General features: G+C 42.8%; 1 long non-coding RNA gene across 1 annotated transcript; it reads left to right on the top strand.

The window, feature by feature from the left end:
• The first annotated feature begins 2,270 nt into the window (after positions 1–2,270).
• LOC141047025 (uncharacterized) lies at positions 2,271–32,629 on the top strand. The gene is made up of 2 exons (XR_012219735.1): positions 2,271–2,472; positions 32,509–32,629. It is a non-coding gene; the product is annotated as an uncharacterized lncRNA (long non-coding RNA).
• The last annotated feature ends 39,460 nt before the right edge of the window (positions 32,630–72,089 follow it).

The following is a 72,089-nucleotide window of genomic DNA, read 5'->3' on the forward strand; positions in this document are numbered from 1 at the left end:
TGGAGTGTGGTCAGGTGTCTCCATCTTACCTGGATAGTGGGGTACCACACCTCAGGAGGGGGTGCAGTACCTCTGTGGTGACTGAACTCTCAGGGGCGCCACAGAAACAGTAAGGCCCTTCTTTAAGACAGAATTTTCAGCAGTAGACAGAGTGTAATCGGAAAGATTGATTACCTGTAGTGACGTGGAAGTACTTTGTAGGTCCTGTCCCTGAGGGTTGATTGCCTGTAGTGACGTGGAAGTACTTTGAAGGTCCTGGTCTTGAAGAAAGAGCACAGAGGAAGCGTTAACCTGCGTCGGGTCCTGTACGGCTGACGAAAGGGGGACTTCGGGCCCTTGTAGAAGGCAGGTCTTTTTCTTAGTACTCTTGTGTTTGCCCCCACATCGTGTCCTCCGTCCAGATCGCTTCCCCCGAGGACAAAAAAAATCACTCAAGCTGGTGGTACCAGGAGGAGGATGTATGAGGGGGGCGGTCAAAGAAGCAGCTGTGCGTTCTGTATAGTGTTTATTGCCAAAATGTTTCCACTTGAAAATGGTATGGCCGTCAAAGTCAGAGCGGTCCCTGTGAAACTTTTTATGTTTCTTGGCAATAACCTCTGCCTCAAATTTATCCAATGTAATTTTGAGACTTTGTTTAAAGTTGGTGACTTGTTGGGTATCAAAAGGTGGAGAGTTTAGTCTCCAGATCCTTAAGGCTTGTGTTTGTTGACACCAGGAGTTCTTTATCATGCTCCGGGAGCATAGAAATCAAGATATTAGAGCATCTTAACAAACCCTTTTCCCAAGTATGTTTGAAAGCAGAGGTGGGTTCCCAAGCAGGGAAAATGGAGACCCAAAGACCCCGCGGCACTATGGCAGATTTAATATATTCCTCAAGAGTACAAATGTTCCAACAGAGGCGAATACCTGAGTTGTGAGCTGTAGTCAGCTCCTGAGTAAGTTTAGTAAAGTCAGAACCAATGGCTGGAGTGTCCTGAGACTGAAAAATATCAGAGAAACAAGCACGCCATGAAGCTTCTCGTGTTTCCCAGTCCCTCAGCACAGAAAAAGTGTAAATATCCACAAAGAGATGGAACCACCATAAAGCTAAAATAGCTAAAGAAATAACAAATCACCACACAGATATACTACCAGTTTTATCTGAGGGGATGCCGTATAGAAATCCCACAGGGAATGAAAAATATCGAGCCCAATTTCAAATAAAACGCCTGCTACCCCAGGAAAACACCTTCAAAAGAAGATGGTGGCACAGCAGTGTGAAAGACAAAAGGTATGGGGCACAGCTGAAGGGCAAATAATGTGAGAGATTAAATAATCAGGGGTGCTGCATAATGCACGGAAACATGGAACAAATAGAGGAAAGATCCATGCACAAAAAAGCGCACACCCATGAATAAAATTATGTATAGACCATGATATATAAGGGAATATATAAACAATTTTTATTTGTAGACAAAACAAACCACAGTAAAATCAATTAAAAAGACAGAGACAAAACATGTCACATAGGTCCCATAAAGCAGCTATACACCACAATATAATATAATATGGGTGAAACAAGGATCCCCAAGACACAGAAGTATGTAAATAAGCCCTGAATGATTGCAGAAATAGTGCCAATCTGGGCGTCCTCAGAAGGCTAAAAAAAGACAGAGCCCTGTATGAGATCAAAGTATTTTCATGAAATACCTGTAAAGAAGGTGCCCCTATGAGAAGGGAATTCCCCCTGGAATAAAGATAACCTGCATAGAAAAAAGCACCAAGGTAAAGCTTAGGGCTAAAATAGCCAGCAAGTCACCAACCAGGAGAGCACATGTCAGGGCGTCGGGGATATCAAGGCAAAAGGGACAGTAGTCATGGAACCAAAGGTGATGTGGGGAGCCACACGCGTACCGCTGCTGACCGCAGCTTCGTCAGGGGATGTATGTCAGGAAGGGGGAAAAAAATCTTTAAATATCGAGTCAATTAGGTAAGATAGCTGAACAGTGTGTGAAAAGCAACTCTTAGCGGTACATACCAGAAAGGTTATCCTGGCCAGGATAAACGCAGGCACAGACAGCAGGTCGCTGGAGGAAAGAAGGTCATTAACATAAGCCAGTGCAGGTGTGATGAGACCGGTGGGTGGAACCTGGAGTAGTGCCTGCACAATGTAACGTAGGTGCAGGAGCGGTAGAATAAGGGTCCATAGTGTGTGGAGGCAGGTATACACAGCGGCGTCAGTGGGTAGATCATAAAGTGGCGCCTGCGCATTGTAACATAAACATGGGAGCCAGAAGATAAGGCTCCACAATGAGGGGCAGGCAAAAACAGTGGTGTCGCTATAAGGCTGTAATAGCGAGGAGAGAGAGCGGCGCCTGCGCAGAACCACCCAGCCACAAGGACAATGCTGAAGAGGGGAAACTGCACAGCATGCAGGCATAACATAAATAAAGGTTGATGACACCGGTCAGAGGGCAGTACAGGCGCAATGAGGTAAGGTCACCAAAGCGTAGTATTTGTTAAACCTGCATAATATGCAGGTGCAAGTACAATCAGCAGTATCACTAAGCAAAGGCATATATGAAGGGCACTCAATGAGATGTCAAGAGAGTGTGATAATAGCGGGATAGACCCAAGGGGGGCATAAGAATAGCCACATATATAGAGATAATAAAGTTATAGGAATAATAAGGGGGATAATAGCGAGGGGATTCAAAAAGGCCCCCTAACTGCGCTAATGATACAACATGAGAAATATTTATTCAGTAATGTAATATATCCTGGTGCATAGAAATGGAAAAAATGACCTTAATTCAGTAATGTTATTAACCTGCCAGTGAGGGGCAGGAAAAATGACCTAATGAATTGAAAAAGTAAGTAAGGTGACAATAGAACAAGTGAATACCAATTAAAAAAAAGTACATGTCTGGAAGACTCAGAGTTAAAAGAAAAGCCAAAAAGGAGGTACTGCTTAGAATTAATTTAATATGCCCATGCACCATAATATGAGGTGCCAGCCCAAAGAATAATGATAAAGGGCAAAGAGATAGTGCTACACAAAATGAGTCTGTTAACGGGTCATGCTAAACAAGACCAAACACTAAACCGTATGGCTATACAGTTGTGTATTAGCGGAGGTACGTTAGGTTCAAAAGAAGAGTAAAGAGATAACAAGACAAAAAAGTCAAGTAATACAAAAATGAAACCCCATAAAAAGAATGAGATGAAAATAACATAATGAGAATAGAGCAATAACAAATGAACTCATGTTATACAGATAACAAAAACACGCAGTGCAAAGAAGTTCGGATGATACAAGGACCAGGGCTAAAGGTACCAAGAAAGGATCCATAGATGGCAGTTTTGAACGTCCAATAGTTTCAAAAGAACCCCCATGAGCAATCTTGAGAGTTGTCCTTAGAAGGCAAGCCGAAAAATGCAGAAGAGGGACGAAAAGAGGGGGAGTGATGGCTGGATTGGGAGCAAATGACTAGATGATTATTCCAGGAAGCTTGAAAATAGGAGCTCCTCATTGAGGCCGTCAGGCGCCAGACTCTGTAAGTTGAAAATCCAACATGATTCAATTTGTAGCAAAAGTTTCCTAAGGTTGCCACCCCTGGCATTGAGATGGACTCAACAGATGGACTCAACACCGCAGGTCCAGGCTGCTCCCATGCCATCAGCCCCTGTTTGGGACTTCTGAAAATGCTCTAATTAATCTTTTTCTTGACACTACTTGAGTATGGTTTGAGAAAGGCCTCCTAGTAGGTCGAAACGTAACCATAGTATACTCATATCCTGGATTACGATATTATACCCACATTTTGGATACTTCTTTTGTCTGCGGTGTTACACTATTTGATGCATTTGAAATAAAATAAAAATCCAAAAATTTCACAAAATCTTCAAGATTTTTTGCAAGATTAATCCACACTTGAGTGCGACTGTTTATCTACTGACTGCTGAGGTAATTGTGGCAGTGACTGCTCGGTGCAGAGAGTGGCTGGTCCACAGAAGACGGATCATCTGTACTTGGCACCACCTTGTATCCCTGCTATCACTGAGGTCCTCCAGGGAAGGCCACGCTGCTGGTAGCAATTGGGGGGCACCTTATAGTGCAGAGGAAATGGTCATGATGATGATGATGATGGTGGAGGTCCTGCTATACTAGCCACTGCACTGTCTCTAGTACAGTAATTCAGCTGTTTAGGTGTAATATTTACAAATGTGTTGGAAGCAAATTACTAATATACAAGAATGTAGCCTGCTTCTGTGCAGGGATGTATCACCCATGTGCTGTATACCTCAGGTCCCGTGTACCCCCATGTGTTGTATACCTAAGATTCCGTGTACCACCCATGTGCTTTATACCTCAGGTCCCATGTACCACCCATGTGCTTTATACCTCAGGCCCCGTGTATTCCCCATGTGCTGTATGCCTCAGGTCCCGTGTACTCCTCATGTGCTTTATACCTCAGGCACCGTGTACCACCCATGTGCTGTATACCTCAGGTCCCGTATACTCATCATGTGCTTTATACCTCAGGCACAGTGTACAACCCATGTGCTTTATACCTCAGGCACTGTATACCACCCATGTGCTGTATACCTCAGGTCCCCTGTACTCCCCATGTGCTGTATATATCAGACCACAGAAATGGGGTTAGTCTGCAGTTTAGTAGCGATCTGAACCTGCCTGGCTCCTGCATATAAAACCCCACTGCTGGGAGGAAATTAACTCTAATCCTCCTGGCAGTATTCAAATCTAGAGCTGCGGCTGTAATTGGGCCCCCTCACATATGGTTTCCAATGCAGACCAGCTGTCTGTCAGTGCAGGAGGCTGCAGTTACAGCCGCTGCTCTACATACACAGAGCGGTGACTGAATCCGCATGGTGCTACCTCCATGACGGAAACCATAAAACTGATGGGAAAATTAAAGTTCAGCAGGGTTCAATGTGCTGGTGTCGGGCAGGTTTCGCTCAAGACTGACTGATGCAAACTTAGAAAACCAGTTGCGAGTAGCAACATCATCAATACCTCCCAACATCGCATGCCTTACCAAAGAGAAGTAATTCCAGCCATCACATTAGGTGGGAGTTATTCAAATGTTTGAATAAATATTGTTGGCTAATGTTTAAGTTAATAATTTTATACGGCCCCCAAACACTATTAGAAAATTCCAAATGGCCCTCAGCAGAAAAAAAGTTCCCCACCCCTGGTATAACCGGTCCAAGGTACTCTGTTTGTTCAAGAAATAGCTGACTGCCTCCAGGCCATCATGATGGCTAATATTCGAGTGAAGGGACTCGACGTCGCAGGTGACCAATAAGGTCTGTTCCCTACAAGAAATGTTGCGACAAATGCGGATAAAATTAGCCAAGTCCCTAACGTAAGAAGGCAAAGTGGTGGCAAGTGGTTGAAGAAAAGGGCCAACATCTATATAGTGGTATATAGCATAGCCCCACATGGTATATAGCACAGCACCACCATGGTATATAGAACAGCCCACCATGGTATATAGCCCAGCATGGTATATAGCTCAGCACAACATGATATATAACCCAGCACCACATTGTATATAGCCCAGCATGTTATATAGCCCAGCACCACATGGTGTATAGCCCAGCATGGTGTATAACCCAGCATCACATGGTATAAAGCCCAGCATAATGTATAAATCAGCATGGTATATAGCTGAGCATGGTATATAGCCCAGCACCACATGGTATATAGCCCAGCATGATATATAGCCCAGCAACACATGGTATATAGCCCAGCATAGTTTATAGCCCAGCATGGTATATAGCCCAGCACACCACATGGTATATAGCCCAGCATGGTATATAGCTTAGCACCACATGGTATATAGCCCAGCATGGTATATAGCCCAGCACACCACATGGTATATAGCCCAGCATGGTATATAGCCCTGCACCACATGGTATATTGCCCAGCATGGTATATAGCCCAGCACACCACATGGTATAAAGCCCAGAATGGTATATAGCCCATCATGGTATATAGCCCAGCACCACATGGTATATAGCCCAGCAGCACATGGTATATAGCCCAGCATGGTATATAGCCCAGCACACCACATGGTATATAGCCCAGCATGGTATATAGCCCAGCACCACATGGTATATAGCCCAGCATGGTATATAGCCCAGCACACCACATGGTATATAGCCCAGCATGGTATATAGCCCTGCACCACATGGTATATTGCCCATCATGGTATATAGCCCAGCACCATGTGGTATATAGCCCAGCATGGTGTATAGCCCAGCACACCACATGGTATATAGCCCAGCATGGTATATAGCCCAGCATCACATGGTATATAGCCCAGCATAGTACATAGTATATAGCCCAGAACCACATGGTATATAGCCCAGCATAGTATGTAGCCACCCCAACCCCCCAGAATGGCCCCACAGTCCAGTACTCACACTGATATATAAAAAACAAACAAACAAAAAAAACACACACTCCTCACCTTCTTCTCATGCCCACGCTGCTCCCGGCTCCTGTCTCCTGCTCTGCCTGGTACACAGTGAGTCATCACGCACCCGCTGTGTCAGAGGCAGAGTGGGGAATGATAGGAGAGTGAGCGTCAGCTGGCGCTCTCTCATCCATCATTGCTTTGAACTGGGTATGGTCAATGCGGTGGCGGAGGGAGTTGGCACTGGGGACAGGCGGGCCCCCTTCCTCACAGGGGTCCCATAGTGACTGCGTTATATGCTGCTAGCTGGGGGCCCCTGGGGGAGCAGGAACCCTAGGCAGCTGGCTGATCTGCCTGCCCCTAACGCTGGCCCTGCCTCCGGATCACAGCCTCTATTTCAGGGGTTTTTACAAGGAAACTGTGACCATAGGCCACATGGAAAATCCGGTCAAGTAGGAAACTGACTGCCCCACTACCATCCTGTAGTTCATTTCAAAAATAAAAGTTCAGAGAAGGTTTTCTTAAATCTACCTTGAACAAATAGCTTGCCCAAGACCAACACTTACTTTTATTTTGCATTGCAATCACAGCTATGCCTGTGACTGCAATGCACTCCTGCGGCCTCAACACGCCTCTGTGCGCATCCTAGGGGGTACACATAGTGAAACTTGCATATGACACTGGTCAATCAAACTTGTGGGGTTGAACACTCGCCACTAGAGATGAGCGACTTTGCCTTTTTTCGGGTCGAGTTGGGTTTCGCGAAACCCGACTTTCTCAAAAGTCGGGTGGAACGAAATCGGCCGTCTATAGGAAAAAGTCGGGGGCCCAACTGAAACACGAAACCCAATGTAAGTCAATGGGGAAGAACAGTCGGCAGTGAGAGGAGGACAGGAAACACACTTACAGTGCCCATTTGAATGCCAAAAGCATAAATTCTTATTACTGAAGCTTGTCATCCTTTATTTACTTCATAATACTAGTTACGCACTGAAAAATGGGGGTTATTTGGCTAAAGTTGTGGGGGGTAGGGCTGGCTCCAGGTTTTCATGTGCCCTGGGCCAAAGAGCGCCCCTTTAACACATACCACAACTCATGATGCTCCGATACGGCAGAGAATTAGTGGTATACTACAATGAAAAATACTTCACTTTTTACATCTCATGACTGATATCCATTTTAAATTCTCCAATAGCTCCAAAAACGGACAGTATATTACTCCATACAGTATTATGGCCACCGCATAGTGCACTATACAGAGTAACGAGGCCCATCTATTTCTCCATACAGAATCATTGGTCCCATATAATGTTTGAAACAGTATATGATGAGCTCCACATAATGCTACAGTATATGTTGGTCCCCATGGATGAAGCTCCACTGCGTTATGGGCCCAAATAATGCTTCATACATAATGGGCCCCATTTCTAATGCTCTAGTGTATAATGGGCCCTGTAAATGCTGCTCCAGTGTCTGATGTCCACCTTTGGAATGTTCCAGTGTATGGTAGGCCCCATCTATCATTCTCCAGAGTATAGTGCTCCCCAAAAATTGCTGTCCCAACATTGAAAACAATGAAATAATTCTCCTCGCTAGGGAATGCCTGTACTAGTCTCTCCTCGTCGTCCCCATCTTCCATCTCACTGCACTTGGCTGTTTAGGCAGAGGGCGTACAGACGTGATGTCATTACGCTCTCTGATCAGAATATCACTGTCAGGAAATGCGGAAGACGTCATGGTGGTGGAGCAGGGAGAGGTAAGTATTTCAACCTTGCAAGTGCTGTGATCCTGAGCAAGCAGGGGGGGCCCACTCGTTGGCGATGGCACTGGCACAGGGCCCCTGATAGTACGGTGGTGTGTCTGACGGCGGGTGGGCCGAACCTGCACTTTCATCTGCAGCTTCCTCTTTGTCACCGTGTAAGGTGGAACAGTATATGGGAAGGGTAACCTGAGTTTCATCAGGGTCAGATTCAGGCTGTGTAGAGTGCGAGGGGAATGTAGTGGTCTGGGTCAATGTACCAGCAGAATCATTGAGCGCAGTGGCTGGGAATCAGTGCACTTGTGTCGCCCCCAGGAGTACGGTCGCCACAGTGGCATTACCTTCCTCCTAGGGAGTGTGATGTCATGCTTGGGAGCAATGAAGGATCTCTCTAGCAGGTTAACTGATTGGGCGACGTTATTCCCACGAGTCACGACCCTCCAAACAGCATCCATGAAGGCAAAGTGTTTGTTTTATGTGGGCAGTATGGTTGCAAAGCTGAACCTTAAAGGAATGTCCAGAAGGGCACCACCAGGAGTGGAGCCTGCGGTGTAATTTGACTCAACACGGGCAACCTCAACCATCCAGCAACCGAAAAGATGCACACATTGCAAGGTTAATTCCATTAACGAACGAAACTCAGTCATGCCCCCACGGTCCACGTCGAGCTTACTAGAGGGACACGCGAGGTTCTGGCACGTGAGATTGGCCAATAACTGATGTGTCGCTCTGGCATGCGAGATTGGCCAATAACTGGTGTGTCATGCCCTTATATGTCCGTGGCTGCATGTGCGCTACACTGAAAGGGCCAGCGTGTGTCGCTTACAGGTGCAGATAACCCGCTGAACACCGTTAGTGATGGGGATCTGGGATTACAATTATTACCCGCGAACGATGATTTCCCAGTAAGTGCAGGTCAACCGCAGTTCTGGAATTAGGCCTAACCATCATTCCTGAAAAAATGAAAAACTTACGTGTGCAAACCACAGGTGCTGTAGCTTACTTAACAGCTCGCCAGCCGTTCTCAGGCCCAGTATGGATTACACGTGATTGCACAAAGGTGAGAAAGGGTACCGTGTCACCGGATAACATGTATGGATAGCATAGTTTACACATTCAAAATATATGTGTATAGATCAGGAGGCAGGCTCAGACGGTGTCAGGCCCAGTATGGATTTGACAGCCCAGACTACACAGCGGAGGAGCAGGGAGAGGTAAAGATTGCAAATGCTGGGGCCCTGCCCAAGCAAGGGGGGCCCACTTGTGGGTGTCGGTACTGGCACTGGGCCCCTCTTAGTATGGCGGTGTGTCTGACGGTGGGTGTGCACCCCCACCGTCAGAGACACTTGATTGCACTATGAGGGACCCTGTGCCAGTGCCCGCGCCCAAGAGTCGACCTAACCACCTGTCCAGGGCAATGGCAATCGCACGATTTCGTGTGCGAGGTGGTGACCCCGGCCTTGGGGGGGGGGAGGCAGCAAAGTTAGGGAGGTTTACAAAGTGGCATATGTTGATGTTGGACATTCAGCTGATGCAAAAGGCGAAATTGGTCAAGTCCCAGGAAGAGGAGGACAAAGCAAGCCATTTTTCTGTCAACCTATGTGTCATCAGGGGAAGGTGGGACAAAATCCTTGGAAACCCATGCATGGTTCATTTTAATGAAGGCTAGATCATCCACATTTTGGGTCGACAGACGGGTCCTTTTTTCTGTCAGGATTGATCCAGCACCACTGAAGACTCTTTCCGATAGCACACTTCCAGCTGGGCAAGCGAGCTCCCGTAACGCATATTGTGTCAATTCAGGCCAGGTGTCCAGTTAAGCGGCCCAATAGTCAAAGGGGAATGACCTGTGAGGGAGAACATCGACATGGGAGGAAAAGTAGTTTGTAACCATAGTTGACAAGTGCTGTCTCCTGTCACTTTCCATCGATGCAGTATTACCAGTCGTGTGAGCGGGACTTGAAAAATCAGTCCACAACATGGTCATGAAACCCCTGTCTCCAACGCCACTTCTGATGTGTGCACCACGAACACCTCTTCCAAGCTGCCACTGGCCTCTATGGCTCGTGTGAGAACCATCACCGCTGCTGTGTGCTGGGAATGCCTCAACCAACCGGTTTACCAGAGTAGCTTGTTTGTTAGCCAATATTAGGTCAAGGTTCTCCTGTGGCATGATGTTTTGGAATTTGCCTTTATAGCGTGGATCCAGGATGCTGGCCAACCAGTAGTCGTCATCGTTCATCATTTTGGCAATGCGGGGGTCCCTTTTTAGGATCTGCAAGGCATAATCTGACATGTGGGCCAATGTTCCCGGTGTCAATGATGCAGTGTGACTGCTTGGTGGAGGAGCACTTTCTGGCAAATCCACATCCCTCCAGTCACGCACAAACCCTGTACCAGACATTGCCACGCCAACATTTTCTCTGGACACACGAGAAGCATCCTCCTCCCCTAAATAATCATCCCCATCATCACCCTCCTCCTCCTCTTCCTCTTCTTCCTCCACCTCGTCCAGGAGAGGTCCCGGAGCAGACAATGGCTGACTGTCATCAAGGATTTCCTCCTCCTCTTCCTCTTCGTCAACCTCGGCTGCAGACACCTGCTCCTTAATGTGCGTCAAAGTTTGCATGAGCAGACGCATAAGTGGGATGCTCATGCTTATGATGGCGTCGTCTGCGCTTACCAGTCGGGTGCATTCCTCAAAACACTGAAGGACTTTACAGAGGTCTTTCAGCTTTGACCACTGCACACCTGTCAACTCCATGTCTGCCCTCAAAGTGCCTGTCCGGGTAGCCTCCACAAATGCATTATGGCCTGCCTCTGTTCGCACAGCCGCTCAACCATGTGCAGGGTGGAGTTCCACCTTGTTGCAACGTCGATAATTAGCCGGTGCTTGGGAAGGTGTAGCAATCGCTGCAGCTTCTGCATACGAACGGAGTGTACAGGCGACCGGCGGATGTGCGCGCACAGTCTTCGCACCTTCTGGAGCAGGCCTGTTAACTCCGGATAACTTTTGAGGAAGCACTGCACCACCAGGTTCAAGGTGTGAGCCAAGCAAGGTATGTGTCTGAGTTTTGAAAGGGCTATGGCAGCCACAAAATTACGGCCGTTATCGCTAACTACCTTGCCTGCCTCAAGATGTAGACTGCCCAGCTATGACTCAGTTTGTTGCTGAAAGTAGTCGGCCAGTACCTCCGCTGCGTGTCTGTCGCCCAAACACATCATCTTCAACATAGCCTGCTGACGCTTTCCACTAGCTGATCGATAGGGGGACACCTCGTGTGCAACACTGGCAGCTGCGGATGGAGTGCTGCTGCGACTGCGCTCTGGGGACGAGTTTTCGCTTCTAGAGAAGTAGGAGGAGGAGGGTCGAACGCCTACAGCCAACTGTTTCCTATACCGTAGGCTAGGCAGCACTGTCCCACCACCACTGTTCCCTGTGGACCCTGCATCCACCACATTAACCCAATGCGCAGTGATGGACACCTAACGGCCCTGGCCATGTCTACTGGACCATGCATCAGTTGTGAGGTGCACCTTTCCACTCACTGATTGCTTGAGTGCATGGACAATGCGGTCCTTCACATGAAGGTGGAGGGCTGGGATGGTTTTGTGAGAAAAGAAGTGGCGACTGGGTAGTTCATAGCATGGTACTGCGTAGGCCATGAGTTCGCGGAAAGCTGCGCTTTCCACCAACCGATAGGGCATCATCTCTAACGAGATTAGTTTGGCAATGTGGGCGTTCAAAACCAGTGTACGCGGATGAGAGGATGAGTACTTTCTTGTCCTACTCATAGTCTCTGGCAGGGTGAGCTGGACTTGAGAGCTGCCTATGGTGGAACTAGCGGTGGACAGGGCGGACTGAGAGAGGATTGATGATGATGATGGAGTTGGTGTTCTTTCTGATTGCCTAGATTCAGTCTTTCGTTGATATAACATTGTGATACCCTGACAGCTTTGGCCTTGCAACGACGCCTCAACATTTGCTGCTGTGCTAACCGGTGGGCTTACAGTGGGGGAAACAATGTAGCGTTGCTGACTACCTTCTTTGGGAGCATTTGCACATGTGGTACTTGAGGCTTGGTGTTCCGTCCACGCTTGCAAGTGCATGCTGGTTAAATGTCTAAGCATGCAACTGGTATTCAAATTTTTCAGATTTTTCCCTCGGCTAAAGGTCTTTGCGCACTTCTTACAGATAACCTTGGCCTGAACTTTTTGGCTTTTTGTAACCCATTTTTGGACTGCTCCACGCCTGCCAGATAACAGCTGTTGCGATGTCGATGCCTGCTGCGGATGCTCCTCCTCCTCTTCGGAGCTATTGGCAGTGGCACCCTCTTCCCCCAATGGATGCCAATCTGGGTCAACAACTGGGTCATCCATCACTTCCTCTTCAATGTCATGTGCACCTTCCTCTGTGTCACTGTGTATGGTGGTATAGTATGCAGGAAGGGGCACCTGAGTTTCAGCAGGGTCAGAATCTTGCTCAGTACACTGCGAGGACAATGTCGTGCTCTGAGTGAATGTACCAGCAGAATCATATATCAGTGGCTGTGCATCAGTGCACTCCATGTCAGATTCATCTTGGCCTGGGTAGTTCACCATTTCACTTGATAACCCAGGCATGGTATGTGAAAACAGCTCCATGGAGTAATCTGTTGTGTGGCCTGCCGCATCCTTCAATTTTGGTTGGGGTGAAGGACATAAAGAAAGGTGTGGTTCATGACCATGAGCCTCCAAAGACGACTCAGTGCTTTTATTTTTTAAAAGTTCAGAAGAGGAGGCGATAGAGCTGGAGGCCGAGTCAGCAATGTAGGCCAAAACTTGTTCATGAAGCTCCGGCTTTAAAAGCGGTTTACCTAGTCCAAGAAAAGGGAGCCTTCGAGGCCTTGTGGAGCCAGACGATGACGCAGGCTCAACACTTCCTGCATTAGGTGTTATTTTGGTTTTGCCACTACCAGCAGATCCAACACCAACACCATCATTAACAGCTGGCAACCCCCGCCCACTAACACGGCCTCTTACACCACACTTCCTCATTTTTTTGAAAAATGTACCCACAATTCCACCAACGATATGGAACTGTAAAACAAGGTACAAGGTGTATATAGGACAGGGGAGTATTTAATTCTCCTACCACTTCTGGACACTGATGTATTGTGACAGGCCCAGTGTATATCACACCGCTGTATCACAGGCTGAATTTGGCTGGTGTGAAAAATGTTATATAGGACGGGAGAAATGGAATGTCCTTACACACTTCTGGACACTGATGTATTGTGTCAGGCCCAGTGTATATCACACTGCTGTATCAAAGGCTGAATTTGGCTGGTGTGAAAAATGTTATATAGGACAGGGCAGGATTGGAATCTCCCTAGAGTGTAGGTCTGTAAGAACGGAACAACTCCTCGACTTATCCTTACAGAGTCACACACTTAGCTTCAATTTTGCCATGATAACAGCCGTTACACGGTACTGAGAGAGCAGCGTGCACGTACACCGCTGTCCGGTGTATGTTAAATTGTCAAGCTCCGTGTTTTTGTATACGGACTGACACACGCTGTCTCTCTATAGCAAATAGACTAGACTTTTTGAAAAACAGACAAAACTATAAGGTGGAGGTCTGTAAGAACGGAACAACTCGACTTATCTTTACAGAGTCACACACTTAGCTTCACTGTGGCCATGATAACAGCCGTTACACGGTACTGTGTGAGGAGCGTACACCGCTGTAAGGTGTGAAAAAATGCACGCTCAGTATCTCAACAGGACAAAAAAAAAAAAAGATTGCTTTTAAAAAAGCAGTTTGCAGAGCAGTTTGAAACCAGCAATGCAGCTATCAGGTAGCCTTATAAGGCAGCCTAACAACCAACAGAGCTGATCCACCAAAATATAGCCTCCCCTTGACTGGTGTGTTGTACAGGCAAAATCGCTAGCAGCAGCAGCTGATTTTTTTTCTTCTTCCCTGCCTAACGCTCTCCCTACAGAATCTGCAGCAGCAGCAGCTAGCCCTATACTGATATCAGAAGAAGTAAGATGGCAGTCGGCGTGCACGCCCTTTTATACCCCCTGTGATGCCCCCAAAGCAAGCCAATCACTTGCATGCCTTTCTCAAAGATGGTGGGGACCGCTGCCTATGTCATCACGTTGCCCACAGTGTCCGTTGTTCCCGATTGGCTGAAAAAGGACGCTAAAGCATCATTTGAAACGCGACTTTGGCGCTAAAGTCGCCGACCTCGTGGCCGACCTCACCCTAGGGTCGGGTTTCGTTTCATGAAACCCGACTTTACCAAAAGTCGGCGACTTTTCAATTTTTTCGACCTGTTTCAATCAACTCTACTTGCCACTATATAGGGGTCCGTGACAGGGCATCCACATATCCATATGACTTCCCCGCTCAGTGCTCCACTGGGAAACTAGAGTTGAGCGACTTTTGGTTTTTTAGGGTCGCGTTTCGTTTCGTGAAACCCGACTTTTCCAAAAGTCGGGTCGAGCAAGATCATCCGATTATAGGGAAAAGTCGGGGTCGTCCCGAAACACGAAACCCAATGTAAGTCAATGGGGAATAAAAGTTGGCAGTGAGAGGAGGACAGGAAACACATCTACAGTGCCCATTTGAATGCCAAAAGCATCAATTCTTCTTTCTTAAGCTTGTCAACCTTAATTAACTTCATAATACAAGTTACGCACTGAAAAATGGGGGTTATTTGGCTACAAACTGTGGGGGGGGAGGGCTAGCTCCAGGTTTTCATGTGCCCTGGGCGAAAGAGCGCCCCTTTAACACATACCACAGCTCATCATGCTCCGATACGGCAGAGAAATAGCGGTATAGTACAATGAAAAATACCTCACTTTTTACATCTCATGACGAGGCCCATCTATATCTCCATACAGAATCATTGGTCCCATATAATGTTTGAAACAGTATATGATGAGCTCCACATAATGCTACAGTATATGTTGGTCCCCATGGATGAAGCTCCACTGTCTTATGGGCCCAAATAATGCTCCAAACATAATGGGCCCCATTTCTAATGCTCTAGTGTATAATGGGCCCTGTAAATGCTGCTCCAGTGTCTGATGTCCACCTTTGGAATGTTCCAGTGTATGGTGGGCCCCATCTATCATTCTCCAGAGTATAGTGCTCCCCAAAAATTGCTGTCCCAACATTGAAAACAATCAAATAAGTCTCCTCGCTAGGGAATCCCTGTACTTGTCTGGACAGGTGCTGTAGCTTGCTTAACAGCTCGCCAGCCATTCTCACGCCCAGTATGGATTACACGTGATTGCACAAAGGTGAGAAAGGGTACCGTATCCCCAGATAACATGTATGGATAGCGTACACATTCAAAATATATGTCTCAGGAGGCAGGCTCAGACGGTGTTAGGCCCAGTATGGATTGCACAAAGGTTAGAAAGGGTACCGTATCCCCGGATAACATGTATGGATAGTGTACACATTCAAAATATATGTCTATACAGCATGAGGCAGGCTCAGACGGTGTTAGGCCCAGTATGGATTGCACGTGATTGCACAAAGGTTAGAAAGGGTACCGTATCCCTGGATAACATGTATGGATAGCGTACACATTCAAAATATATGTCTATACAGCATGAGGCAGGCTCAGACGGTGTTAGGCCCAGTATGGATTGCACGTGATTGCACAAAGGTTAGAAAGGGTACCGTATCCCCGGATAACATGTATGGATAGCGTACACATTCAAAATATATGTCTATACAGCATGAGGCAGGCTCAGACGGTGTTAGGCCCAGTATGGATTGCACGTGATTGCACAAAGGTTAGAAAGGGTACCGTATCCCCGGATAACATGTATGGATAGCGTACACATTCAAAATATATGTCTATACAGCATGAGGCAGGCTCAGACGGTGTTAGGCCCAGTATGGATTGCACGTGATTGCACAAAGGTTAGAAAGGGTACCGTATCCCCGGATAACATGTATGGATAGCATACATATTCAAAATATATGTCTCAGGAGGCAGGCTCAGACGGTGTTAGGCCCAGTATGGATTGCACGTGATTGCACAAAGGTTAGAAAGGGTACCGTATCCCTGGATAACATGTATGGATAGCGTACACATTCAAAATATATGTCTATACAGCATGAGGCAGGCTCAGACGGTGTTAGGCCCAGTATGGATTGCACGTGATTGCACAAAGGTTAGAAAGGGTACCGTATCCCCGGATAACATGTATGGATAGCGTACACATTCAAAATATATGTCTATACAGCATGAGGCAGGCTCAGACGGTGTTAGGCCCAGTATGGATTGCACGTGATTGCACAAAGGTTAGAAAGGGTACCGTATCCCCGGATAACATGCATGGATAGCGTACACATTCAAAATATATGTCTATACAGCATGAGGCAGGCTCAGACGGTGTTAGGCACAGTATGGATTGCACGTGATTGCACAAAGGTTAGAAAGGGTACCGTATCCCCGGATAACATGTATGGATAGCGTACACATTCAAAATATATGTCTATACAGCATGAGGCAGGCTCAGACGGTGTTAGGCCCAGTATGGATTTCACGTGATTGCACAAAGGTTAGAAAGGGTACCGTATCCCCGGATAACATGTATGGATAGCATACACATTCAAAATATATGTCTCAGGAGGCAGGCTCAGACGGTGTTAGGCCCAGTATGGATTGCACGTGATTGCACAAAGGTTAGAAAGGGTACCGTATCCCTGGATAACATGTATGGATAGCGTACACATTCAAAATATATGTCTATACAGCATGAGGCAGGCTCAGACGGTGTTAGGCCCAGTATGGATTGCACGTGATTGCACAAAGGTTAGAAAGGGTACCGTATCCCCGGATAACATGTATGGATAGCGTACACATTCAAAATATATGTCTATACAGCATGAGGCAGGCTCAGACGGTGTTAGGCCCAGTATGGATTGCACGTGATTGCACAAAGGTTAGAAAGGGTACCGTATCCCTGGATAACATGTATGGATAGCGTACACATTCAAAATATATGTCTATACAGCATGAGGCAGGCTCAGACGGTGTTAGGCCCAGTATGGATTGCACGTGATTGCACAAAGGTTAGAAAGGGTACCGTATCCCTGGATAACATGTATGGATAGCGTACACATTCAAAATATATGTCTCAGGAGGCAGGCTCAGACGGTGTCAGGCACAGTATGGATTTGACGGCCCAGATTACACAGCGGAGGAGCAGGGAGAGGTAAAGATTGCAAATGCTGGGGCCCTGCCCAAGAAAGGGGGGCCCACTCGTGGGCGTCGGTACTGGCACTGGGCCCCTCATAGTACAGCGGTGTGTCTGACGGCGGGTGTGCACCACCACCGTCAGAGACACTTGATTGCACTATGAGGGACCCTGTGCCAGTGCCCGCTCCCAAGAGTTGGCCTACCCACCTGTCCAGGGCAACGGCACTCGCACGGTGTCGTGCGGTAGGTGGTGACCCCGGCCATGGGGGGGAGGCAGCACAGTTAAGGAGTTTTAGAAACTGGCATATGTTGATGTTGGACATTCAGCTGATGCAAAAGGCGAAATAGGTGAAGTACCAGGAAGAGGTGGACCAAAGCAAGCCATTTTTCTGTCACCCTATGTGTCATCAGGGGAAGGTGGGACAAAATCCTTGGAAACCCATGCGTGGTTCATTTTAGTGAAGGTTAGATCATCCACATTTTGGGTTGACAGACGGGTCCTTTTTTCTGTCAGGATTGATCCAGCTGCACTGAAGACTCTTTCCGATAGCACACTTGCAGCTGGGCAAGCGAGCTCCTGTAAGGCATATTGGGCCAATTCAGGCCAGGTGTCCATTTTAGCGGCCCAATAGTCAAAGGGGATTGACCTGTGTGGGAGAACATCGATATGGGAGGAAAAGTAGTTTGTAACCATAGTTGACAACTGCTGTCTCCTGTCACTTTCCATCGATGCAGTATTACCAGTTGTGTGAGTGGTATTTGAAAAATCAGTCCACAACATTGTCATGAAACCCCTGTCTCCAACGCCACTTCTGCTGTGTGCACCACGAACACCTCTGCCAAGCTGCCCCCGGCCCGTACGGCTCGTGTGAGAACCATCACCTCTGCTGTGTGCTGGGAATGCCACAAGCAACCGATTTACCAGAGTTGCTTGTTTATTAGCCAATATTAGGTCAAGGTTCTCCTGTGGCATGATGTTTTGTAATTTGCCTTCATAGCGTGGATCCAGGATGCTGGCCAACCAGTAGTCGTCATCGTTCATCATTTTGGCAATGCGGGGGTCCCTTTTTAGGATCCGCAAGGCATAATCTGACATGTGGGCCAATGTTCCCGGTGTCAATGATGCACTGTGAGTGCTGGGTGGAGGAGCACTTTCTGGCAAATCCACATCCCTCCAGTCACGCACAAACCCTGTACCAGACCTTGCCACGCCAACATTTTCACTTGCCCCACGAGATGCATCCTCCTCCCCTAAGTAATCATCCCCATCATCCTCCTCCTCCTCCTCTTCTTCCTCCACCTCGTCCAGGAGAGGTCCCTGAGCAGACAATGGCTGAATGTCATCAAGGATTCCCTCCTCCTCTTCCTCCTCATCAACATTGGCTGCAGACGCCTGCTCCTTAAGGTGCGTCAAAGTTTGCATGAGCAGACGCATAAGTGGGATGCTCATGCTTAGGATGGCGTCGTCTGCGCTTACCAGCCGTGTGCATTCCTCAAAACACTGAAGGACTTTACAAAGGTCTTTCAGCTTCGACTACTGCACACCTGTCAACTCCATGTCTGCTCTCAAAGTGCCTGGCCGTGTATCCTCCCACAAATGCATTATGGCCTGCCTCTGCTCGCACAGCCGCTCCACCATGTGCAGGGTGGAGTTCCACCTTGTTGCAATGTCGATAATGAGGCGGTGGTTGGGAAGGTGGAGCAATCGCTGCAGCTTCTGCATACGAACGGAGTGTACAGGCGACCGGCGGATGTGCGCGCACAGTCTTCGCACCTTCTGGAGCAGGCCTGTTAACTCCGGATAACTTTTGAGGAAGCACTGCACCACCAGGTTCAAGGTGTGAGCCAAGCAAGGTATGTGGCTGAGTTTTGAAAGGGCTATGGCTGCCACAAAATTACGGCCGTTATCACTAACTACCTTGCCTGCCTCAAGATGTACACTGCCCAGCCATGACTCAGTTTGTCGCTTCAAGTAGTCGGCCAGCACCTCGGCGGTGTGTCTGTCACCCAAACACATCATCTGCAACACAGCCTGCTGACGCTTTCCACTAGCTGCTCGATAGGGGGACACATCGTGTGCAACAGTGGCAGCTGCAGATGGAGTGCTCGTACGACTGCGCTCTGTGGACGAGCTTTCGCTTCAGGAGGAGGAGGAGGAGGAGGAGGGTCGAACGCCTACAGCCAACTGTTTCCTATACCGTGGGCTAGGCAGCACTGTCCCACCACCGCTGTCCCCTGTGGACCCTGCATCCACCACATTAACCAAGTGCGCAGTGATGGACACGTAACGGCCCTGGCCATGCCGACTGGACCATGCATCAGTTGTGAGGTGCACCTTTCCGCTCACTGACTGCTTGAGTGCATGGACAATGCGGTCTTTCACATGATGGTGGAGGGCTGGGATGGCTTTGCGAGAGAAGAAGTGGCGACTGGGTAGGTCATAGCGTGGTACTGCATAGGCCATGAGTTCGCGGAAAGCTGTGCTTTCCACCAACCGAAAGGGCATCATCTCAAACGAGATTAGTTTGGCAATGTGGGCGTTCAAACCCAGTGTACTCGGATGAGAGACTGAGTACTTTCTTGACCTACTCATAGTGTCTGGGAGGGTGAGCTGGACTTGAGAGCTGCATATGGTGGAAGTAGCGGTGGACAGGGCGGACTGAAAGAGGGTTGATGATGGTGATGGAGTTGGTGTTCTTTCTGATGGCCTAGAATCAGTCTTTCGTTGATATAACAGTGGGATTCCCTGACTGCTGTGGTCTTGCAACGACACCTCAACATTTGCTGCTGTGCTAACCGGTGGGCTTACAGTGGGGGAAACAATGTAGCGTTGCTGACTACCTTCGTTGTGATCAGTTGCACATGTGGCACTTGAGGTTTGGTGTTGTGTCCACGCTTGCAAGTGCATGCTGGTTAAATGTCTAAGCATGCAACTGGTATTCAAATTTTTCAGATTTTTCCCTCGGCTAAAGGTCTTTGCGCACTTCTTACAGATAACCTTGGCCTGGTCATGAGGATTTTGGTCAAAAAAGTGCCACACTGCACTCTTCCTACTTTGGCAGACATTTTGCGGCCTAGCACGCTGTGATCTTTTGACCCTCTGGACAAGCTGTCCAGCAACTCTTTTGATGTTTGGAACCTGTCTTTGGAGTGCTCCGGGCCTGCCAGATAACAGCTGTTGCGATGTCGATGTCTGCTGTGGATGCTCCTCATCTGAGCTATTGGAAGCAGCACCCTCTTCCCCCAATGGATGCCAATCTGGGTCAACAACTGGGTCATCCATCACCTCCTCTTCTATGTCATGTGCACCTTCCTCTGTGTCACCGTGTATGGTGGTATAGTGTGCGGGAAGGGGCACCTGAGTCTCATCAGGGTCAGAATCTGGCTCTGTACACTGCGAGGATAATGTAGTGCTCTGAGTGAATGTACCAGCAGAATCATCCATCAGCGGCTGTGCATCAGTGCACTCCATGTCAGATTCATCTTGGCCTGGGTAATTCACCATTTCACTTGATAATCCAGGCATGGTATGTGAAAACAGCTCCATGGAGTAATCAGTAGTATGGCCTGCGTCATCCTTCAATCTTGGTTGGGGTGAAGGACACAAGGAAAGGTTTGGTTCATGAACATGGGCCTCCAATGACGACTCAGTGCTTTTACTTTTTACAACTGAAGAAGAGGAGGCGATAGAGCTGGAGGCTGAGTCAGCAATGTAAGACAAAACTTTTTCCTGATGCTCTGGCTTTAAAAGCGGTTTGCCAACTCCTAGAAAACTAAGCGTTCGAGGCCTTATGTAGCCAGACGATGACGCAGGGTCAGCACCTCCTGCATTCGGTCCTATTTTGCTCTTGCCACTACCATCAGATCCACCACCAACACCATCATTACCAGCTGCCAACCCCCGCCCAATTCCACGGCCTCTTCCACCAGCCTTCCTCATTTTTGGTAGAAATGTAGACAAAATCCAACAAACTATATAGTAATGTAAAACAAGGTACAAGGTGTCTATAGGACAGGGGAGATTTTGAATTTCTGCACACACTTTTGGACACTGGACACTTTTGGATTGTGTGAGGCCCACTGATATTTGAGCGCTATGTGACAGGCTCGATGGCACAGCTGTGACAAAAGTGACTAGAGGATAAGGGAGATTTTGAATCTCTGCACGCACTTTTGGACACTGGACACTTTTGGATTGTGTGAGGCCCAATGAATATCTGAGCGCTATGTGACAGGCTCGATGGCACAGCTGTGACAAAAGTGACTAGAGGATAAGGGAGATTTTGAATCTCTGCACACACTTTTGGACACTGGACACTTTTGGATTGTGTGAGGCCCACTGATATCTGAGCGCTATGTGACAGGCTCGATGGCACAGCTGTGACAAAAGTGACTAGAGGATAAGGGAGATTTTGAATCTCTGCACACACTTTTGGACACTGGACACTTTTGGATTGTGTGAGGCCCACTGATATCTGAGCGCTATGTGACAGGCTCGATGGCACAGCTGTGACAAAAGTGACTAGAGGATAAGGGAGATTTTGAATCTCTGCACACACTTTTGGACACTGGACACTTTTGGATTGTGTGAGGCCCACTGATATCTGAGCGCTATGTGACAGGCTCGATGGCACTGCTGTGACAAAAGTGACTAGAGGATAAGGGAGATTTTGAATTTCTGCACACACTTGTGGACAGTGGACACTTTTGGATTGTGTGAGGCCCACTGATATCTGAGCGCTATGTGACAGGCTCGATTGCACAGCTGTGACAAAAGTGACTAGAGGATAAGGGAGATTTTGAATCTCTGCACTCACTTGTGGACAGTGGACACTTTTGGATTGTGTGAGGCCCACTGATATCTGAGCGCTATGTGACAGGCTCGATGGCACAGCTGTGACAAAAGTGACTAGAGGATAAGGGAGATTTTGAATCTCTGCACACACTTTTGGACACTGGACACTTTTGGATTGTGTGCGGCCCACTGATATCTGAGCGCTATGTGACAGGCTCGATGGCACAGCTGTGACAAAAGTGACTAGAGGATAAGGGAGATTTTGAATCTCTGCACACACTTTTGGACACTGGACACTTTTGGATTGTGTGAGGCCCACTGATATCTGAGCGCTATGTGACAGGCTCGATGGCACTGCTGTGACAAAAGTGACTAGAGGATAAGGGAGATTTTGAATTTCTGCACACTCTTGTGGACAGTGGACACTTTTGGATTGTGTGAGGACCACTGATATCTGAGCGCTATGTGACAGGCTCGATGGCACAGCTGTGACAAAAGTGACTAGAGGATAAGGGAGATTTTGAATCTCTGCACACACTTTTGGACACTGGACACTTTTGGATTGTGTGAGGCCCAATGAATATCTGAGCGCTATGTGACAGGCTCGATGGCACAGCTGTGACAAAAGTGACTAGAGGATAAGGGAGATTGGATTGCTTTTAAAAAAGCAGTTTGCGGAGCAGTGGGTAAACAGCAATGCCAGCCTGTCAGGAAGCCTTAAAAGGCAGCCCAACAACCAACACCACTGATACACCACTATATAGCCTCCCCTTGCACTGCACACACAGTGACTGGTGTGTTGTGCAGGCCAAATTGCTAGCAGCAGAAGCAGTTTTTTTTTCTTCTCAGCAGGACAAAAAAAAAAAAATTGGGATTGCTTTTAAAAAAGCAGTTTGCGGAGCAGTGGGTAAACAGCAATGCCAGCCTGTCAGGAAGCCTTAAAAGGCAGCCCAACAACCAACACCACTGATACACCACTATATAGCCTCCCCTTGCACTGCACACACAGTGACTGGTGTGTTGTGCAGGCCAAATCGCTAGCAGCAGAAGCAGTTTTTTTGTCTTCTTCCCTGCATAACGCTCTCCCTACAGAATCAGCAGCAACCTCTCCCTATACTAAGATCGGCAGAAGTTAGATGGCGGTCGGCATGCACGCCCTTTTATACCCCCTGTGACGCCGACCAAAGCAAGCCAATCACTTGCATGCCCTTCTGAAAGATGGTGGTGACCCGTGCCTATGTCATCACGTTGCCCACAGTGTCCGTGGATCCTGATTGGCTGAAAAAGAGCGCAAAACAAACTTTTGAAACGCGACTTTGGCGCGTAAGTCGCCGACCTCGTGGCCGACCTCATCCTAGGGTCGGGTTTCGTTTCATGAAACCCGACTTTGCCAAAAGTCGGCGACTTTTGAATTTTTTCGACCCGTTTCGCTCAACTCTATGGGAAACCAAAGTTTTGTAGGGACCAGAATCATTGGGTGACTTGCGAATTCCTCTCCTTTGCATTTCTCCTCCATTCTTTATTACGTGACCAACCACCTCCTGATTCGCCATTGCAGAAGACACGCACACTTTCTTGACTGACAGCACAACCTAAGTACCGGGCTTCTGGCACTCGGTACTGTTTCTTCCGTACCCTTACCCGGGACTCAGTGACTATGTCACGCTGTATCACCGAGGTCCGCCTCATGGGTACTACCAGAGCTGCCTCCATTACCACACATTACTGGTTCCTCCAGGCTTTATTTTTATACTCGCGTCTCTGCGTTGAACCCTGAAGCTGAGCTTTCCTGAACTTACCAGGGGACATTTCCAGCTCAGGAATTGGTGGGTTATCCTCATACTCTCCAGCCAATACCTCTAGGGGAAACCTATCGGGGTCACACTTTGTCCCTAGGTTGGTGACCCCTACGGCAGGTATCCCTGACTTGGGATCTTCAAGTTCTGTGCCCGGAACAACATTTTCCTTGGGAGGGTTAACCCTGGCCTCCCACAGGGACCAGAACAGAGGCAAGTCTCTTCCCAACACAGTCCCATATAGAAGGGTCTTCACCACTCCCACCACATGTTTGATGTCTCCACACAGGTATGGAAAAAGTAACCTCCTCGGTCGGGTGCTCCTAGAGTTCCCCATTTATACCCATCACTTCCACTTTCTGTCCTTTGGGGTTGTCCTCAGCAACAAGGGACCTATGTACCAAAGTCACTATGCTCCTTGAGCCCAAGAGAGCCTCTGTTTGGTACCCGTTGATGAGCACTTGGCACAGCCAGGGTTCGCTGCCTGCCTGTAGTGACAGTACAGTCTGGCTGGGCATACATTGAGACATGGTGAGTATACCCACAGTCATGGGTTCAGATGTCAGTAGGCAGTGGGCAGCCACATGTCTGGGCCCTTGACACCGCCAACACTTAAGAACTGCGGCACGACTATACCTTGGGTCCGCGTAAGGGGAAATGGGACTTTTGTCACCCTCACTTCGGTTTACCCGCTCTTTACTGGCTCAGTCCTGGTTAGCCCCAATGGGGGTTTGTGGACTTTTCCCAGGCTCCTGGACTGGCGAGGCCCGACGTGACAGCTGAAGTGGAGCAAAGTCCCGTATAAAGTCCCAAGTGGCTGTATACCACTCAACCAGTCCAACCAGCTGGTCCAGAGTGCTGGGTCCCCTTGCCCCACCCCACGCTGTATGTCTGCTGACAGAGCTCTCACCGACCTGTCTATCACCACCCTCTCTACCATCTGGGATGGTGTTAAGGCATCATGTTGGAGCTATTTTTTTACCAGCTGCAACAAGTCATATGCCTGAGACCTGGCGATACGAGACTCCGCAAAGGACCACTGGTACACCCGCTGAGCCCTCAGATAACATACGTATTAACCCCAAGTTGGGCAAGGATCTCAGCTTGTCATAGTCCAGGCCATCCTCCTGACTGAGGTCCAGGTAGGCCTTCTGGGCATCTCCTGCCAGAAAGGGTGCCACCACTTCAGCCCACTGTGACACTGGCAAGCCCTCCCACTCTGTTGTGCGCTCAAACACCGTGAGGAGCGCTTCCATATCGTCCTCAGGACTCATCTTCCACAGCGCTGTCCGGACTTTGTACCAGGCCTCAGAATGGATCGGGGTCACTGTTGAGAGCACTTCTCTCAGAACTTCAATCTGCTGCAAGATCAGCTCATTCGTTTTCTGCTGCTGCTTAAACAGTAGCTCCTGCTGCCACTGCAAATGCAGTGCCTCTTGCTGCTGCCACTGAAACTGTAGCTGCTGCTGCTGTTCCTGTTGCTGCTGCTGAGTGACGACCAACTGCTTCAAAAGCTCCTTGTCATGGTTTCACACCTCAGGGTGTCTGGGATGCAGTTACTGACAGCTCGGCCATCCAATATGGTATAGGGGCATGCTGAAGCTGTCAGTACTTTGATTGACAGCATGACCATCCCGTCTGGTTCAGGGGTGTGCTAACTGTCAGTGTGTTTATTGACAGCTCGACTAGCCAATCTGTAACTGGGAGGCGTCAGCTGTCTCAGGTGATCACTATCCCGGGTAATGGCCATGCCTACTTAACTGAGGAGCTTCTTAGAGACCACTGCCAGATGTAAATTCATCTTGTGAGGTTTGAGCTTTGTGATCCCTGTGCCTTGAGTTCTATGTGCTTGATCTGTTGCCTGACCTTGTACTTCGTTCTGACCATCCCCGTTTAACCCCTTCAGCTCTGATCTGTTATCCTCCCAGTACTCTGACCTTGGAAAATTACCTGACTACGCTTTTGTCTCTTCCTTCTTTTTATGACATACCCTCCTGGCTTCTGGCCTTGGTCTCCCTGACCACTCCGACTCATGGCTTAGCTGTGAGAAGCAAGTAGGGTTACATTATGTCTGGCTGCTACATTTTTCTTTTTCATCAGTATGGATACTGTTCACACACTTTGTAACCAGTGGAAAAATTGATGCAATATCAGTTGCAGGATCAGATAAATAACTTGACGAAGACCTCCCATAGCCCCCCACTGCCGGCAGTGACTATGACGTCAGTATCCTCTGATGCACAGTTGATCTCTCCCAAACTAGAGATGAGCGACTTTGCCTTTTTTTGGGTCGAGTCAGGTTTCATGAAACCCGACTTTCTAAAAAGCTGGGTCGAACGAAATCGGTCGACTATAGGGAAAAGTCAGGGTCTGACTATAACACGACACCCAATGCAAGTCAATGGGGAAAAAAAGTCGGCAGGGAGTGGAGGACAGTAAACACACCTACAATGCCCATTTCAATGCCAACAACATCAATTCTTATGACTTAAGCTTGGCAACCTTAATTTACTTTATAATAATAGTTACGCATTGAAAATTGGGGGTTATTTGGCTAAAGTTGTGGGGGGGTAGGAATGGCGCTAGGTTTTCGTGTGCCCTGGGCCAAAGAGTGTCAGTGCGCCCTTTTAACACATACCACAATTCATAATCCTCCGATACGGCACAGAAATATAGGTATAGTAAAATGAAAAATACTTCACTGCTTACATGACATGACTGATATCTATTTTAAATTCTACAATAGCTCAAAAAACGGACAGTATATTACTCCATACAGTATTATGGCCACCACCTAGTGCGCCATACAGAATAATGAGCCCCATATATTTCTCCATACAGAATAATTGGTCCCATATAATGTTCCATACAGTATATGATGAGCGCCACATAATGCTACAGTATATGATGGTCCCCATGGATGATGCTCCAGTGTGTTATGGGCCCAAATAATGCTCCATATATAATGGGTCCAATTTGTAATGCTCCAGTGTATAATGGGCCCCATAGATGCTGCTCCAGTGTCTGATCTGCCCCATTTAGAATGCTCCAGTATATGATGGGCCCCATGGATGATGCTCCAGTGTCTTATGGGCCCAAATAATGCTCCATATATAATGGGCCCCATTTCTAATGCTCCAGTGTATAATGGGCCCCATAAATCCTGCTCCAGTGTCTGATGTCCCCCATTTGGAATGCTCCAGTATATGATGGGCCAAATGGATGATGCTCCAGTGTTTCAAGGGCCCAAATAATGCTCCATATATAATGGGCCCCATTTCTAATGCTCCAGTGTATAATGGGCCCCATAAATGCTGCTCCAGTGTCTGATGTCCCCCATTTGGAATGCTCCAGTATATGATGGGCTAAATGGATGATGCTCCAGTGTATGATGGGCCCCATATATCATTCTACAGTGTATATTACTCCCCAAAAATTGCTCCCAACATTTAAAAAAATGAAATACCTCTCCTTGCTGGGCACTGCTTTACTCTGGACTCCTCAGCAGTGCCATCTTCAAGCTCTCTACATTTGTACTGTTTCGGTAGAGGGCATACAGACGTGATGTCATCGCGCTCTGTAACCTGAATGTCACTGTCAGGAAAGGCGGAAAACATCACGGTAGTGGAGTAGGGAGAGGTAAGTATTGCAAGTGCTGTGGCCCTGAGCAAGCATGGAGGGCCCACTCGTGGGCGACGGCACTGGCACAGGGCCCCTCATAGTACGACGTTATGTCTGACGGTGAGTGGGGCCTCCCACCGGCAGAGACACTTTTGCGTACTATGAGGGGCCCTGTGCCACTGCCGTTGCCCATGAGTAGGACCCCCCACCTGCTCAGGGAACCGGTACTTTCATCTGCACCTTCCTTTGTGTCACTGTGTAAGGTGGTATAGCATGCGGAAAAGGGCACCTGAGTTTCACAGTGGCTGTGCATCAGTGCACTCCATCTCCGATTCATGTTGGACTGGGGAATTCAGAATTTCACTTGATAACACAGGCATGGCATGTGAAAAGAGCTCCATGGAGTAATCTGAAGTGTGGACTGCCACATCCTTCACTTTTAGTGGGGGTGAAGGAGACAAGGAAAGTGGTGGTTCCTGACCAGAAGCCTGCACTGACGACTCAGTGCTTGCATTTTTTTAAACTTCAGAAGAGGAGGCGATAGAGCTGGAGGTTTTTTCGGCAATGTAAGGCAAAACCAGTTCCTGATGCTCCTGTGTTGTGAGTTCATTTTTCCCTTCGTCACTGAGGTCTGGTGAACTCCCTATTCTGGTCAAGGAAGGTAATGAGCCTGATTATCAGGCACCTGAGCCTAATGAGGATGACTGGCTGAGTGGAGTCACTGACTGAATATAAGGCTGCCGACGCCCTTCTGCCCTGCGGGTGATTTCTCTGTGGACTTCTAGGACACCAGTCTGATTCCTGCTCCTCTAAAGCTAAGTTTTCTGCTTTGCCTGTTAGCATTTGTGTTTTGTTTTTGTTTTCCTTGCTTTTCTGGATTCTGCCATTCCCTGCTGGGTGAGCTGAATCTCCTTTTGCCGGTTGCTCTGTCTTCAGAATATTCCTGAGTACTGACATAGCTTTTTTGAAGCCTAGCGTCTTCAGGGCCTTTTTCACTGTCAGTCTGTTGGCTCTTATTTTCATAGGGTTTTTCACGGATTGCAGACAGCAGCCTTCCTGTCATTTCCTATCTAGTTAGCTTGGGCCCCGTCTATCTTTCTGTCTGTGTCAGTGTTTTCATCTTGCTTCACCGTCACTATATGTTGGGGGCTGCCTATTGCTTTGGGGTCTGCTCTGGGACAGTTTAGATTTCCCCTTTCTTTCTTTAGGCCTATTTAATTCTCCGGCTGTGATCGAGGGGTCTAGGGCATCTTAGGAACCCCCCATGGCTACTGTTAGTTGTTGTGATAGGATCAGGGGTTTTGCAGTCCGATAGCTGCCAACCTCTCTGGTTTTCTGGACTTAGCTAGCATTTCTGTTTTTGCCTCCTACGGTGACTCAATCATAACACTCCTGCTTTAAAAGCAGTTTACCTACTCCCAGAAAAGGGAGCCTTAAAGGCCTTCTTGTGCAAGATTATGATGCAGGCTCAACACCTCCTGCCTTAGCTGCTATTGTGCTTTTGCCAGAACCAGCCGATGCACCACCACCATCAGTACCAGCTGTGCTCCCCCGCCCACGTCCGTGGCCTCTTCCACCAGACTTCCTCATGTTTGGGAAAATGTACCAAAAATACCAGCAGAGAAATGGTACTGTATGAGTAGCGTACAGCTGTGTAAGGTGTATGTAAGAAGTGAAATCTCCGTATATATTTTGTGAGTCACAGACGCTCACCCAGTACCTATTTCACCGCAATCCAACAAGCAGAAATACGGTACTGTATCAGAGGTGTACAGCTGTATACGTTGTTGGTGAAACTGTCAATCTCCGTCTATGTATTTACGGAATGTCACACACACACGCTGACTCTTTGTAGATGTGACCGTAATAAGAACACCAGATATCAAATACTGCTTGAGAATCGGATTGCTCAATACGGTGTATGGAGAAATGAAAATGTCCGTATATGTATTTACAGAGTCTCACAGACACACTCTGACTCTGTGTAGATGTGACCGTGATAAGAACACCAGATATCAGATACTGTTTGAGAATCGGATTGCTCAATACGGTGTATGGAGAAATGAAAATGTCCGTATATGTATTTACAGAGTCTCACAGACACACTCTGACTCTGTGTAGATGTGACCGTGATAAGAACACCAGATATCCAATACTGTTTGATAATCGGACAGCTCAATACGGTGTATGGAGAAATGGAAATGTCCGTATATGTATTTACAGAGTCTCACAGACACACGCTGACTCTGTGTAGATGTTACCATAATAAGAACACCAGATATCCGATAATGTTTGAGAATCGGACTGCTCAATACGGTGTATGGAGAAATGGAAATGTCCGTATATGTATTTATGGAGTGTCACACACACACACACACGCTGACTCTGTGTAGATGTGACCATAATAAGAACACCAGATATCCAATACTGTTTGATAATCAGACACCTCTATACGGTGTATGTATGGAAAAATGTTCATCTCCGTGTATTTTGTTACGGAGTCACACACATATAGCATGTATTTGTCTGTGATACCAGCCGGTACATGGTAGCGTGAGGAGCGTACACCTCTATACGGTGTGTGAAAAAATTTATGCTCAGTACCTACAGTGCAGAAAAAAAGGAATAAAAGGATTTTTGCTTTTAAAAAAGCACTCTGCACAGCAGTATGCAAACAGCAATGCAGCTATCAGGGAGCCTTATAAGGCAGCCAAATAACCAACAGAGCTACTGCACACAAATATATCCTCCTTTGTCACTGCACATTATACTGTTGTGTTGTACAGTGAGATTCGCTATCAGCAGAAGCAATTTTTTTTTTGGACTGCCTAAACAATCTCCCTATTGAGAACGAGCAGCAGCAACCTCTCCCTATGCTAAGATCGGCAGAAGTAAGATGGCGGTCGGCGGTCATGGCCTTTTATAGGCACTGTGATGCCACACAAAGCCAGCCAATCACTTCAATGCCCTTCTTTAACATGGTGGGGGCCGCTGCCTATGTAATCGCGTTGCCCACCGTGTGCGTCCTTGATGATTGGATGAGAAAAGGTGCTGGAAGCATTGTGGGTAGCGTGACTTTGGCATGCGGGTCAGCGACCTCATGGCCGACCTCACTCAATGGTCGGGTTTCGATCGGCGAAACCCGACTTTAGCCAAAGTCGGCAGATTCTGAATTTGGCCGACCCGTTTCGCTCAACTCTATCCCAAACCTGTCATGTCCCTCCCTGATAAATTTTCAGGAGAGAAAAGACCAGTTTAGGGTACTCAGGGAGAGCTGTAAGTTATTTTTTACCCTGCGCCCCTTGTTGTCAGGGGAGGAGTTCCAGCGGGTGGGAATAATCATGTCCCTACTGCGAGGGGGTCCTCATACCTGGGCATTTTGTTTGTCCCCACAAGCCCCAGAACGGTTTTCCATTGATGCCTTTTTTTGCCAGTTTAGGTCTGATCTATGATGAACCCGACAGAATCCAGGTTACTGAGGCTAAGATCATGAACCTGGCACAGGGGGGTCACACAGCTGAGGGCTACTGTACTGAGTTCCAGCAGTGGTCCATTGAGGTTCTGTGGAACAATGCTGCTCTCAGGTGCCAGCTCCAAACAGGCCTTTCCAAGACACTCAAGAATGCTCTGATGGAGGCCATGACTCAGGCAATACGAATGGACCTCAGAATCCGTGGGAGACAAGGTGAACAGCAGGCTGCATGTTTTACTTCCCTGGAGCAGGTCCATTTACCCGAGGTTAGAGTTGCCAGTCTTCGTGTTGCGGAGAGAGGACGGAGACAAGACCTCGGACTCTATACTGAGGACCACTATGCTGTGGTCTCTCTGGACATTTTCTTAAGAATTGCCTAACTCATCCTCAAGCCACCAAACCATTGGGAGAACGTGTGAGTCTAGGTGACAACTGAGGAGGTCAAGCAAACTCGCAGGCACCTTTTTCTTCCTCTGACAAAATACTGATACATACGATGATTTCCTTCGAGAACCAGGTGTTATCAACATTGGCGTTCATTGACAGTTTGTCTGCTGTTAAATTTATTGATTTGTGACTGGTTTTGAAGCTAGGGTTAGGGACAGTTAGTTTAGAGAGACCCATTCAAATTATCACCCTTGACAAGACACTATTACCACACAATTTGGTCAATAGAGCAACAGTGGATTTCACTCTCCAAGTGGGGGCAATCCACTCTGAATCCATCTCCTGTATTGTGTTGCATAATTCACCTGCTGGATTGGCACTGGGGTTTCCATGGTTGCAGACTCAAAATCCAGTTATTGATTGGTGTCTGAAGGAGATTGTGAATTGGAGCCTCCACTGTTCAAAGAAATGTCTAAAAAATGTACAAATATGCTCCTCTAGTTTGGAGGGTCTTCCGGGGTACCTGAAGGACTTTGGAGATGTGTTCTTGGAAAAAGAGGTGTCAATGATTTATACTGCAGGAACGAAAGAAGTGCAAATAGGGTCTTATCCGATGATAAAATATGTACAAATATATAATGTCTACTCACCCGTTATAGGAGAGATAAAGCATATAGAATAAGTGTTCAGCTGCTGCACATCCAAGGGCCAAACCAGTGATCACCGATATATGAAAACCTTATGGAACTTTTTTATGGACTTCGTGCTCTACTAAACAATAGACACAATTCCAGTTGAGATGAAAGATTGATGTTTTATTCCTAACGAGTTTCGAATAGTTACTTCTTCCTTAGGGGATGACAGACATTAAAAACTAGCATTGTTGCCAGACTAAATACACTCCATATTTTAATTTTGGCACCAATAGTCACATGTTTTTTACAAGAAGTCAACGTTCAAATGACGTTCGGATCTATCACATGTTAAAACATAATCTTCAATTTCTATATAAAATAACATAATTTCTTTATTCATTCACAGATAAAATTTAAAGAAGAAGAAAGAGAAGAAAGAAATATAATAAATGCATAAAAAATTTTTTTTTTGTTATGTCCGAAAAAAAACGATCCCACTTGAAAAAAAAAAAAAAGAAGAGCAGAAGCTCTGACCACTACACCATAACGAGTACTGATCTTCAAGGGAATTCTTCTTATAATTAGAAAAAAATATATATATAGCATATGGATATGTAAAAATTAAAAATATATTTATTAAAAATGTATTAAAAAATATATAAGAATGAGTATATATCCATTAGAAGTTGTGAAAAATGAAAAATAATAAAAAGATATGTTTATAAATTTGTGTATGTGTTCATAAATTAATAGTTTAATAATATTTGTAGCAGAAAGGGTGGCTTATAACAGAAATATATACCAGATTTCTATGAAGAGGGGGAATCAATTTTACCAAAAAAAGGGGAAAAAAAGGGTTAATTTTTCTTATCATGCACTGAAACGTCTGTCACAAAATTATGATCAGTTGTGGCGTCAATCACAAAGGACCGACCCACAGCCAAGGAATGAACAAAAGCAAGAACGCAACAAGATTGCTCCCCGTGTCGGAACAAATTGCAGGAACAGCCCTGAATAGGAAATGACAAAATATGAATATGCATCAAAAACATCCATATAAAAATGTGATGATTAGTGTTGAGCATTCCGATACTGCAAATATCGGGTATCGGCCGATATTCGCTGTATCGGAATTCCGATACCGAGTACCGATATTTTTTCAATATCGGAATCGGAAGTTCCCATAATGCAAAGAGCCACTGCTGTGGCTCTGATTGGCTGCCGAAATGACGTCATCATGATGCGCCGTCAGTTCGGGCCTTCCGGGGGGGGTCTATGCCGACTGCCCGGGGTTCTGTACCGGCCGGCAGGGGGTCTGTGCCGACTGCACGGGGGTCTGTGCGGACTGCCGGGGGTCCGTACCGGCCTCCCGGTGGTCTGTGCCGACTGCCCGGGGGTCTGTACCGGCCTTCCGGGGGGCTGTGCCGGCCTGCCGGTGGTCTGTGCGGACTGTCCGGGGGTCTGAGCGGCCTGCCGGGGGTCTGTACCGGCCTGCCGGGGGGCTGTGCCGACTGTCCGGGGGTCTGTGCAGGCTGCTGGGGTCTGTGCAGGATCGTCCGATGGGACTACAAGTCCGATCGGGCGATGCCTGCTACCATGACGGTGATTGACACATTAGCCAATGATGGGACAGTAGTAGTCCCATCATCCGGCCAATATGTTGAATGTAAAAAAAAAAAAAAAATACATACTACATACATATTACATGGTACATACATACTACATACATACTACATGCTACATACATATTACATACATACTACATGCTACATACATACTACATACATACCACATGCATGCAACATGCATGCAACATATATACCACATATATACTACATGCATGCAACATGCATACTACATATATATACCACATATATACTACATGCATGCAACATGCATACTACATATATACCACATATACTGGGGGACTGTGCCGACTGTCTGGGGGTCTGTACCGGCCTGCCGGGGGTCTGTACCGGCCTCCCGGGGGGCTGTGCCGGCCTGCCAGTGGTCTGTACCGACTGTCCGGGGGTCTGAGCGGACTGCCGAGGGTCTGTACCGGCCTGCCGGGGGGCTGTGCCGGCCTGCCGATGGTCTGTACCGACTGTCCGGGGGTCTGTGCAGGCTGCGGGGGTCTGTACCGGCCTGCCGGGGGACTGTGCCGGCCTGCCGGTGGTCTGTACCGACTGTCCGGGGGTCTGAGCGGACTTGCCGGGGGTCTGTACCGGCCTGCCGGGGGGCTGTGCCAACTGTCCGGGGGGCTGTGACGACTGCCCGGGGGTCTGTGCCGACTGCCCGGGGGTCTGTGCCGACTGCCCGGGGGGCTGTGCAGGCTGCCGGGGTCTGTGCAGGCATCGTCCGATGGGACTACAAGTCCCATCGGGCGATGCCTGCTACCATGACGGTGATTGACACATTAGCCAATGATGGGACAGTAGTAGTCCCATCATCCGGCCTATGTTTTGAATGTGAGAAAAAAAAAAATACATACTACATACAGTGGGGCAAAAAAGTATTTAGTCAGTCAGCAATAGTGCAAGTTCCACCACTTAAAAAGATGAGAGGCGTCTGTAATTTACATCATAGGTAGACCTCAACTATGGGAGACAAACTGAGAAAAAAAAATCCAGAAAATCACATTGTCTGTTTTTTTTTCATTTTATTTGCATATTATGGTGGAAAATAAGTATTTGGTCAGAAACAAGCAATCAAGATTTCTGGCTCTCACAGACCTGTAACTTCTTCTTTAAGAGTCTCCTCTTTCCTCCACTCATTACCTGTAGTAATGGCACCTGTTTAAACTTGTTATCAGTATAAAAAGACACCTGTGCACACCCTCAAACAGTCTGACTCCAAACTCCACTATGGTGAAGACCAAAGAGCTGTCAAAGGACACCAGAAACAAAATTGTAGCCCTGCACCAGGCTGGGAAGACTGAATCTGCAATAGCCAACCAGCTTGGAGTGAAGAAATCAACTGTGGGAGCAATAATTAGAAAATGGAAGACATACAAGACCACTGATAATCTCCCTCGATCTGGTGCTCCACGCAAAATCCCACCCCGTGGGGTCAGAATGATCACAAGAACGGTGAGCAAAAATCCCAGAACCACGCGGGGGGACCTAGTGAATGAACTGCAGAGAGCTGGGACCAATGTAACAAGGCCTACCATAAGTAACACACTACGCCACCATGGACTCAGATCCTGCAGTGCCAGACGTGTCCCACTGCTTAAGCCTGTACATGTCCGGGCCCGTCTGAAGTTTGCTAGAGAGCATTTGGATGATCCAGAGGAGTTTTGGGAGAATGTCCTATGGTCTGATGAAACCAAACTGGAACTGTTTGGTAGAAACACAACTTGTCGTGTTTGGAGGAAAAAGAATACTGAGTTGCATCCATCAAACACCATACCTACTGTAAAGCATGGTGGTGGAAACATCATGCTTTGGGGCTGTTTCTCTGCAAAGGGGCCAGGACGACTGATCCGGGTACATGAAAGAATGAATGGGGCCATGTATCGTGAGATTTTGAGTGCAAACCTCCTTCCATCAGCAAGGGCATTGATGATGAAATGTGGCTGGGTCTTTCAACATGACAATGATCCAAAGCACACCGCCAGGGCAACGAAGGAGTGGCTTTGTAAGAAGCATTTCAAGGTCCTGGAGTGGCCTAGCCAGTCTCCAGATCTCAACCCTATAGAAAACCTTTGGAGGGAGTTGAAAGTCCGTGTTGCCAAGCGAAAAGCCAAAAACATCACTGCTCTAGAGGAGATCTGCATGGAGGAATGGGCCAACATACCAACAACAGTGTGTGGCAACCTTGTGAAGACTTACAGAAAACGTTTGACCTCTGTCATTGCCAACAAAGGATATATCACAAAGTATTGAGATGAAATTTTGTTTCTGACCAAATACTTATTTTCCACCATAATATGCAAATAAAATGAAAAAAAAACAGACAATGTGATTTTCTGGATTTTTTTTTCTCAGTTTGTCTCCCATAGTTGAGGTCTACCTATGATGTAAATTACAGACGCCTCTCATCTTTTTAAGTGGTGGAACTTGCACTATTGCTGACTGACTAAATACTTTTTTGCCCCACTGTACATACTACATGCTACATACATGCAACATATATACTACATGCATGCAACATACATACATACTGCATATATACCACATGCATGCAACATGCATACTACATATATACCACTTATATACTACATGCATGCAACATGCATACTACATATTTACCACATACACCGGGGGGCTGTGCCGACTGTCCGGGGGTCTGTGCGGACTGCCCGGGGGTCTGTACCGGCCTGCCGGGGGTCTGTACCGGCCTGCCGGGGGTCTGTACTGACTGTCTGGGGGTCTGTGCAGGCTGCGGGGGTCTGTACCGGCCTGCCGGGGGGCTGTGCCGGCCTGCCGGTGGTCTGTACCGACTGTCCGGGGGTCTGAGCCGGCTTGCCGGGGGGCTGTGCCGCCTGCCGGTGGTCTATACCGACTGTCCGGGGGTCTGAGCGGACTGCCGGGGGTCTGTACCGGCCCGCCGGGGGGCTGTGCCGGCCTGCCGGGGGGCTGTGCCGGCCTGCCGGTGGTCTGTACCGACTCTCCGGGGGTCTGAGCGGCCTGCCGGGGGTCTGTACCGGCCTGCCGGGGGGCTGTGCCAACTGCCCAGGGGGCTGTGCCGGCCTCCCGGGGGGCTGTGCCGGCCTGCCGGGGGGCTGTGCCGACTGCCCGGGGGTCTGAGCGGCCTGCCGGGGGGCTGTGCCGACTGTCCGGGGGGCTGTGCAGGCTGCGGGGGTCTGTACCGGCCTGCCGGGGGGCTGTGCCGGCCTGCCGGTGGTCTGTACCGACTGTCCGGGGGTCTGAGCGGCCTGCCAGGGGTCTGTACCGGCCTGCCGGTGGTCTGTATCGGCCTGCCGGGGGGCTGTGCCGACTGTCCGGGGGTCTGTGCAGGTTGCGTGGGTCTGTGCAGGCATCGTCCGATGGGACTACAAGTCCCATCGGGCGATGCCTGCTACCATGACGGTGATTGACACATTAGCCAATGATGGGACAGTAGTAGTCGCATCATCCGGCCTATGTGTTGAATGTAAAAAAAAAAAAAAAATACATACTACATACATAATACATACATACTACATGCTACATGCATACTACATACATGCAACATATATACTACATGCATGCAACATACATACATACTGCATATATGCCACATGCATGCAACATGCATACTACATATATACCACATATATACTACATGCATACTACATATATACCACATATACCGGGGGTCTGTGCCGACTGTCCGGGGGTCTGAGCTGCCTGCCGGGGGTCTGTACCGGCCTGCCGGGGGTCTGTACCGGCCTGCCGGGGGTCTGTGCCAACTGTCCGGGGGTCTGTGCAGGCTGCGGGGGTCTGTACCGGCTTGCCGGGGGGCTGTGCTGGCCTGCCGGTGGTCTGTACCGACTGTCCGGGGGTCTAAGCGGACTGCCGGGGGTCTGTACCGGCCTGCCGGGGGGCTGTGCCGGCCTGCCGGGGGGCTGTGCCGACTGCCCGGTGGGCTGTGCCGACTGCCCGGGGGTTTGTGCCGACTGCCCGGGGGTCTGTACCGGCCTGCCGGGGGGCTGTGCCGGCCTGCCGGTGGTCTGTACCGACTGTCCGGGGGTCTGAGTGGACTGCCGGGGGTCTGTACCGGCCTGCCGGGGGGCTGTGCCGGCCTGCCGGTGGTCTGTACCGACTGTCCGGCGGTCTGAGCGGACTGCCAGGGGTCTGTACCGGCCTGCCGGGGGGCTGTGCCGGCCTGCCGGGGGGCTGTGCCGGCCTGCCGGGGGGCTGTGCCGACTGTCCGGGGGGCTGTGCATGCTGCGGGGGTCTGTACCGGCCTGCCGGGGGGCTATGCCGGCCTGCCGGTGGTCTGTACCGACTGTCCGGGGGTCTGTACGGACTGCCGGGGGCTGTGCCGACTGCCCGGGGGGCTGTACCGGCCTTCCGGGGGGGTGTGCCGGCCTGCCGGTGGTCTGTGCCGGCCTGCCGGGGGTCTGTGCCGGCCTGCCGGTGGTCTGTGCCGGCCTGCCGGGGGTCTGTACCGGCCTGCCGGGGGGCTGTGCCGACTGTCCGGGGGGCTGTGCCGACTGTCCGGGGGGCTGTGCCGACTGTCCGGGGGGCTGTGCAGGTTGTGTGGGTCTGTGCAGGCATCGTCCGATGGGACTGCAAGTCCCATCGGGCGATGCCTGCTACCATGACAGTGATTGACACATTAGCCAATGATGGGACAGTAGTAGTCCCATCATCCGGCCTATGTGTTGAATGTAAAAAAAAAGAAAAAAATACATACTACATGCATACTACATACATGCTACACATATACTAAATGCATGCAACATACATACTGCATATATGCCATATGCATGCAACATGCATACTACATATATACCACATATATACTACATGCATGCAACATGCATACTATATATATATACCACATATACCGGGGGGCTGTGCCGACTGTCTGGGGATCTGAGCGGACTGCCAGGGGTCTGTACCGACTGTCCGGGGGTCTGAGTGGACTGCCGGGGGTCTGTACTGGCCTGCCGGGGGGCTGTGCCGGCCTGCCGGTGGTCTGTACAGACTGTCCGGGGGTCTGTGCAGGCTGCGGGGATCTGTACCGGCCTGCCGGTGGTCTGTACCGACTGTCCGGCGGTCTGAGCGGACTGCCAGGGGTCTGTACCGGCCTGCCGGGGGGCTGTGCCGGCCTGCCGGGGGGCTGTGCCGACTGTCCGGGGGGCTGTGCCGACTGTCCGGGGGGCTGTGCAAGCTGCGGGGGGCTGTACCGGCCTGCCGGGGGCTATGCCGGCCTGCCGGTGGTCTGTACCGACTGCCGGGGGGCTGTGCCGGACTGCCGGGGGGCTGTGCCGGACTGCCGGGTGGCTGTGCCGGACTGCCGGGGGGGCTGTGCCGGACTGCCCGGGGGTCTGTGCGGACTGCCGTGGGTCTGTACCGGCCTGCCCGGGGGCTGTGCCGGCCTGCCGGGGGGCTGTGCCGGCCTGCCGGGGGCTGTGCCGGCCTGCCGGGGGGCTGTGCCGACTGTCCGGGGGTCTGAGCGGCTTGCTGGGGGGCTGTACCGGCCTGCCGGTGGTCTATACTGACTGTCTGGGGGTCTGAGCAGGCTGCGGGGGTCTGTGCAGGATCGTCCAATGGGACTACAAGTCCCATTGGGCGATGCCTGCTACCATGACAGTGATTGACACATTAGCCAATGATGGGACAGTAGTAGTCCCATCATCCGGCCTATGTGTTGAATGTAAAAAAAAAAAAAAAAACATACTACATGCTACATACCTACTACATGCATGCAACATACATACTACATATATACCACATGCATGCAACATGCATACTACATATATACCACATGCATGCAACATGCATACTACATATATACCACATATATACTACAAGCATGCAACATACAAATATACTACATATATACTAAAAGCAACATAAATACTACATATATACTACATGCATGCAACATACATACAGTGGGGCAAAAAAGTATTTAGTCAGTCAGCAATAGTGCAAGTTCCACCACTTAAAAAGATGAGAGGCGTCTGTAATTTACATCATAGGTAGACCTCAACTATGGGAGACAAACTGAGAAAAAAAAATCCAGAAAATCACATTGTCTGTTTTTTTTTCATTTTATTTGCATATTATGGTGGAAAATAAGTATTTGGTCAGAACCAAGCAAACAAGATTTCTGGCTCTCACAGACCTGTAACTTCTTCTTTAAGAGTCTCCTCTTTCCTCCACTCATTACCTGTAGTAATGGCACCTGTTTAAACTTGTTATCAGTATAAAAAGACACCTGTGCACACCCTCAAACAGTCTGACTCCAAACTCCACTATGGTGAAGACCAAAGAGCTGTCAAAGGACACCAGAAACAAAATTGTAGCCCTGCACCAGGCTGGGAAGACTGAATCTGCAATAGCCAACCAGCTTGGAGTGAAGAAATCAACTGGGGGAGCAATAATTAGAAAATGGAAGACATACAAGACCACTGATAATCTCCCTCGATCTGGTGCTCCACGCAAAATCCCACCCCGTGGGGTCAGAATGATCACAAGAACGGTGAGCAAAAATCCCAGAACCACGCGGGGGGACCTAGTGAATGAACTGCAGAGAGCTGGGAAAAATGTAACAAGGCCTACCATAAGTAACACACTACGCCACCATGGACTCAGATCCTGCAGTGCCAGATGTGTCCCACTGCTTAAGCCTGTACATGTCCGGGCCCGTCTGAAGTTTGCTAGAGAGCATTTGGATGATCCAGAGGAGTTTTGGGAGAATGTCCTATGGTCTGATGAAACCAAACTGGAACTGTTTGGTAGAAACACAACTTGTCGTGTTTGGAGGAAAAAGAATACTGAGTTGCATCCATCAAACACCATACCTACTGTAAAGCATGGTGGTGGAAACATCATGCTTTGGGGCTGTTTCTCTGCAAAGGGGCCAGGACGACTGATCCGGGTACATGAAAGAATGAATGGGGCCATGTATCGTGAGATTTTGAGTGCAAACCTCCTTCCATCAGCAAGGGCATTGCAGATGAAACGTGGCTGGGTCTTTCAACATGACAATGATCCAAAGCACACCGCCAGGGCAACGAAGGAGTGGCTTCGTAAGAAGCATTTCAAGGTCCTGGAGTGGCCTAGCCAGTCTCCAGATCTCAACCCTATAGAAAACCTTTGGAGGGAGTTGAAAGTCCGTGTTGCCAAGCGAAAAGCCAAAAACATCACTGCTCTAGAGGAGATCTGCATGGAGGAATGGGCCAACATACCAACAACAGTGTGTGGCAACCTTGTGAAGACTTACAGAAAACGTTTGACCTCTGTCATTGCCAACAAAGGATATATCACAAAGTATTGAGATGAAATTTTGTTTCTGACCAAATACTTATTTTCCACCATAATATGCAAATAAAATGAAAAAAAACAAACAATGTGATTTTCTGGATTTTTTTTTCTCAGTTTGTCTCCCATAGTTGAGGTCTACCTATGATGTAAATTACAGACGCCTCTCATCTTTTTAAGTGGTGGAACTTGCACTATTGCTGACTGACTAAATACTTTTTTGCCCCACTGTATATACTACATGCAACATGCATACTACATGCATGCAATATACATACATACCAGATATATACCACAAGCATGCAACATGCAAACTACATATATACCACATATATACTACATGCATACTACATATATACCACATGCATGCAACATACATATATACTACATGCATGCAACATGCATACTACATATATACCACATATATACTACATGCATGCAACATATATACAACATGCATGCAACATGCATACTATATATACCACATATATACTACATGCATGCAACATACATATATACTACATATATACTACATGCATGCAACATACATATATACTACATATATACCACATATATACTACATGCATGCAACATACATATATACTACATATATACAACATATATACTACATGCATGCAACATATATATATATAATACATATATACTGCATGCAACATACATACTGCATACATACTACATATATACCACATGCATACTACATATATACTACATGCATGCAACATACATACATACTACATGTATACCACATGCATGCAACATGCATACTACATATATCCTACATGCATGCAACATACGTATATACTACACACAATACATTCATACAATACATACATATAGACATACAGTACATATAACATAGAGTACATACTCACCATCACTTGTCACTTTGATCCCCGAAGCCATTGTCATCTATGGAATAAATATTAAAATAACAAAGCACCAAGCACCAAGCACAAAGCACCAAGCTCAGATATCATACACTTCTCAACTCTCCTGTTTATATCACACTTAAGACCCAGATATATAAATCGGTCAGCCAATTACCACAGATCCCAAGATTAGACAGTCCTCGATACCGCTCACTTGGCACTAAAGTTCCTCTCCTCGCTGCAAATTCCTTCTTTCCCGTGCCACTCTCTCACCGCTGCTGCTGTTCCCGTAGACACCCTCACTAAGTTGCAGTTGCTGTTGTCAATTTCTCCTTCAGATTTCTTTGATGTCTTTACTCCACAAATATTGCTTCCAAAACACTCTTTAAACGACCGCTCCACTCCAACCTCTCCACCACTCTGATCTTTTGTCAGTACTATTGGGATTCCCGCCAATTTGCTGTCGCTGTTGCCTCAGAGACTCTGTCGTCAGCTTCAACCAGATCCACTCGCTCCCGTAGTTATACAAGTTCTCAAAACTCGTTTCTGCTGTAGGTGCTTACTTCCAGCACCGTTGTAGCCACCGCCGGTACTCCTCACCTCCTCTCCTCTGCCTCAGGCTCCTCTGCCGATTTTTTGCGCCTTTTCTATTGATCTCCTCTTCTTATTCCGGGCGCACCGCTGCAGTAGAAAAAAGCGCGGGAAAATTTCCCGCCAATTCACCGCCGCACAATTAACTCTGTCCGCTTCTGCAGCTTTCACCGGCGCCGCTGCAGGATCTCCTCAAGCCCGCTACCGGTCTTCTCTGCGCCAACAAATCCACAGTCCCGACTCCGGGGTCTCCAGCAATGTATCTCTTATATCTCCCTTGAGAGGGAGATCACCTACTGCAGCGATCCCTCTTCACGTCGGGTTCCACGGCTTCTTCTACTGATTTTTGCGCCTTTCCTATTGATCTCCTCTTCTTGTCCCGGGCGCGCCACTGCAGTAGAAAAAAGCACGGGAAAATCTCCCGCCAATTCACCTCCGCACAATTAACTCTGACCGCTTCTGCAGCTTTCACGGGCGCCGCTGCAGGATCTCCTCAGGCCCGCTGCCGGGTCCTCTCTGCGCCTACAAATCCACAGTCCCAACTCCGGGGTCTCCAGTAATGTATCTCTTTTATCTCCCCTGAGAGGGAGATCACCACTGCAGCGATCCCTCTTCACGTCGGGTTCCACGGCTTCTTCTACTGATTTTCGCGCCTTTTTCTGCGTCACCTTTTTCTCCTCTCAGGCGCACGAGTCGGTGTCTTCTTCACTCCCGGTGAGCAGCGCCACCAGCAGTCTTCACCGCTACTGACCTTTTTAAGCCTGCTGCTGGTCCCACAACACCGTCAGCGCCTCACGCCGACCTCCGGGGATTCCTCTATTAGCTTTACTCGCTCTGCTTGATATCTTCTCTCTCCTTCTCTTCTGCCTGGGCGGGCCGCTGCTGCAGAGAGCAAGCGCGGGAAAATCCTGCTGAGTCACACCACCATCAGTTTTCGGCCCATATCTCAGGAAATATCCATCACAGAAACTCCAGGAAGGTCTTTAAAAGTTCCTAGAGAGGAGGGCTATCAGATCCAATAAATCTTTATAACGAAATGCTTCTTGTTTTCTTCTTTCGTCGCTTAATGAGGAAGGCTTCCTCAGAGCTCAGAGCTCACACAGCCTACACCATTGAGCTCCAGACCACGCCCCTTGAATTTTCTCCAAAAGTAAAGTAGTTGCAAACTCATCCTTTTAGAAACTTGTTTGGGCTGTTGAGAGGAGTAAAAAACCATCAAAAATTTCAATCCTGCATGATTCTACCAAGAAATGTGATTCTTCATTCAAAACCTGATTTTTGCTATTGGGCTCTATTGAATAATGAATGTTTTGAATTTTCTCCAAAAGTAAAGTAGTTGCAAACTCATCCTTTTAGAGACTTGTTTGGGCTCATGAGAGGAGTAGAAAAACATCAAAAATTTCAGTCCTGCACGATTCCACCAAGAAATGTGTGTTCAATCAAACCGCTGGTTTTTGATAGTTTGGGCCCTATTGAATAATGAATGTTTTAAATTTTCTCCAAAAGTAAAGTAGTTGCAAACTCATCCTTTTAGAAACTTGTTTGGGCTGTTGAGAGGATTAAAAAACCATCAAAAATTTCAATCCTGCATGATTCTACCAAGAAATGTGATTCTTCATTCAAAACGCTGGTTTTTGCTATTGGGCTCTATTGAATAATGAATGTTTTGAATTTTCTCCAAAAGTAAAGTAGTTGCAAACTCATCCTTTTAGAGTCTTGTTTGGGCTCATGAGAGGAGTAGAAAAACATCAAAAATTTCAGTCCTGCACGATTCTACCAAGAAATGTGAGTGTTCATTCAAACCGCTGGTTTTTGATAGTTTGGGCCCTATTGAATAATGAATGTTTTGAATTTTCTCCAAAAGTAAAGTAGTTGCAAACTCATCCTTTTAGAAACTTGTTTGGGCTGTTGAGAGGAGTAAAAAACCATCAAAAATTTAAATCCTGCATGATTCTACCAAGAAATGTGATTCTTCATTCAAAACGCTGGTTTTTGCTATTGGGCTCTATTGAATAATGAATGTTTTGAATTTTCTCCAAAAGTAAAGTAGTTGCAAACTCATCCTTTTAGAGTCTTGATTGGGCTCATGAGAGGAGTAGAAAAACATCAAAAATTTCAGTCCTGCACGATTCTACCAAGAAATGTGAGTGTTCATTCAAACCGCTGGTTTTTGATAGTTTGGGCCCTATTGAATAATGAATGTTTTGAATTTTCTCCAAAAGTAAAGTAGTTGCAAACTCATCCTTTTAGAAACTTGTTTGGGCTGTTGAGAGGAGTAAAAAACCATCAAAAATTTCAATCCTGCATGATTCTACCAAGAAATGTGATTCTTCATTCAAAACGCTGGTTTTTGCTATTGGGCTCTATTGAATAATGAATGTTTTGAATTTTCTCCAAAAGTAAAGTAGTTGCAAACTCATCCTTTTAGAGTCTTGTTTGGGCTCATGAGAGGAGTAGAAAAACATCAAAAATTTCAGTCCTGCATGATTCTACCAAGAAATGTGAGTGTTCATTAAAACCGCTGGTTTTTGATAGTTTGGGCCCTATTGAATAATGAATGTTTTGAATTTTCTCCAAAAGTAAAGTAGTTGCAAACTCATCCTTTTAGAAACTTGTTTGGGCTGTTGAGAGGAGTAAAAAACCATCAAAGATTTCAATCCTGCATGATTCTACCAAGAAATGTGATTCTTCATTCAAAACCTGATTTTTGCTATTGGGCTCTATTGAATAATGAATGTTTTGAATTTTCTCCAAAAGTAAAGTAGTTGCAAACTCATCCTTTTAGAGACTTGTTTGGGCTCATGAGAGGAGTAGAAAAACATCAAAAATTTCAGTCCTGCACGATTCTACCAAGAAATGTGTGTTCATTCAAACCGCTGGTTTTTTATATTTTGGGCCCTATTGAATAATGAATGTTTTGAATTTTCTCCAAAAGTAAAGTAGTTGCAAACTCATCCTTTTAGAAACTTGTTTGGGCTGTTGAGCGGAGTAAAAAACCATCAAAAATTTCAATCCTGCATGATTCTACCAAGAAATGTGATTCTTCATTCAAAACGCTGGTTTTTGCTATTGGGCTCTATTGAATAATGAATGTTTTGAATTTTCTCCAAAAGTAAAGTAGTTGCAAACTCATCCTTTTAGAGTCTTGTTTGGGCTCATGAGAGGAGTAGAAAAACATCAAAAATTTCAGTCCTGCGCGATTCTACCAAGAAATGTGAGTGTTCATTCAAACCGCTGGTTTTTGATAGTTTGGGCCCTATTGAATAATGAATGTTTTGAATTTTCTCCAAAAGTAAAGTAGTTGCAAACTCATCCTTTTAGAAACTTGTTTGGGCTGTTGAGAGGAGTAAAAAACCATCAAAAATTTCAATCCTGCATGATTCTACCAAGAAATGTGATTGTTCATTCAAAACGCTGGTTTTTGCTATTGGGCTCTATTGAATAATTAATGTTTTGAATTTTCTCCAAAAGTAAAGTAGTTGCAAACTCATCCTTTTAGAGTCTTGTTTGGGCTCATGAGAGGAGTAGAAGAACATCAAAAATTTCAGTCCTGCACCATTCTACCATGAAATGTGAGTGTTCATTCAAACCGCTGGTTTTTGATAGTTTGGGCCCTATTGAATAATGAATGTTTCGAATTTTCTCCAAAAGTAAAGTATTTGCAAACTCATCCTTTTAGAAACTTGTTTGGCCTGTTGAGAGGAGTAAAAAACCATCAAAAATTTCAATCCTGCATGATTCTACCAAGAAATGTGATTTTTCATTTAAAACGCTGATTTTTGCTATTGGGCTCTATTGAATAATGAATGTTTTGAATTTTCTCCAAAAGTAAAGTAGTTGCAAACTCATCCTTTTAGAGACTTGTTTGGGCTCATGAGAGGAGTAGAAAAACATCAAAAATTTCAGTCCTGCACGATTCTACCAAGAAATGTGTGTTCATTCAAACCGCTGGTTTTTGATATTTTGGGCCCTATTGAATAATGAATGTTTTGAATTTTCTCCAAAAGTAAAGTAGTTGCAAACTCATCCTTTTAGAAACTTGTTTGGGCTGTTGAGAGGAGTAAAAAACCATCAAAAATTTCAATCCTGCATGATTCTACCAAGAAATGTGACTCTTCATTCAAAACCCTGGTTTTTGCTATTGGGCTCTATTGAATAATGAATGTTTTGAATTTTCTCCAAAAGTAAAGTAGTTGCAAACTCATCCTTTTAGAGTCTTGTTTGGGCTCATGAGAGGAGTAGAAAAACATCAAAAATTTCAGTCCTGCACGATTCTACCAAGTAATGTGTGTTCATTCAAACCGCTGGTTTTTGATATTTTGGGCCCTTTTGAATAATGAATGTTTTGAATTTTCTCCAAAAGTAAAGTAGTTGCAAACTCATCCTTTTAGAAACTTGTTTGGGCTGTTGAGAGGAGTTAAAAACCATCAAAAATTTCAATCCTGCATGATTCTACCAAGAAATGTGATTCTTCATTCAAAACCTGATTTTTGCTATTGGGCTCTATTGAATAATGAATGTTTTGAATTTTCTCCAAAAGTAAAGTAGTTGCAAACTCATCCTTTTAGAGTCTTGTTTGGGCTCATGAGAGGAATAGAAAAACATCAAAAATTTCAGTCCTGCACGATTCTACCAAGAAATGTGTGTTCATTCAAACCGCTGGTTTTTTATATTTTGGGCCCTATTGAATAATGAATGTTTTGAATTTTCTCCAAAAGTAAAGTAGTTGCAAACTCATCCTTTTAGAAACTTGTTTGGGCTGTTGAGCGGAGTAAAAAACCATCAAAAATTTCAATCCTGCATGATTCTACCAAGAAATGTGATTCTTCATTCAAAACGCTGGTTTTTGCTATTGGGCTCTATTGAATAATGAATGTTTTGAATTTTCTCCAAAAGTAAAGTAGTTGCAAACTCATCCTTTTAGAGTCTTGTTTGGGCTCATGAGAGGAGTAGAAAAACATCAAAAATTTCAGTCCTGCGCGATTCTACCAAGAAATGTGAGTGTTCATTCAAACCGCTGGTTTTTGATAGTTTGGGCCCTATTGAAGAATGAATGTTTTGAATTTTCTCCAAAAGTAAAGTAGTTGCAAACTCATCCTTTTAGAAACTTGTTTGGGCTGTTGAGAGGAGTAAAAAACCATCAAAAATTTCAATCCTGCATGATTCTACCAAGAAATGTGATTGTTCATTCAAAACGTTGGTTTTTGCTATTGGGCTCTATTGAATAATTAATGTTTTGAATTTTCTCCAAAAGTAAAGTAGTTGCAAACTCATCCTTTTAGAGTCTTGTTTGGGCTCATGAGAGGAGTAGAAGAACATCAAAAATTTCAGTCCTGCACCATTCTACCATGAAATGTGAGTGTTCATTCAAACCGCTGGTTTTTGATAGTTTGGGCCCTATTGAATAATGAATGTTTCGAATTTTCTCCAAAAGTAAAGTAGTTGCAAACTCATCCTTTTAGAAACTTGTTTGGGCTGTTGAGAGGAGTAAAAAACCATCAAAAATTTCAATCCTGCATGATTCTACCAAGAAATGTGATTCTTCATTCAAAACGCTGGTTTTTGCTATTGGGCTCTATTGAATAATGAATGTTTTGAATTTTCTCCAAAAGTAAAGTAGTTGCAAACTCATCCTTTTAGAGTCTTGTTTGAGCTCATGAGAGGAGTAGAAAAACATCAAAAATTTCAGTCCTGCACGATTCTACCAAGAAATGTGAGTGTTCATTCAAACCGCTGGTTTTTGATAGTTTGGGCCCTATTGAATAATGAATGTTTTGAATTTTCTCCAAAAGTAAAGTAGTTGCAAACTCATCCTTTTAGAAACTTGTTTGGGCTGTTGAGAGGAGTAAAAAACCATCAAAAATTTCAATCCTGCATGATTCTACCAAGAAATGTGATTCTTCATTCAAAACGCTGGTTTTTGCTATTGGGCTCTATTGAATAATGAATGTTTTGAATTTTCTCCAAAAGTAAAGTAGTTGCAAACTCATCCTTTTAGAGTCTTGTTTGGGCTCATGAGAGGAGTAGAAAAACATCAAAAATTTCAGTCCTGCATGATTCTACCAAGAAATGTGAGTGTTCATTAAAACCGCTGGTTTTTGATAGTTTGGGCCCTATTGAATAATGAATGTTTTGAATTTTCTCCAAAAGTAAAGTAGTTGCAAACTCATCCTTTTAGAAACTTGTTTGGGCTGTTGAGAGGAGTAAAAAACCATCAAAGATTTCAATCCTGCATGATTCTACCAAGAAATGTGATTCTTCATTCAAAACCTGATTTTTGCTATTGGGCTCTATTGAATAATGAATGTTTTGAATTTTCTCCAAAAGTAAAGTAGTTGCAAACTCATCCTTTTAGAGACTTGTTTGGGCTCATGAGAGGAGTAGAAAAACATCAAAAATTTCAGTCCTGCACGATTCTACCAAGAAATGTGTGTTCATTCAAACCGCTGTTTTTTTATATTTTGGGCCCTATTGAATAATGAATGTTTTGAATTTTCTCCAAAAGTAAAGTAGTTGCAAACTCATCCTTTTAGAAACTTGTTTGGGCTGTTGAGCGGAGTAAAAAACCATCAAAAATTTCAATCCTGCATGATTCTACCAAGAAATGTGATTCTTCATTCAAAACGCTGGTTTTTGCTATTGGGCTCTATTGAATAATGAATGTTTTGAATTTTCTCCAAAAGTAAAGTAGTTGCAAACTCATCCTTTTAGAGTCTTGTTTGGGCTCATGAGAGGAGTAGAAAAACATCAAAAATTTCAGTCCTGCGCGATTCTACCAAGAAATGTGAGTGTTCATTCAAACCGCTGGTTTTTGATAGTTTGGGCCCTATTGAATAATGAATGTTTTGAATTTTCTCCAAAAGTAAAGTAGTTGCAAACTCATCCTTTTAGAAACTTGTTTGGGCTGTTGAGAGGAGTAAAAAACCATCAAAAATTTCAATCCTGCATGATTCTACCAAGAAATGTGATTGTTCATTCAAAACGCTGGTTTTTGCTATTGGGCTCTATTGAATAATTAATGTTTTGAATTTTCTCCAAAAGTAAAGTAGTTGCAAACTCATCCTTTTAGAGTCTTGTTTGGGCTCATGAGAGGAGTAGAAGAACATCAAAAATTTCAGTCCTGCACCATTCTACCATGAAATGTGAGTGTTCATTCAAACCGCTGGTTTTTGATAGTTTGGGCCCTATTGAATAATGAATGTTTCGAATTTTCTCCAAAAGTAAAGTATTTGCAAACTCATCCTTTTAGAAACTTGTTTGGCCTGTTGAGAGGAGTAAAAAACCATCAAAAATTTCAATCCTGCATGATTCTACCAAGAAATGTGATTTTTCATTTAAAACGCTGATTTTTGCTATTGGGCTCTATTGAATAATGAATGTTTTGAATTTTCTCCAAAAGTAAAGTAGTTGCAAACTCATCCTTTTAGAGACTTGTTTGGGCTCATGAGAGGAGTAGAAAAACATCAAAAATTTCAGTCCTGCACGATTCTACCAAGAAATGTGTGTTCATTCAAACCGCTGGTTTTTGATATTTTGGTCCCTATTGAATAATGAATGTTTTGAATTTTCTCCAAAAGTAAAGTAGTTGCAAACTCATCCTTTTAGAAACTTGTTTGGGCTGTTGAGAGGAGTAAAAAACCATCAAAAATTTCAATCCTGCATGATTCTACCAAGAAATGTGACTCTTCATTCAAAACCCTGGTTTTTGCTATTGGGCTCTATTGAATAATGAATGTTTTGAATTTTCTCCAAAAGTAAAGTAGTTGCAAACTCATCCTTTTAGAGTCTTGTTTGGGCTCATGAGAGGAGTAGAAAAACATCAAAAATTTCAGTCCTGCACGATTCTACCAAGTAATGTGTGTTCATTCAAACCGCTGGTTTTTGATATTTTGGGCCCTTTTGAATAATGAATGTTTTGAATTTTCTCCAAAAGTAAAGTAGTTGCAAACTCATCCTTTTAGAAACTTGTTTGGGCTGTTGAGAGGAGTTAAAAACCATCAAAAATTTCAATCCTGCATGATTCTACCAAGAAATGTGATTCTTCATTCAAAACCTGATTTTTGCTATTGGGCTCTATTGAATAATGAATGTTTTGAATTTTCTCCAAAAGTAAAGTAGTTGCAAACTCATCCTTTTAGAGTCTTGTTTGGGCTCATGAGAGGAATAGAAAAACATCAAAAATTTCAGTCCTGCACGATTCTACCAAGAAATGTGTGTTCATTCAAACCGCTGGTTTTTTATATTTTGGGCCCTATTGAATAATGAATGTTTTGAATTTTCTCCAAAAGTAAAGTAGTTGCAAACTCATCCTTTTAGAAACTTGTTTGGGCTGTTGAGCGGAGTAAAAAACCATCAAAAATTTCAATCCTGCATGATTCTACCAAGAAATGTGATTCTTCATTCAAAACGCTGGTTTTTGCTATTGGGCTCTATTGAATAATGAATGTTTTGAATTTTCTCCAAAAGTAAAGTAGTTGCAAACTCATCCTTTTAGAGTCTTGTTTGGGCTCATGAGAGGAGTAGAAAAACATCAAAAATTTCAGTCCTGCGCGATTCTACCAAGAAATGTGAGTGTTCATTCAAACCGCTGGTTTTTGATAGTTTGGGCCCTATTGAAGAATGAATGTTTTGAATTTTCTCCAAAAGTAAAGTAGTTGCAAACTCATCCTTTTAGAAACTTGTTTGGGCTGTTGAGAGGAGTAAAAAACCATCAAAAATTTCAATCCTGCATGATTCTACCAAGAAATGTGATTGTTCATTCAAAACGTTGGTTTTTGCTATTGGGCTCTATTGAATAATTAATGTTTTGAATTTTCTCCAAAAGTAAAGTAGTTGCAAACTCATCCTTTTAGAGTCTTGTTTGGGCTCATGAGAGGAGTAGAAGAACATCAAAAATTTCAGTCCTGCACCATTCTACCATGAAATGTGAGTGTTCATTCAAACCGCTGGTTTTTGATAGTTTGGGCCCTATTGAATAATGAATGTTTCGAATTTTCTCCAAAAGTAAAGTAGTTGCAAACTCATCCTTTTAGAAACTTGTTTGGGCTGTTGAGAGGAGTAAAAAACCATCAAAAATTTCAATCCTGCATGATTCTACCAAGAAATGTGATTCTTCATTCAAAACGCTGGTTTTTGCTATTGGGCTCTATTGAATAATGAATGTTTTGAATTTTCTCCAAAAGTAAAGTAGTTGCAAACTCATCCTTTTAGAGTCTTGTTTGAGCTCATGAGAGGAGTAGAAAAACATCAAAAATTTCAGTCCTGCACGATTCTACCAAGAAATGTGAGTGTTCATTCAAACCGCTGGTTTTTGATAGTTTGGGCCCTATTGAATAATGAATGTTTTGAATTTTCTCCAAAAGTAAAGTAGTTGCAAACTCATCCTTTTAGAATCTTGTTTGGGCTGTTGAGAGGAGTAAAAAAACATCAAAAATTTCAATCCTGCATGATTCTACCAAGAAATGTGATTCATCATTCAAAACGCTGGTTTTTGCTATTGGGCTCTATTGAATAATGAATGTTTTGAATTTTCTCCAAAAGTAAAGTAGTTGCAAACTCATCCTTTTAGAGACTTGTTTGGGCTCATGAGAGGAGTAGAAGAACATCAAAAATGTCAGTCCTGCACGATTCTACCAAGAAATGTGAGTGTTCATTCAAACCGCTGGTTTTTGATAGTTTGGGCCCTATTGAATAATGAATGTTTTGAATTTTCTCCAAAAGTAAAGTAGTTGCAAACTCATCCTTTTAGAAACTTGTTTGGGCTGTTGAGAGGAGTAAAAAACCATCAAAAATTTCAATCCTGCATGATTCTACCAAGAAATGTGACTCTTCATTCAAAACCCTGGTTTTTGCTATTGGGCTCTATTGAATAATGAATGTTTTGAATTTTCTCCAAAAGTAAAGTAGTTGCAAACTCATCCTTTTAGAGTCTTGTTTGGGCTCATGAGAGGAGTAGAAAAACATCAAAAATTTCAGTCCTGCACGATTCTACCAAGTAATGTGTGTTCATTCAAACCGCTGGTTTTTGATATTTTGGGCCCTTTTGAATAATGAATGTTTTGAATTTTCTCCAAAAGTAAAGTAGTTGCAAACTCATCCTTTTAGAAACTTGTTTGGGCTGTTGAGAGGAGTAAAAAACCATCAAAAATTTCAATCCTGCATGATTCTACCAAGAAATGTGATTCTTCATTCAAAACCTGATTTTTGCTATTGGGCTCTATTGAATAATGAATGTTTTGAATTTTCTCCAAAAGTAAAGTAGTTGCAAACTCATCCTTTTAGAGTCTTGTTTGGGCTCATGAGAGGAATAGAAAAACATCAAAAATTTCAGTCCTGCACGATTCTACCAAGAAATGTGTGTTCATTCAAACCGCTGGTTTTTTATATTTTGGGCCCTATTGAATAATGAATGTTTTGAATTTTCTCCAAAAGTAAAGTAGTTGCAAACTCATCCTTTTAGAAACTTGTTTGGGCTGTTGAGAGGAGTAAAAAACCATCAAAAATTTCAATCCTGCATGATTCTACCAAGAAATGTGATTCTTCATTCAAAACGCTGGTTTTTGCTATTGGGCTCTATTGAATAATGAATGTTTTGAATTTTCTCCAAAAGTAAAGTAGTTGCAAACTCATCCTTTTAGAGTCTTGTTTTGGCTCATGAGAGGAGTAGAAAAACATCAAAAATTTCAGTCCTGCGCGATTCTACCAAGAAATGTGAGTGTTCATTCAAACCGCTGGTTTTTGATAGTTTGGGCCCTATTGAATAATGAATGTTTTGAATTTTCTCCAAAAGTAAAGTAGTTGCAAACTCATCCTTTCAGAAACTTGTTTGGGCTGTTGAGAGGAGTAAAAAACCATCAAAAATTTCAATCCTGCATGATTCTACCAAGAAATGTGATTCTTCATTCAAAACGCTGGTTTTTGCTATTGGGCTCTATTGAATAATTAATGTTTTGAATTTTCTCCAAAAGTAAAGTAGTTGCAAACTCATCCTTTTAGAGTCTTGTTTGAGCTCATGAGAGGAGTAGAAAAACATCAAAAATTTCAGTCCTGCACGATTCTACCAAGAAATGTGAGTGTTCATTCAAAGCACTGGTTTTTGCTATTGGGCTCTATTGAATAATGAATGTTTTGAATTTTCTCCAAAAGTAAAGTAGTTGCAAATTCATCCTTTTAGAGTCTTGTTTGAGCTCATGAGAGGAGTAAAAAACCATCAAAAATTTCAATCCTGCATGATTCTACCAAGAAATGTGATTCTTCATTCAAAGCACTGGTTTTGGCTATTGGGCTATATTGAATAATGAATGTTTTGAATTTTCTCCAAAAGTAAAGTAGTTGCAAACTCATCCTTTTAGAGTCTTGTTTGGGCTCATGAGAGGAGTAGAAAAACATCAAAAATTTCAGTCCTGCACAATTCTACCAAGAAATGTGAGTGTTCATTCAAAACCGCTGGTTTTTGATAGTTTGGGCCCTATTGAATAATGAAAGTTTTGAATTTTCTCCAAAAGTAAAGTAGTTGCAAACTCATCCTTTTAGAAACTTGTTTGGGCTGTTGAGAGGAGTAAAAAACCATCAAAAATTTCAATCCTGCATGATTCTACCAAGAAATGTGATTGTTCATTCAAAACGCTGGTTTTTGCTATTGGGCTCTATTGAATAATTAATGTTTTGAATTTTCTCCAAAAGTAAAGTAGTTGCAAACTCATCCTTTTAGAGTCTTGTTTGGGCTCATGAGAGGAGTAGAAGAACATCAAAAATTTCAGTCCTGCACCATTCTACCAAGAAATGTGAGTGTTCATTCAAACCGCTGGTTTTTGATAGTTTGGGCCCTATTGAATAATGAATGTTTCGAATTTTCTCCAAAAGTAAAGTAGTTGCAAACTCATCCTTTTAGAAACTTGTTTGGGCTGTTGAGAGGAGTAAAAAACCATCAAAAATTTCAATCCTGCATGATTCTACCAAGAAATGTGATTCTTCATTTAAAACGCTGATTTTTGCTATTGGGCTCTATTGAATAATGAATGTTTTGAATTTTCTCCAAAAGTAAAGTAGTTGCAAACTCATCCTTTTAGAGACTTGTTTGGGCTCATGAGAGGAGTAGAAAAACATCAAAAATTTCAGTCCTGCACGATTCTACCAAGAAATGTGTGTTCATTCAAACCGCTGGTTTTTGATATTTTGGGCCCTATTGAATAATGAATGTTTTGAATTTTCTCCAAAAGTAAAGTAGTTGCAAACTCATCCTTTTAGAGTCTTGTTTGAGCTCATGAGAGGAGTAGAAAAACATCAAAAATTTCAGTCCTGCACGATTCTACCAAGAAATGTGTGTTCATTCAAACCGCTGGTTTTTTATATTTTGGGCCCTATTGAATAATGAATGTTTTGAATTTTCTCCAAAAGTAAAGTAGTTGCAAACTCATCCTTTTAGAAACTTGTTTGGGCTGTTGAGAGGAGTAAAAAACCATCAAAAATTTCAATCCTGCATGATTCTACCAAGAAATGTGATTCTTCATTCAAAACGCTGGTTTTTGCTATTGGGCTCTATTGAATAATGAATGTTTTGAATTTTCTCCAAAAGTAAAGTAGTTGCAAACTCATCCTTTTAGAGTCTTGTTTGGGGTCATGAGAGGAGTAGAAAAACATCAAAAATTTCAGTCCTGCGCGATTCTACCAAGAAATGTGAGTGTTCATTCAAACCGCTGGTTTTTGATAGTTTGGGCCCTATTGAATAATGAATGTTTAGAATTTTCTCCAAAAGTAAAGTAGTTGCAAACTCATCCTTTTAGAAACTTGTTTGGGCTGTTGAGAGGAGTAAAAAACCATCAAAAATTTCAATCCTGCATGATTCTACCAAGAAATGTGATTCTTCATTCAAAACGCTGGTTTTTGCTATTGGGCTCTATTGAATAATGAATGTTTTGAATTTTCTCCAAAAGTAAAGTAGTTGCAAACTCATCCTTTTAGAGTCTTGTTTGGGCTCATGAGAGGAGTAGAAAAACATCAAAAATTTCAGTCCTGCACAATTCTACCAAGAAATGTGAGTGTTCATTCAAACCGCTGGTTTTTGATAGTTTGGGCCCTATTGAATAATGAATGTTTTGAATTTTCTCTAAAAGTAAAGTAGTTGCAAACTCATCCTTTTAGAAACTTGTTTGGGCTGTTGAGAGGAGTAAAAAAACATCAAAAATTTCAATCCTGCATGATTCTACCAAGAAATGTGATTCTACATTCAAAACGCTGGTTTTTGCTATTGGGCTCTATTGAATAATGAATGTTTTGAATTTTCTCCAAAAGTAAAGTAGTTGCAAACTCATCCTTTTAGAGACTTGTTTGGGCTCATGAGAGGAGTAGAAAAACATCAAAAATTTCAGTCCTGCACGATTCTACTAAGAAATGTGTGTTCATTCAAACCGCTGGTTTTTGATATTTTGGGCCCTATTGAATAATGAATGTTTTGAATTTTCTCCAAAAGTAAAGTAGTTGCAAACTCATCCTTTTAGAAACTTGTTTGGGCTGTTGAGAGGAGTAAAAAACCATCAAAAATTTCAATCCTGCATGATTCTACCAAGAAATGTGATTCTTCATTCAAAATACTGGTTTTTGCTATTGGGCTCTATTGAATAATGAATGTTTTGAATTTTCTCCAAAAGTAAAGTAGTTGCAAACTCATCCTTTTAGAGTCTTGTTTGGGCTCATGAGAGGAGTAGAAAAACATCAAAAATTTCAGTCCTGCACGATTCTACCAAGTAATGTGTGTTCATTCAAACCGCTGGTTTTTGATATTTTGGGCCCTTTTGAATAATGAATGTTTTGAATTTTCTCCAAAAGTAAAGTAGTTGCAAACTCATCCTTTTAGAAACTTGTTTGGGCTGTTGAGAGGAGTAAAAAACCATCAAAAATTTCAATCCTGCATGATTCTACCAAGAAATGTGATTCTTCATTCAAAACCTGATTTTTGCTATTGGGCTCTATTGAATAATGAATGTTTTGAATTTTCTCCAAAAGTAAAGTAGTTGCAAACTCATCCGTTTAGAAACTTGTTTGGGCTGTTGAGAGGAGTAAAAAACCATCAAAAATTTCAATCCTGCATGATTCTACCAAGAAATGTGATTCTTCATTCAAAACCTGATTTTTGCTATTGGGCTCTATTGAATAATGAATGTTTTGAATTTTCTCCAAAAGTAAAGTAGTTGCAAACTCCTCCTTTTAGAGACTTGTTTGGGCTCATCAGAGGAGTAGAAAAACATCACAAATTTCAGTCCTGCACGATTCTACCAAGAAATGTGTGTTCATTCAAACCGCTGGTTTTTGATATTTTGGGCCCTATTGAATAATGAATGTTTTGAATTTTCTCCAAAAGTAAAGTAGTTGCAAACTCATCCTTTTAGAAACTTGTTTGGGCTGTTGAGAGGAGTAAAAAAACATCAAAAATTTCAATCCTGCATTATTCTACCAAGAAATGTGATTCTTCATTCAAAGCACTGGTTTTTGCTATTGGGCTCTATTGAATAATGAATGTTTTGAATTTTCTCCAAAAGTAAAGTAGTTGCAAACTCATCCTTTTAGAGTCTTGTTTGGGCTCATGAGAGGAGTAGAAAAACATCAAAAATTTCAGTCCTGCACAATTCTACCAAGAAATGTGAGTGTTCATTCAAAACCGCTGGTTTTTGATAGTTTGGGCCCTATTGAATAATGAAAGTTTTGAATTTTCTCCAAAAGTAAAGTAGTTGCAAACTCATCCTTTTAGAAACTTGTTTGGGCTGTTGAGAGGAGTAAAAAACCATCAAAAATTTCAATCCTGCATGATTCTACCAAGAAATGTGATTGTTCATTCAAAACGCTGGTTTTTGCTATTGGGCTCTATTGAATAATGAATGTTTTGAATTTTCTCCAAAAGTAAAGTAGTTGCAAACTCATCCTTTTAGAGTCTTGTTTGGGCTCATGAGAGGAATAGAAAAACATCAAAAATTTCAGTCCTGCACGATTCTACCAAGAAATGTGTGTTCATTCAAACCGCTGTTTTTTTATATTTTGGGCCCTATTGAATAATGAATGTTTTGAATTTTCTCCAAAAGTAAAGTAGTTGCAAACTCATCCTTTTAGAAACTTGTTTGGGCTGTTGAGAGGAGTAAAAAAACATCAAAAATTTCAATCCTGCATGATTCTACCAAGAAATGTGATTCATCATTCAAAACGCTGGTTTTTGCTATTGGGCTCTATTGAATAATGAATGTTTTGAATTTTCTCCAAAAGTAAAGTAGTTGCAAACTCATCCTTTTAGAGTCTTGTTTGGGCTCATGAGAGGAGTAGCAAAACATCAAAAATTTCAGTCCTGCACGATTCTACCAAGAAATGTGAGTGTTCATTCAAACCGCTGGTTTTTGATAGTTTGGGCCCTATTGAATAATGAATGTTTTGAATTTTCTCCAAAAGTAAAGTAGTTGCAAACTCATCCTTTTAGAAACTTGTTTGGGCTGTTGTGAGGAGTAAAAAAACATCAAAAATTTCAATCCTGCATGATTCTACCAAGAAATGTGATTCATCATTCAAAACGCTGGTTTTTGCTATTGGGCTCTATTGAATAATGAATGTTTTGAATTTTCTCCAAAAGTAAAGTAGTTGCAAACTCATCCTTTAAGAGACTTGTTTGGGCTCATGAGAGGAGTAGAAGAACATCAAAAATGTCAGTCCTGCACGATTCTACTAAGAAATGTGAGTGTTCATTCAAACCGCTGGTTTTTGATAGTTCGGGCCCTATTGAATAATGAATGTTTTGAATTTTCTCCAAAAGTAAAGTAGTTGCAAACTCATCCTTTTAGAAACTCGTTTGGGCTGTTGAGAGGAGTAAAAAACCATCAAAAATTTCAATCCTGCATGATTCTACCAAGAAATGTGACTCTTCATTCAAAACCCTGGTTTTTGCTATTGGACTCTATTGAATAATGAATGTTTTGAATTTTCTCCAAAAGTAAAGTAGTTGCAAACTCATCCTTTTAGAGTCTTGTTTGGGCTCATGAGAGGAGTAGAAAAACATCAAAAATTTCAGTCCTGCACGATTCTACCAAGTAATGTGTGTTCATTCAAACCGCTGGTTTTTGATATTTTGGGCCCTATTGAATAATGAATGTTTTGAATTTTCTCCAAAAGTAAAGTAGTTGCAAACTCATCCTTTTAGAAACTTGTTTGGGCTGTTGAGAGGAGTAAAAAACCATCAAAAATTTCAATCCTGCATGATTCTACCAAGAAATGTGATTCTTCATTCAAAACCTGATTTTTGCTATTGGGCTCTATTGAATAATGAATGTTTTGAATTTTCTCCAAAAGTAAAGTAGTTGCAAACTCATCCTTTTAGAGTCTTGTTTGGGCTCATGAGAGGAATAGAAAAACATCAAAAATTTCAGTCCTGCACGATTCTACCAAGAAATGTGTGTTCATTCAAACCGCTGGTTTTTTATATTTTGGGCCCTATTGAATAATGAATGTTTTGAATTTTCTCCAAAAGTAAAGTAGTTGCAAACTCATCCTTTTAGAAACTTGTTTGGGCTGTTGAGAGGAGTAAAAAACCATGAAAAATTTCAATCCTGCATGATTCTACCAAGAAATGTGATTCTTCATTCAAAACGCTGGTTTTTGCTATTGGGCTCTATTGAATAATGAATGTTTTGAATTTTCTCCAAAAGTAAAGTAGTTGCAAACTCATCCTTTTAGAGTCTTGTTTTGGCTCATGAGAGGAGTAGAAAAACATCAAAAATTTCAGTCCTGCGCGATTCTACCAAGAAATGTGAGTGTTCATTCAAACCGCTGGTTTTTGATAGTTTGGGCCCTATTGAATAATGAATGTTTTGAATTTTCTCCAAAAGTAAAGTAGTTGCAAACTCATCCTTTCAGAAACTTGTTTGGGCTGTTGAGAGGAGTAAAAAACCATCAAAAATTTCAATCCTGCATGATTCTACCAAGAAATGTGATTCTTCATTCAAAACGCTGGTTTTTGCTATTGGGCTTTATTGAATAATGAATGTTTTGAATTTTCTCCAAAAGTAAAGTAGTTGCAAACTCATCCTTTTAGAGTCTTGTTTGAGCTCATGAGAGGAGTAGAAAAACATCAAAAATTTCAGTCCTGCACGATTCTACCAAGAAATGTGAGTGTTCATTCAAAGCACTGGTTTTTGCTATTGGGCTCTATTGAATAATGAATGTTTTGAATTTTCTCCAAAAGTAAAGTAGTTGCAAATTCATCCTTTTAGAGTCTTGTTTGAGCTCATGAGAGGAGTAAAAAACCATCAAAAATTTCAATCCTGCATGATTCTACCAAGAAATGTGATTCTTCATTCAAAGCACTGGTTTTGGCTATTGGGCTATATTGAATAATGAATGTTTTGAATTTTCTCCAAAAGTAAAGTAGTTGCAAACTCATCCTTTTAGAGTCTTGTTTGGGCTCATGAGAGGAGTAGAAAAACATCAAAAATTTCAGTCCTGCACAATTCTACCAAGAAATGTGAGTGTTCATTCAAAACCGCTGGTTTTTGATAGTTTGGGCCCTATTGAATAATGAAAGTTTTGAATTTTCTCCAAAAGTAAAGTAGTTGCAAACTCATCCTTTTAGAAACTTGTTTGGGCTGTTGAGAGGAGTAAAAAACCATCAAAAATTTCAATCCTGCATGATTCTACCAAGAAATGTGATTGTTCATTCAAAACGCTGGTTTTTGCTATTGGGCTCTATTGAATAATTAATGTTTTGAATTTTCTCCAAAAGTAAAGTAGTTGCAAACTCATCCTTTTAGAGTCTTGTTTGGGCTCATGAGAGGAGTAGAAGAACATCAAAAATTTCAGTCCTGCACCATTCTACCAAGAAATGTGAGTGTTCATTCAAACCGCTGGTTTTTGATAGTTTGGGCCCTATTGAATAATGAATGTTTCGAATTTTCTCCAAAAGTAAAGTAGTTGCAAACTCATCCTTTTAGAAACTTGTTTGGGCTGTTGAGAGGAGTAAAAAACCATCAAAAATTTCAATCCTGCATGATTCTACCAAGAAATGTGATTCTTCATTTAAAACGCTGATTTTTGCTATTGGGCTCTATTGAATAATGAATGTTTTGAATTTTCTCCAAAAGTAAAGTAGTTGCAAACTCATCCTTTTAGAGACTTGTTTGGGCTCATGAGAGGAGTAGAAAAACATCAAAAATTTCAGTCCTGCACGATTCTACCAAGAAATGTGTGTTCATTCAAACCGCTGGTTTTTGATATTTTGGGCCCTATTGAATAATGAATGTTTTGAATTTTCTCCAAAAGTAAAGTAGTTGCAAACTCATCCTTTTAGAAACTTGTTTGGGCTGTTGAGAGGAGTAAAAAACCATCAAAAATTTCAATCCTGCATGATTCTACCAAGAAATGTGACTCTTCATTCAAAACCCTGGTTTTTGCTATTGGGCTCTATTGAATAATGAATGTTTTGAATTTTCTCCAAAAGTAAAGTAGTTGCAAACTCATCCTTTTAGAGTCTTGTTTGGGCTCATGAGAGGAGTAGAAAAACATCAAAAATTTCAGTCCTGCACGATTCTACCAAGTAATGTGTGTTCATTCAAACCACTGGTTTTTGATATTTTGGGCCCTTTTGAATAATGAATGTTTTGAATTTTCTCCAAAAGTAAAGTAGTTGCAAACTCATCCTTTTAGAAACTTGTTTGGGCTGTTGAGAGGAGTAAAAAACCATCAAAAATTTCAATCCTGCATGATTCTACCAAGAAATGTGATTCTTCATTCAAAACCTGATTTTTGCTATTGGGCTCTATTGAATAAGGAATGTTTTGAATTTTCTCCAAAAGTAAAGTAGTTGCAAACTCATCCTTTTAGAGTCTTGTTTGGGCTCATGAGAGGAATAGAAAAACATCAAAAATTTCAGTCCTGCACGATTCTACCAAGAAATGTGTGTTCATTCAAACCGCTGTTTTTTTATATTTTGGGCCCTATTGAATAATGAATGTTTTGAATTTTCTCCAAAAGTAAAGTAGTTGCAAACTCATCCTTTTAGAAACTTGTTTGGGCTGTTGAGAGGAGTAAAAAACCATCAAAAATTTCAATCCTGCATGATTCTACCAAGAAATGTGATTCTTCATTCAAAACGCTGGTTTTTGCTATTGGGCTCTATTGAATAATGAATGTTTTGAATTTTCTCCAAAAGTAAAGTAGTTGCAAACTCATCCTTTTAGAGTCTTGTTTGGGCTCATGAGAGGAGTAGAAAAACATCAAAAATTTCAGTCCTGCGCGATTCTACCAAGAAATGTGAGTGTTCATTCAAACCGCTGGTTTTTGATAGTTTGGGCCCTATTGAATAATGAATGTTTAGAATTTTCTCCAAAAGTAAAGTAGTTGCAAACTCATCCTTTTAGAAACTTGTTTGGGCTGTTGAGAGGAGTAAAAAACCATCAAAAATTTCAATCCTGTATGATTCTACCAAGAAATGTGATTCTTCATTCAAAACGCTGGTTTTTGCTATTGGGCTCTGTTGAATAATGAATGTTTTGAATTTTCTCCAAAAGTAAAGTAGTTGCAAACTCATCCTTTTAGAGTCTTGTTTGGGCTCATGAGAGGAGTAGAAAAACATCAAAAATTTCAGTCCTGCACGATTCTACCAAGAAATGTGAGTGTTCATTCAAACCGCTGGTTTTTGATAGTTTGGGCCCTATTGAATAATGAATGTTTTGAATTTTCTCTAAAAGTAAAGTAGTTGCAAACTCATCCTCTTAGAAACTTGTTTGGGCTGTTGAGAGGAGTAAAAAACCATCAAAAATTTCAATCCTGCATGATTCTACCAAGAAATGTGATTCTACATTCAAAACGCTGGTTTTTGCTATTGGGCTCTATTGAATAATGAATGTTTTGAATTTTCTCCAAAAGTAAAGTAGTTGCAAACTCATCCTTTTAGAGACTTGTTTGGGCTCATGAGAGGAGTAGAAAAACATCAAAAATTTCAGTCCTGCACGATTCTACTAAGAAATGTGTGTTCATTCAAACCGCTGGTTTTTGATATTTTGGGCCCTATTGAATAATGAATGTTTTGAATTTTCTCCAAAAGTAAAGTAGTTGCAAACTCATCCTTTTAGAAACTTGTTTGGGCTGTTGAGAGGAGTAAAAAACCATCAAAAATTTCAATCCTGCATGATTCTACCAAGAAATGTGATTCTTCATTCAAAATACTGGTTTTTGCTATTGGGCTCTATTGAATAATGAATGTTTTGAATTTTCTCCAAAAGTAAAGTAGTTGCAAACTCATCCTTTTAGAGTCTTGTTTGGGCTCATGAGAGGAGTAGAAAAACATCAAAAATTTCAGTCCTGCACGATTCTACCAAGTAATGTGTGTTCATTCAAACCGCTGGTTTTTGATATTTTGGGCCCTTTTGAATAATGAATGTTTTGAATTTTCTCCAAAAGTAAAGTAGTTGCAAACTCATCCTTTTAGAAACTTGTTTGGGCTGTTGAGAGGAGTAAAAAACCATAAAAAATTTCAATCCTGCATGATTCTACCAAGAAATGTGATTCTTCATTCAAAACCTGATTTTTGCTATTGGGCTCTATTGAATAATGAATGTTTTGAATTTTCTCCAAAAGTAAAGTAGTTGCAAACTCATCCGTTTAGAAACTTGTTTGGGCTGTTGAGAGGAGTAAAAAACCATCAAAAATTTCAATCCTGCATGATTCTACCAAGAAATGTGATTCTTCATTCAAAACCTGATTTTTGCTATTGGGCTCTATTGAATAATGAATGTTTTGAATTTTCTCCAAAAGTAAAGTAGTTGCAAACTCATCCTTTTAGAGACTTGTTTGGGCTCATCAGAGGAGTAGAAAAACATCACAAATTTCAGTCCTGCACGATTCTACCAAGAAATGTGTGTTCATTCAAACCGCTGGTTTTTGATATTTTGGGCCCTATTGAATAATGAATGTTTTGAATTTTCTCCAAAAGTAAAGTAGTTGCAAACTCATCCTTTTAGAAACTTGTTTGGGCTGTTGAGAGGAGTAAAAAAACATCAAAAATTTCAATCCTGCATGATTCTACCAAGAAATGTGATTCTTCATTCAAAGCACTGGTTTTTGCTATTGGGCTCTATTGAATAATGAATGTTTTGAATTTTCTCCAAAAGTAAAGTAGTTGCAAACTCATCCTTTTAGAGTCTTGTTTGGGCTCATGAGAGGAGTAGAAAAACATCAAAAATTTCAGTCCTGCACAATTCTACCAAGAAATGTGAGTGTTCATTCAAAACCGCTGGTTTTTGATAGTTTGGGCCCTATTGAATAATGAAAGTTTTGAATTTTCTCCAAAAGTAAAGTAGTTGCAAACTCATCCTTTTAGAAACTTGTTTGGGCTGTTGAGAGGAGTAAAAAACCATCAAAAATTTCAATCCTGCATGATTCTACCAAGAAATGTGATTGTTCATTCAAAACGCTGGTTTTTGCTATTGGGCTCTATTGAATAATGAATGTTTTGAATTTTCTCCAAAAGTAAAGTAGTTGCAAACTCATCCTTTTAGAGTCTTGTTTGGGCTCATGAGAGGAATAGAAAAACATCAAAAATTTCAGTCCTGCACGATTCTACCAAGAAATGTGTGTTCATTCAAACCGCTGTTTTTTTATATTTTGGGCCCTATTGAATAATGAATGTTTTGAATTTTCTCCAAAAGTAAAGTAGTTGCAAACTCATCCTTTTAGAAACTTGTTTGGGCTGTTGAGAGGAGTAAAAAAACATCAAAAATTTCAATCCTGCATGATTCTACCAAGAAATGTGATTCATCATTCAAAACGCTGGTTTTTGCTATTGGGCTCTATTGAATAATGAATGTTTTGAATTTTCTCCAAAAGTAAAGTAGTTGCAAACTCATCCTTTTAGAGTCTTGTTTGGGCTCATGAGAGGAGTAGCAAAACATCAAAAATTTCAGTCCTGCACGATTCTACCAAGAAATGTGAGTGTTCATTCAAACCGCTGGTTTTTGATAGTTTGGGCCCTATTGAATAATGAATGTTTTGAATTTTCTCCAAAAGTAAAGTAGTTGCAAACTCATCCTTTTAGAAACTTGTTTGGGCTGTTGTGAGGAGTAAAAAAACATCAAAAATTTCAATCCTGCATGATTCTACCAAGAAATGTGATTCATCATTCAAAACGCTGGTTTTTGCTATTGGGCTCTATTGAATAATGAATGTTTTGAATTTTCTCCAAAAGTAAAGTAGTTGCAAACTCATCCTTTAAGAGACTTGTTTGGGCTCATGAGAGGAGTAGAAGAACATCAAAAATGTCAGTCCTGCACGATTCTACTAAGAAATGTGAGTGTTCATTCAAACCGCTGGTTTTTGATAGTTCGGGCCCTATTGAATAATGAATGTTTTGAATTTTCTCCAAAAGTAAAGTAGTTGCAAACTCATCCTTTTAGAAACTCGTTTGGGCTGTTGAGAGGAGTAAAAAACCATCAAAAATTTCAATCCTGCATGATTCTACCAAGAAATGTGACTCTTCATTCAAAACCCTGGTTTTTGCTATTGGACTCTATTGAATAATGAATGTTTTGAATTTTCTCCAAAAGTAAAGTAGTTGCAAACTCATCCTTTTAGAGTCTTGTTTGGGCTCATGAGAGGAGTAGAAAAACATCAAAAATTTCAGTCCTGCACGATTCTACCAAGTAATGTGTGTTCATTCAAACCGCTGGTTTTTGATATTTTGGGCCCTTTTGAATAATGAATGTTTTGAATTTTCTCCAAAAGTAAAGTAGTTGCAAACTCATCCTTTTAGAAACTTGTTTGGGCTGTTGAGAGGAGTAAAAAACCATCAAAAATTTCAATCCTGCATGATTCTACCAAGAAATGTGATTCTTCATTCAAAACCTGATTTTTGCTATTGGGCTCTATTGAATAATGAATGTTTTGAATTTTCTCCAAAAGTAAAGTAGTTGCAAACTCATCCTTTTAGAGTCTTGTTTGGGCTCATGAGAGGAATAGAAAAACATCAAAAATTTCAGTCCTGCACGATTCTACCAAGAAATGTGTGTTCATTCAAACCGCTGGTTTTTTATATTTTGGGCCCTATTGAATAATGAATGTTTTGAATTTTCTCCAAAAGTAAAGTAGTTGCAAACTCATCCTTTTAGAAACTTGTTTGGGCTGTTGAGAGGAGTAAAAAACCATGAAAAATTTCAATCCTGCATGATTCTACCAAGAAATGTGATTCTTCATTCAAAACGCTGGTTTTTGCTATTGGGCTCTATTGAATAATGAATGTTTTGAATTTTCTCCAAAAGTAAAGTAGTTGCAAACTCATCCTTTTAGAGTCTTGTTTTGGCTCATGAGAGGAGTAGAAAAACATCAAAAATTTCAGTCCTGCGCGATTCTACCAAGAAATGTGAGTGTTCATTCAAACCGCTGGTTTTTGATAGTTTGGGCCCTATTGAATAATGAATGTTTTGAATTTTCTCCAAAAGTAAAGTAGTTGCAAACTCATCCTTTCAGAAACTTGTTTGGGCTGTTGAGAGGAGTAAAAAACCATCAAAAATTTCAATCCTGCATGATTCTACCAAGAAATGTGATTCTTCATTCAAAACGCTGGTTTTTGCTATTGGGCTTTATTGAATAATGAATGTTTTGAATTTTCTCCAAAAGTAAAGTAGTTGCAAACTCATCCTTTTAGAGTCTTGTTTGAGCTCATGAGAGGAGTAGAAAAACATCAAAAATTTCAGTCCTGCACGATTCTACCAAGAAATGTGAGTGTTCATTCAAAGCACTGGTTTTTGCTATTGGGCTCTATTGAATAATGAATGTTTTGAATTTTCTCCAAAAGTAAAGTAGTTGCAAATTCATCCTTTTAGAGTCTTGTTTGAGCTCATGAGAGGAGTAAAAAACCATCAAAAATTTCAATCCTGCATGATTCTACCAAGAAATGTGATTCTTCATTCAAAGCACTGGTTTTGGCTATTGGGCTATATTGAAAAATGAATGTTTTGAATTTTCTCCAAAAGTAAAGTAGTTGCAAACTCATCCTTTTAGAGTCTTGTTTGGGCTCATGAGAGGAGTAGAAAAACATCAAAAATTTCAGTCCTGCACAATTCTACCAAGAAATGTGAGTGTTCATTCAAAACCGCTGGTTTTTGATAGTTTGGGCCCTATTGAATAATGAAAGTTTTGAATTTTCTCCAAAAGTAAAGTAGTTGCAAACTCATCCTTTTAGAAACTTGTTTGGGCTGTTGAGAGGAGTAAAAAACCATCAAAAATTTCAATCCTGCATGATTCTACCAAGAAATGTGATTGTTCATTCAAAACGCTGGTTTTTGCTATTGGGCTCTATTGAATAATTAATGTTTTGAATTTTCTCCAAAAGTAAAGTAGTTGCAAACTCATCCTTTTAGAGTCTTGTTTGGGCTCATGAGAGGAGTAGAAGAACATCAAAAATTTCAGTCCTGCACCATTCTACCAAGAAATGTGAGTGTTCATTCAAACCGCTGGTTTTTGATAGTTTGGGCCCTATTGAATAATGAATGTTTCGAATTTTCTCCAAAAGTAAAGTAGTTGCAAACTCATCCTTTTAGAAACTTGTTTGGGCTGTTGAGAGGAGTAAAAAACCATCAAAAATTTCAATCCTGCATGATTCTACCAAGAAATGTGATTCTTCATTTAAAACGCTGATTTTTGCTATTGGGCTCTATTGAATAATGAATGTTTTGAATTTTCTCCAAAAGTAAAGTAGTTGCAAACTCATCCTTTTAGAGACTTGTTTGGGCTCATGAGAGGAGTAGAAAAACATCAAAAATTTCAGTCCTGCACGATTCTACCAAGAAATGTGTGTTCATTCAAACCGCTGGTTTTTGATATTTTGGGCCCTATTGAATAATGAATGTTTTGAATTTTCTCCAAAAGTAAAGTAGTTGCAAACTCATCCTTTTAGAAACTTGTTTGGGCTGTTGAGAGGAGTAAAAAACCATCAAAAATTTCAATCCTGCATGATTCTACCAAGAAATGTGACTCTTCATTCAAAACCCTGGTTTTTGCTATTGGGCTCTATTGAATAATGAATGTTTTGAATTTTCTCCAAAAGTAAAGTAGTTGCAAACTCATCCTTTTAGAGTCTTGTTTGGGCTCATGAGAGGAGTAGAAAAACATCAAAAATTTCAGTCCTGCACGATTCTACCAAGTAATGTGTGTTCATTCAAACCACTGGTTTTTGATATTTTGGGCCCTTTTGAATAATGAATGTTTTGAATTTTCTCCAAAAGTAAAGTAGTTGCAAACTCATCCTTTTAGAAACTTGTTTGGGCTGTTGAGAGGAGTAAAAAACCATCAAAAATTTCAATCCTGCATGATTCTACCAAGAAATGTGATTCTTCATTCAAAACCTGATTTTTGCTATTGGGCTCTATTGAATAAGGAATGTTTTGAATTTTCTCCAAAAGTAAAGTAGTTGCAAACTCATCCTTTTAGAGTCTTGTTTGGGCTCATGAGAGGAATAGAAAAACATCAAAAATTTCAGTCCTGCACGATTCTACCAAGAAATGTGTGTTCATTCAAACCGCTGGTTTTTTATATTTTGGGCCCTATTGAATAATGAATGTTTTGAATTTTCTCCAAAAGTAAAGTAGTTGCAAACTCATCCTTTTAGAAACTTGTTTGGGCTGTTGAGAGGAGTAAAAAACCATCAAAAATTTCAATCCTGCATGATTCTACCAAGAAATGTGATTCTTCATTCAAAACGCTGGTTTTTGCTATTGGGCTCTATTGAATAATGAATGTTTTGAATTTTCTCCAAAAGTAAAGTAGTTGCAAACTCATCCTTTTAGAGTCTTGTTTGGGCTCATGAGAGGAGTAGAAAAACATCAAAAATTTCAGTCCTGCGCGATTCTACCAAGAAATGTGAGTGTTCATTCAAACCGCTGGTTTTTGATAGTTTGGGCCCTATTGAATAATGAATGTTTAGAATTTTCTCCAAAAGTAAAGTAGTTGCAAACTCATCCTTTTAGAAACTTGTTTGGGCTGTTGAGAGGAGTAAAAAACCATCAAAAATTTCAATCCTGTATGATTCTACCAAGAAATGTGATTCTTCATTCAAAACGCTGGTTTTTGCTATTGGGCTCTGTTGAATAATGAATGTTTTGAATTTTCTCCAAAAGTAAAGTAGTTGCAAACTCATCCTTTTAGAGTCTTGTTTGGGCTCATGAGAGGAGTAGAAAAACATCAAAAATTTCAGTCCTGCACGATTCTACCAAGAAATGTGAGTGTTCATTCAAACCGCTGGTTTTTGATAGTTTGGGCCCTATTGAATAATGAATGTTTTGAATTTTCTCTAAAAGTAAAGTAGTTGCAAACTCATCCTCTTAGAAACTTGTTTGGGCTGTTGAGAGGAGTAAAAAACCATCAAAAATTTCAATCCTGCATGATTCTACCAAGAAATGTGATTCTACATTCAAAACGCTGGTTTTTGCTATTGGGCTCTATTGAATAATGAATGTTTTGAATTTTCTCCAAAAGTAAAGTAGTTGCAAACTCATCCTTTTAGAGACTTGTTTGGGCTCATGAGAGGAGTAGAAAAACATCAAAAATTTCAGTCCTGCACGATTCTACTAAGAAATGTGTGTTCATTCAAACCGCTGGTTTTTGATATTTTGGGCCCTATTGAATAATGAATGTTTTGAATTTTCTCCAAAAGTAAAGTAGTTGCAAACTCATCCTTTTAGAAACTTGTTTGGGCTGTTGAGAGGAGTAAAAAACCATCAAAAATTTCAATCCTGCATGATTCTACCAAGAAATGTGATTCTTCATTCAAAATACTGGTTTTTGCTATTGGGCTCTATTGAATAATGAATGTTTTGAATTTTCTCCAAAAGTAAAGTAGTTGCAAACTCATCCTTTTAGAGTCTTGTTTGGGCTCATGAGAGGAGTAGAAAAACATCAAAAATTTCAGTCCTGCACGATTCTACCAAGTAATGTGTGTTCATTCAAACCGCTGGTTTTTGATATTTTGGGCCCTTTTGAATAATGAATGTTTTGAATTTTCTCCAAAAGTAAAGTAGTTGCAAACTCATCCTTTTAGAAACTTGTTTGGGCTGTTGAGAGGAGTAAAAAACCATAAAAAATTTCAATCCTGCATGATTCTACCAAGAAATGTGATTCTTCATTCAAAACCTGATTTTTGCTATTGGGCTCTATTGAATAATGAATGTTTTGAATTTTCTCCAAAAGTAAAGTAGTTGCAAACTCATCCGTTTAGAAACTTGTTTGGGCTGTTGAGAGGAGTAAAAAACCATCAAAAATTTCAATCCTGCATGATTCTACCAAGAAATGTGATTCTTCATTCAAAACCTGATTTTTGCTATTGGGCTCTATTGAATAATGAATGTTTTGAATTTTCTCCAAAAGTAAAGTAGTTGCAAACTCATCCTTTTAGAGACTTGTTTGGGCTCATCAGAGGAGTAGAAAAACATCACAAATTTCAGTCCTGCACGATTCTACCAAGAAATGTGTGTTCATTCAAACCGCTGGTTTTTGATATTTTGGGCCCTATTGAATAATGAATGTTTTGAATTTTCTCCAAAAGTAAAGTAGTTGCAAACTCATCCTTTTAGAAACTTGTTTGGGCTGTTGAGAGGAGTAAAAAAACATCAAAAATTTCAATCCTGCATGATTCTACCAAGAAATGTGATTCTTCATTCAAAGCACTGGTTTTTGCTATTGGGCTCTATTGAATAATGAATGTTTTGAATTTTCTCCAAAAGTAAAGTAGTTGCAAACTCATCCTTTTAGAGTCTTGTTTGGGCTCATGAGAGGAGTAGAAAAACATCAAAAATTTCAGTCCTGCACAATTCTACCAAGAAATGTGAGTGTTCATTCAAAACCGCTGGTTTTTGATAGTTTGGGCCCTATTGAATAATGAAAGTTTTGAATTTTCTCCAAAAGTAAAGTAGTTGCAAACTCATCCTTTTAGAAACTTGTTTGGGCTGTTGAGAGGAGTAAAAAACCATCAAAAATTTCAATCCTGCATGATTCTACCAAGAAATGTGATTGTTCATTCAAAACGCTGGTTTTTGCTATTGGGCTCTATTGAATAATGAATGTTTTGAATTTTCTCCAAAAGTAAAGTAGTTGCAAACTCATCCTTTTAGAGTCTTGTTTGGGCTCATGAGAGGAATAGAAAAACATCAAAAATTTCAGTCCTGCACGATTCTACCAAGAAATGTGTGTTCATTCAAACCGCTGTTTTTTTATATTTTGGGCCCTATTGAATAATGAATGTTTTGAATTTTCTCCAAAAGTAAAGTAGTTGCAAACTCATCCTTTTAGAAACTTGTTTGGGCTGTTGAGAGGAGTAAAAAAACATCAAAAATTTCAATCCTGCATGATTCTACCAAGAAATGTGATTGTTCATTCAAAACGCTGGTTTTTGCTATTGGGCTCTATTGAATAATTAATGTTTTGAATTTTCTCCAAAAGTAAAGTAGTTGCAAACTCATCCTTTTAGAGTCTTGTTTGGGCTCATGAGAGGAGTAGAAGAAAATCAAAAATTTCAGTCCTGCACCATTCTACCAAGAAATGTGATTGTTCATTCAAACCACTGGTTTTTGATAGTTTGGGCCCTATTGAATAATGAATTTTTCGAATTTTCTCCAAAAGTAAAGTAGTTGCAAACTCATCCTTTTAGAAACTTGTTTGGGCTGTTGAGAGGAGTAAAAAACCATCAAAAATTTCAATCTTGCATGATTCTACCAAGAAATGTGATTCTTCATTTAAAACGCTGATTTTTGCTATTGGGCTCTATTGAATAATGAATGTTTTGAATTTTCTCCAAAAGTAAAGTAGTTGCAAACTCATCCTTTTAGAGACTTGTTTGGGCTCATGAGAGGAGTAGAAAAACATCAAAAATTTCAGTCCTGCGCGATTCTACCAAGAAATGTGAGTGTTCATTCAAACCGCTGGTTTTTGATAGTTTGGGCCCTATTGAATAATGAATGTTTAGAATTTTCTCCAAAAGTAAAGTAGTTGCAAACTCATCCTTTTAGAAACTTGTTTGGGCTGTTGAGAGGAGTAAAAAACCATCAAAAATTTCAATCCTGCATGATTCTACCAAGAAATGTGATTCTTCATTCAAAACGCTGGTTTTTGCTATTGGGCTCTATTGAATAATGAATGTTTTGAATTTTCTCCAAAAGTAAAGTAGTTGCAAACTCATCCTTTTAGAGTCTTGTTTGGGCTCATGAGAGGAGTAGAAAAACATCAAAAATTTCAGTCCTGCACGATTCTACCAAGTAATGTGTGTTCATTCAAACCGCTGGTTTTTGATATTTTGGGCCCTTTTGAATAATGAATGTTTTGAATTTTCTCCAAAAGTAAAGTAGTTGCAAACTCATCCTTTTAGAAACTTGTTTGGGCTGTTGAGAGGAGTAAAAAACCATCAAAAATTTCAATCCTGCATGATTCTACCAAGAAATGTGATTCTTCATTCAAAACCTGATTTTTGCTATTGGGCTCTATTGAATAATGAATGTTTTGAATTTTCTCCAAAAGTAAAGTAGTTGCAAACTCATCCGTTTAGAAACTTGTTTGGGCTGTTGAGAGGAGTAAAAAAC

Source organism: Dendrobates tinctorius, unplaced genomic scaffold, assembly GCF_039654945.1.
Source record: "Dendrobates tinctorius isolate UK_male_01 unplaced genomic scaffold, ASM3965494v1 ptg000125l, whole genome shotgun sequence".
NCBI lineage: Eukaryota > Metazoa > Chordata > Amphibia > Anura > Dendrobatidae > Dendrobates > Dendrobates tinctorius.